This window comes from Syngnathus floridae, chromosome 5 (genome assembly GCF_059516105.1).
Source record: "Syngnathus floridae isolate MCC-2025c chromosome 5, RoL_Sflo_1.0, whole genome shotgun sequence".
Classification (NCBI taxonomy): Eukaryota; Metazoa; Chordata; class Actinopteri; order Syngnathiformes; family Syngnathidae; genus Syngnathus; species Syngnathus floridae.
This window is the reverse complement of record NC_142417.1, coordinates 19,417,110-19,480,269: the sequence shown is the minus strand read 5'-3', so window position 1 is coordinate 19,480,269 and position 63,160 is coordinate 19,417,110. Positions and strand designations below refer to the sequence as shown.

General features: G+C 42.1%; 1 protein-coding gene across 1 annotated transcript; it reads left to right on the top strand.

Moving 5' to 3' along the window:
- Positions 1-9,469: 9,469 nt before the first annotated feature.
- Positions 9,470-61,806, top strand: hmgcra (3-hydroxy-3-methylglutaryl-CoA reductase a). The gene is made up of 20 exons (XM_088377272.1): positions 9,470-9,631; positions 10,567-10,743; positions 14,068-14,179; positions 14,272-14,359; positions 15,396-15,480; positions 15,587-15,692; positions 16,955-17,061; positions 17,138-17,257; positions 17,345-17,502; positions 24,882-25,126; positions 28,412-28,578; positions 43,598-43,792; positions 43,868-44,026; positions 50,739-50,896; positions 50,988-51,093; positions 51,220-51,390; positions 58,631-58,771; positions 58,846-59,004; positions 61,124-61,278; positions 61,485-61,806. The coding sequence occupies exons 2-20, from the start codon at positions 10,579-10,581 to the stop codon at positions 61,525-61,527; spliced, it is 2,640 nt and encodes an 879-aa protein (XP_088233398.1). The 5' UTR covers positions 9,470-9,631; positions 10,567-10,578; the 3' UTR covers positions 61,528-61,806.
- The last annotated feature ends 1,354 nt before the right edge of the window (positions 61,807-63,160 follow it).

The window sequence follows — 63,160 nt, the reverse complement described above, 5'->3', positions numbered from 1 at the left end:
ATTAATGTGATACTTGGAACTTTGTGATTGGATCATAGAACGTTTGGCTTCAGTCACCAGCAAACTGAATCGCTAGATTGCTTAATTTACCTTCATCACGATGAGAGAAGTTAATTTCAAAGGCAATAGATTTATAGGAGGCTTGTTTAAGCTTAAAGGGGGTAATGGCCATAAGCCCTTTGAAGCATAGAATAATTGTACATAAAAGATGAAAATACAATAGCGCACGTGCTGAGACAAAAACTTATACTCAGGAGCGACTTATGTTTTTTTTCACAAATTTTTACTTGATCATTAACACATCACTTACTTACCGTAATTGCCGGACTATAAACCGCACCGGATTATAAGCCGCACCAGCTAAAATTCAGGGATATTTCTTTTTTTTTCTGACATAAGCCACACCGGACTATAAGCCGCACGTGCACACGAGTTTTTTACAAAGAAAGACAGTACATAGAAAGCCTTTTTAATGTTTTAATAACATACTTGAACATGTCTTTCTAAACATTGCCTGTGACGCAGCAGTAGTACCGCAGCAACGCGGAAGTGTGCACGCGAGTTATTGGCAAAGAAAGACTGGACACAGAAAGTTTTTTTAAAGCTTTAATAACATACCTTAACATTTCTTTCCAAACACTGCCTGTGACGCGGCAGTAATACCGCAGCAACACGGAATTAACACAGCAAAGTCACTGAGACGCGGCGGTAACGCGGCGGTAACACAGCAGCAACACAGCAACAACACGGTAGCACAGCACGAACAGGGCTGGTTAAAAAAAACATACCAGTAAAAGTAAAAAAAGAGCCGTCTTCATCTTCCTCCTGTGCACTGAAACCATCAAAGTCTTCCTCCTTAGTGTCCGATTGGAATAGCGTTAGATATCCTTCGCCTCACACTTTCTCAGTCTCTCTTTCGTCGTCTGTTTTATGCATTTCTTCGAGTGTGAAGAGGTTCTGTTCATGCTAATCTTATTCATGCACGAAGCGCTAAATTACATTAAACTTGCGAGCGACACGTATAGCTTAAAAGCGGCATCATATGCATTTCTTTTATCCCCCATAATGACGGTTTGTGTATAAAAGCTTCCTGTCTGTGTGAATGCGAGTGTGTGCATGATGCGCGAGACAATCACGTCTTCTTCGGCGCATTATCTCTTCTTCGTCTGTCTCGCTCTTGCTTCCTGCTAGAGCGCCCCTGGAGACCGGAGGCCGTAAAAATCCATAAGTACGCTCCAGAGTAGATACAAGATAATGTCATCAATGACTGCCTTTGGCTTAAAAGCGGCCTCATATGCATTTCTTTTGTCCCCCATGATGACAGTTTGTGTATAAAGGCTTCCTTTCAGTAATGTCCGTCTTGATCGCGTGATGCGCGAAATGTAAACACAAACTAGCATGTCTTCTTCGGCGCATTATCTCTTCTTCGCCTGTCTCGCTCTTGCTTCCTCCTAGAGCGCCCCCTGGAGGCCGGAGGCCGTAAAAATCCATAAGTACGCCGCGCCGCCGTTTAAGGTTCAAAGTAACCTTCTGAATAAAATGCATTATGTTCACATTCATTACAACTTGTTTTTGGTGAGCAAAATGTCAGAAGAATTGAATTTAAATGCTGATTGATTGGGTTTAATACAATGCAGATGGTCCAAACAGCGCCCCTGCTTTGTGTAATCTCTGAGTGATATGGCAGAGTAAGAGAAAGGGTTTAGAGCACAGGTGTCAAACTCAAGGCCCGGGGGCCAGATACGGCCCGCCACATCATTCTATGTGGCCCGCGAAGACAAATTGTGCATCAAATTCGTGTGTCATTACTAGAATTGCAAATTTTCTTCACTTTTAATAATAGTTTTTTTTTTTTAATATTTGACCAGTTTTTACTCGTCTGATTTGAAAACGAGTTATTTGTCAGTTTGTTTTGTAGCTTTTACTGTGTATAATAGTGTTAAGAGTAAAAGTGATCAAGTCATCACAAAAATCACGAAAAAAATCTTTTATGAGCCGCACCTGACTATAAGCCGCAGGGTCCAAAATTTTGGAAAAAAGTCGCAGGTTATAGTCCGAAAATTACGGTACAAGTATAGTTGACCAGTTGACGTTATTTTTGGTATAGTTTATCACTTCACATGCTTTCATATCTTTATCTTGAACATATTCAAAACATTAAAAATAGAGAAAAAATCAAATAAAGCGATTAACACTTTAAAGCGCCATATCCAAGTCCACTGTCTGCTGTATGCACACTTGCTCCATTTTTGCTCCTCATACATTTATTATGTTATTTGTTTATTTATTATTTATTCATCACTCTTATTTATTCATTGTTTGTGCCTTCTTGGTTTTTTTTTTGTGTTTACTTGTATGCATATTGTGTACTATGTCTTGTCACCGTGGGATAGTGGAAACGTAATTTCGATATCTGTGTGTGTCTTGGCATATGAAGAAATAGACAATAAAGCAGACTTTGACTTTGATGAAACAACCAAATAAACAAAACAAAAAAACTACATCTGAAAATTTTTAATATTTTCAGACGAAACTGGATGAGGGCGCTCTAAATGAGAAGGGCTTAAGAAAAATGGCACCAAAAAGAAACAGGTAACAAACTTCAAGTTGTAAAATATGCAGCCGAAAACAGTAATCGGGCAGCAGAAAGAAAGTTTGGAGAACTGTGATGTACCAAAGCATTACTGTAATTTGAATTTCAAGTGACGTAAGTGGCACGGCGCGGCGCGGCGGTCGTTTACATAAAGGACAAACGTACCCACGTACGTACTACCAGCATCATTAGCGGTGTTAGGTTACGGATTTTAGTTATTGATCTGACTCCAAATTGCGATCAACACTTAACACATGAGTTGCTATGTCCCAATCCACACTAGAGATGCACCGATCCGGCTTTTTCAGTTTCGATACCGATACCGATGCCATGGCTTTGCGTATCGGTCGATACCCGATACCGAGCCGATATTATGGTTGACTTAACAAGCTACATACCTCTACATGTGGAAAAATAAAATATAGCATCGGGACAAGAGAATAAACATGTGACTTGGTCAAATACAATAATCAAGCAATGTAAACATGTGTTCGCACACTTTCTCATACATTTCTGACAGTGCGGTCTCAGAAAAATACTTGCGCAATGGCAAATTGTACCGTGGCTCCAGGTGCTCAAGTAAACGTCGGAAGCCCTCGTTTTCAACAACACTCATCGGTTGTCCATCCAAAACCATGAATTCCAGCACTTTCTCAGTAATTCTCATAGCTTTTGCGCTATTGCCTGGGAATTTCTCCCGTCTTTGCAGTGCATCTGCTAACGTTAACTGCCGTGTAGGTCCACCTCCCGCTCCCTTAGATCTGCTCAACTGCTGGAACTCCTGGTGCTCCGTTGCGTGGTGTTTCTGGAGATGCTTAATTAAATTGGTAGTACTATAACTGGCAGTACTACCACCACCCCTGGCAACATTAGCTTTGCAGACATTACAAACTGCCGTCGAGCTAGTTGGCGTGTTCAGTTTATAGTACCTCCACACAGCAAACTCTTTCGTTTGCTCCATGTTTGCGTTTGTTTAGAAAACTCTCGTGGCATGCGGCACACGTGCTGCTGACGTACGGCGTAGCCCACGTCCCAATAGATTAAGGAAAGGATCGGCTCACAGATCGGCTGCATTTTCCGATACCCGATCCATCCATTTTGTTGATATCGGGGCCGATATCCGATCCAGATATCGGATCGGTGCATCTCTAGGCAATATATCAAAAGTCATTTGTTATTTCAAAGTGCTCAGAAATATATCAGATCATAAAGTTATAAAAACCTGTCTCATCACCACTTATCAAAAATGTCTAGTTATGTCTTCTTTATTGATTTGGTGTGTAGGTATAATTATATGCTTAAAATGTTTCTTTTATTTATTTAATATGTGAATATACTTGTCTGCTTATGTACTTTATTCAATGAGGTTTGAGCATGTCTGTTTTTGTAGCTAGGCAGGACTTTTTGTATTTTGACCCCATTTCCTGCAGTCAATTGGATGAATCCTCTAGGACAGTGGTTCTTAACCTTGTTGGAGGTACCGGACCCCACCAGTTTCATATGTGCATTCACCAAACCCCTCTTTGGTGAAAAATAAAATTCTTTTTTTCAAATTGAAGGCATAAATGTTTTTACTGGTGCACAAAATGAGCTGTGCATGAACATCCCTTTGTTCAAAGAACAAAACCAACACAATGCATGAACTCAAAACAAAACAGTATATACAGGAGTTGGGGGAAGGTGGGAAGTGGGATTTGGAAATGATTCATGGGAAGGGTTTTGGTACATTTACATACCTGCAAATCACCATTTGCTGTTGCCTTTGCGAGACCAGTTCAGACATGCGTCATCACGAATTTAACAGTATGGTGCAAACGACATAGCTCATATTTAGAGTTGACACACCCCTCAAAAATGCTATTTTTTCAAATCTATAGACTATTGAGACTATAGATTATTACCGTAATTTCCGGACTATAAGTCGCGGTTTTTTTCATAGTTTGGGTGGGGGGGCGACTTATACTCAGGAGCGACTTATATATGTTTTTTTTCACAAATTTTTACTTGATCATTAAGACATCACTTACAAGTATAGTTGACCACTTCCCATGTTATTTTTAGTATAGTTGATCACTTCACATGCTTTTATATCTTTATCTTGAACATATTCAAAACATAAAAAATAGAGAAAACATCAAATAAAGCAATTAACACTTTAAAGCACCATATCCAAGTCCACTGTCTGCTGTATGTACACTTGCTCCATTTTTGCTCCTCTCATATTTATTATTATTATTTATTATTATTTGTTTATTTATCGTTTATTCAACACTCTTATTTATTCATTGTTAGTGCCTTCTTGGTTTTTTTTTTGTGTTGCTTGTATGCATATGTGTACTATCTCACCGAGGGATAGTGGAAACGTAATTTCAATCTCTTTGTGTGTCTTAGTATATAAAAAAAAAAAAAATCGACGATAAAGCAGACTTTGACTTTGATAAAACAACCAAAAAAAACTATATTTTCAGACGAAACTGGATGAGGGCGCTCTAAATTTTACCGTTGGCCGTGACTCATCAACTGGGTGGGTTTAAGAAAAATGGCACCAAAAAGAAACTCATATTTTGCAGGTTACAAACTTCAAGTTGTAAAATATGCAGCTGAAAACAGTAATCGAGCAGCAGAAAGAAAGTTTGGAGAACCGTGATGTAACAATGGATTACTATTTCAAGTGACGTCAGTAGCGTGGCGCGCCGGTTGTTTACATACAAAGTGCCCACACAAGGACTACCGGCATCATTAGCGGTGATCATTTCTAAGTGACACGGAGGACAAAGAGTTTGAAGGAATTAAGGATTTGGAGTGACATAGAAGGTTTGAAAAACTATTATGGCTTTTACGCACGCCCGGTCTCCGCTTAGTCGGGGGCCGGCGCTCGGCCGAGTGGCTGTCCGCGAACGGTGCGCGGGGCTCGGACATGGCCATTACGCACGCCCGGTCTGTCTGGAAGTCCACGCCGCCACACGCTTGGAAGTTTGTTTTGTTTAATAAAGAGCCGTTTACCAAACCCACGTCTATCCTTGTACTTTGTTAACGCTACAATATAGTTATATAGTAGATCTGTGGAATAAAGACGAGGCTGACGTCAGGGCGCACGCGCGGCGATGTTGACAAAGGACGAGGAATTTGATCGATGGATTTAATGGAATTAAATTGCACGAATGGTTTGATAATATTATTGGCTTGTATTATAGTTATTTGAAATATAGTTTATCTATCGTTATATGAGCCTGTGGAATATTTTGAAGTGCAAGCGCCCTCAGCCGTGCGCACCCATTGTTGACAAAGAACGATCGATGGATTTAATGAATTGGAGTGACACCGATGGTTTTATAAACATGTTATTCATGTAATAGTTGTCCTTAATCACTCTATATGTTACGTCAGGCCCCTTCTCAGCTCTTTGTTTGTGTTTGTCACGTTAGCATACCTATCGTTTAGCCTGTTGTTGCTATTTAATGAATTGGAGTGACACCGATGGTTTTATAAACATGTTATTCATGTAATAGTTGTCCTTAATCACTCTATATGTTACGTCAGGCCCGTTCTCAGCTCTTTGTTTGAGTTTGTCACGTTAGCATACCTATCGTTTAGCCTGTTGTTGCTATTTAATGAATTGGAGTGACACTGATGGTTTTATAAGCATGTTATTCATGTAATAGTTGTCCTTAATCACTCTATATGTTACGTCAGGCCCGTTCTCAGCTCTTTGCTTGTGTTTGTCACGTTAGCATACCTATCGTTTAGCCTGTTGTTGCTATCGTTTAGCCTGTTGTTGCTCGTTCATGACTGTTTTTGGTGTGGGATTTTGTTGAATAAATCCCCCCAAAATGCGACTTATACTCCGGAGCGACTTATATATGTTTTTTTTCACTTTTTGGGGCATTTTATGGCTGGTGCGACTTATACTCCGGAGCGACTTATAGTCCGGAAAATACGGTAATCGTTTTTGTATGCTTCTGCCTAATTTTAAGTAAATTGGGAAACTTAAACACGATTTATTACACTGACCTCCCATGATGAGACAGTATTTTCCATTGCCTATGCTCATCTCATCACTTTTATCAAATCATATATTAATAAAGCACATATTAACCACGAAATATTTCATATGCAGTTTCACAACCTATGGAGTGTTTGTTCAAGACTCTTTTAATTTGTCCTTTTCTTTGAATGCCATCTAATATAAAACATTAATAAAGACCATTAGGTAGTTTTCTTTCTACATTTCACGCAATGTACAGTTAATGTACATTATACAGTATTACTTTACTAATAGGAGGCATTCAAATTATTTTAAGGTAAGAATTCAATTTCATACTCACAGTATTAAGCTTTCCAATGATACCAGCCTTTAAAAAAAAGATGAAAAGTAGGAGATTATGTCAATTTTAAACTCAGATTCAACATAATTTTGAATTCAACCAGAATTTTCACTGGTTTGGAAAAGTCAAACCTTTCTTAAAATTTGTCCAACACAGTTATCCTTTTATCACTGGGATCGTCTTTAAAAGATCTGTCTGATAATGTGTAAATCAATTTAACTTTACACACCTAACAGTACAGATCAAATATTTGACTCAACATCCAAAGTAATTCCCTACAGACAAGGTCATCATGGTTAGCCTGCTTGACGACGGCACGTCGGGATGACATCAGGATCACGTTATCATATCCAAAGAAGGCTAACGCAAATGGTAGTAGTGGTGAAAAAAGAAAGAAGTTGATGATTTCCTTACAATCAAAACAAGAAATCATAAGAAAACATGAGCGCAGAGTGCGTGTGAGTGATCTTGTGAAACAATATGGCTATAAAAACGAGTCAACAATTTCGACGATCATTAAGCAGAAGGAAGCCCTCAAAGTGGTCAAGCCTTCCAAGGGGATCATCATCATCTCTAAACGTCGCAGCTCTACCCTGGAAGAGATGGAATGCATTTCTGTAAAAGAAAAATCTGCAGTGGTTGAGTGATGGTGAGGAGGAAGGTGAAGCAAAGAAAAGAAAGCCTGAATTGAGTGGAAGTGAAAAGGGTGAAGGTGAAAGTTAAAAAGAAAATGTAAAAAATATATAAAAAATAAATAAGCTAAATTAGTTTTAAGTTAGCGTTATGTAAGTTAGATAAAACAAAAAATAGAAAACATATACATATGAAATATTTTTTAAAAAATAAGCTAAGTTTGAAGTTCACATACTGTAAGTTCGAGTATGTGAAGTTACGTAGCGTATGTGTCTCTAAGGTACAGTGACAATAAAAACTCCTTTTTATTGATTATTTCTTTGTAATTTATTTCTCTTTATCCCTCTCTGATATAATGCATTTGTTTTATTACTGTGTAATTACCTGCAGTATTTTTTAAGGAGTTATTGTGGGGTTAGGGTTTTTTGGCTGTGGAATGAATTAAACGAATTACAGTGTATTCTTCTGGGAATATTTGATCCAACACACGGCTATTTCAAAATATGACGTAGGTCCTGGAAAGAATTAAATTAGAATGTAGAGATTTAACTGTACGGATTTCATATCCATGTCCACTATACAAAACGCTCAATTTACAAGCTAGCTTTCGAACAAAATACAAATAGGCCATTTTTACTCACGATTTGATAATTCCTTTTCTCTATTTCCTCCCCTCGAGGTTTACCACTAATGGGCAGATAATGAGTTCAAATTACCTGATAAATATTCGACTTCGCCCTTCTAGAAAATGTCCAAGTCGGTCTGCAAAACAAGCGAGCGTATCGATGACCTCCTCCACTACTTGAACAATGTCGCCATTAAGTGGCGCGAAGCACAGTACAGTACTCACTGCGCATGTACACAAGAGGAACTCGACGACCGTCCAACCACGCACCAAAGCGCATGAAATTCGGTTTAGTTAAACCAATTAGTTTATTAAGGTCTTTATTTTTCTTTTTAATAAAACTACAGCATACAATCACAATACAAAATCGAAAGATGTGCAGTCAACCAAACAGTTCAACCAATTAAACTCCTGGGAGTTTAAGATCAGGGGATGTTGGAGAATATTTGTCAATTTTCCCACATGTCCTGAGTGTTGTTAGTCACCTAAATGTTGAACAGAGGCTGAGATGTACCAAAATCAAATTCCTTGTTTGGCATGCTCAAACATGGCCATTAAAAATTCTTGAATATTGAATCAAGGTCTTTATTTTTGTTTTCAATTAAACTACAGTATACAATCACAATACAGAATAGAAAGATGTGCAGTCAACCAAACTAATGCAAGACATTTAGGAGGATAAATTACTTAAATAAGAAGAAGAACAGCTAATTGTTATTATCAGTGAAGTTCACAGTGTTTCCACAATCTTTTGGTGAATAGCTTTGGGGTTAACCCTAACCCTAACTCACATCATCCACATGAATTTAGAATAAGATTTTAAATACAACAAAATATGGTTGATTTGCAAAATTGTAGAGTGAATATGAAAACCTTGCCAATACCAACAGGTCAGTAACATATTACACACACACACACACGCACACACACACGCGTGCGCGCGCGCACACACACACACACACACACACATACGGTGCCGTCCCGACTACACGCGTCACCGGCGTGACGAAGTGTAAATGAGCGACACGCAGCACGTCAACACAACTCGTTCAACTGCGAGACGAATAGGGAGCAAATTTGAAAGGGCAATAGGATTTTTAAATTTATTTTAAATTTACCAAAACCACATTTGTCTTTAGAGTCCGCTCATTCGAAACGTTAACTATAGTGGTGCGATGAGGCGTCTTCACTCGGGCCTTGCCCACATTGCCGTCACCAAGGAAACGGGGCGTGGAATTAGCGTCGCTGAAGTCGGTAAGCGCTGTGATTGGCTTAATCCTCGTATGATGTAGTAACGTGTCATGGTTCCATGTGGCCTCGCTTAATTGCAGAATCCGCTCAACTTGGATGAAACTGATGTTGGGAGGCCCAGATTCAGCCCGCTCCCCTTCACCTTGACTAGAGCAGCCTTTATCGCTAAAGCTCTGTCGCATAACATTCTCCTCACCCTCACAGGTAAGTCACTCTTGTCTTGTGTGTATTTGTATCGGTCTTTTGCATCGGAGAGAAGGTAACATTTACTGCTCCAGTACCATGCAAGCTGAACGCATATACTGAGCAGTCTTAAAAACGTATACTGTGGAGAGGTACCAATTCAGCAGTTATAAAACTAAAAGCTACTTGGTAAACTCATACGCAAGCCCATTTACTAAAATAAGTCATTCTGTGAAGTGTTCTAAGGGTGTAAACATCTGAGTAATTATAGTACTTTCAAAGCGGTTTTTAAAATCAATAACACCACTAAAGCCTGAGAATTCTTTGATAACATAAACATTTGAGGTACATTACAATGCATAACAATCATTACATTTCATAGTACAAGATCTTCTCCCATCCTTAAAAAAACAAAACAAAACAGTATATTTCCTGAAGATTGAAATGGATAAAATAGGCAAGGGGCCAAGAATGAAATGAACATCTGGACAAAAATAACACTTGTATCTCATATGAATATATTTTGATAGCATATGCATGAAGCTTTGATTGTCTATTTATTTAAAACTTTTGGAATTCCATGCCCTGTCAGTTTGAAATAATTTCTTGTTTTTTCATGAAAAGGGTGAAATTAAGAAAAATCACAAATCGATTAATTGAAGAACTTCATACAGATTAATTGAGTATTGAAGTTAGTTATTGTTAGTTGCAGCCCTAGTGGACATGATAATGATAATATTAGTTTCAAGTTTGGCAGGACCATTACCCTGCACACTACTAAAGCACATTGAAATAGACAACTCAGTGCACCGCTGTTTTTAACTGGACACATTAGTATTGTTCTACCGTTGCAATAAATGCAGATGTTGTTGGTGGTGGTTTTTCATTAGTATGTGGAAAATTGTACTTTTTTTTTCCTCTTACTGTTGTGGTTCTCCCATTCTGGTATTCAACAGTGCTCTTCCACCATGCTGACCCACCTGTTCCGTATTCATGGCCTGGTGGTGGCTTCCCATCCTTGGGAGGTCATTGTAGGCACCGTCACCCTCACACTCTGTATGATGTCCATGAATATGTTCACTGGAAATGACCAAATCTGTGGCTGGAACTTTGACTGCCCCAAAACAGATGAGGTGAGTAAATGCAATGACGTAATCTACTTTAAATATTAAAACTGTGGTTGAATTGTTTTTCATTTCACATCAAGCTGGCGGCCAGCATCTTGCCTGCCAGAATTGTACATGTTGATTATAGGTTAAAATAGTTTATTTAATCTCCATGATCTCTTGCCATACACTGGGCAACAGCAGATCCCGGGTCGGTCTTAACCATCTATCTCTATCAATCTCGCATGGTGCACAAATGGTCAGTTAGCATGTCTCCCTCATAGTTGTTGTGCTTTACATTTAAACTGTGGGTGGTCAGGCTCCCTCTCGCATTCCAAAACCATGCATTATCAAGCAGCCACAAGTCAGAATAGACCTGACTAATTATTATTTGGATCTCTGTATTGCAAGCTGAGAACACATGACACCACTGTATACACGCAGCCAACTGGACTCCATATCCACAGCCGAATCGTGCGTTACTCCCTCCAAGCTATGTAGCGCACATTACCGTATTTGCCGGTGTATTAGTCGACCTTTTTCGATCCAAAATCGACCGAAAAAAATCGACCTCGACTTATACACCGAGTCATAAAATTTAACTTCGTATTCATCGCTTCAAATGTGATGGTAACCAAGGCCGTTTGTCATGCATCTCATTGTGCGTGGGTGTGCGTCCGTCAGGCTCATCAAACAGCGAGAAACTGAATCATTATAAAGCGTTTGTCGCATTAACATGCATCCTCAGCAACAATTTCAAATATTCTCACCTCAATAACGGACATCGAAAGCCAGGCAGCGACGATGACTGCTAGGGGGAAGTACTGGGTATTGAGCGAATGTGCGAGTCATCGCGCGTCAAGCAACGACAATAACTACATTGTAAACATTCAATCCCCATGTCTAAATGAATGTCGTTGGCACTTAGAAAATATTCGCCAAACTTGGCCAGACTTCCAAGGGAAGAGGCCAAATTTTCACTTGTCCTGGCCAACATGGGGAACCAGCCGAGGCGGACTCTTTATGGCGCAAGAGCCGTTGGCACTTAGAAAATATTCACCAAACGCTCTCGATGGGACAGAAGATGACCTTATCTGGGAAGAGGAGGAGGAAACTGAGGATAGAGAAGACCAAGAAGATGCCCTTTATGACGACAAACTAAACGAAAACGAATGGAACGAGCTTTTCGGAAATAGCGACGATGAAGACGAATTTTGAACTCTATGTACCGGCAATCACTTTATAATTATAATTTGTTGTTTTTTAACTAAAAATAAACCAGTTTCTAAGAGTGTTCATTGTTGTTAGTCTCTCTCGGCGCGTAATATCACAGGGTCATGAAGTAAATAATATTTAAAATGGCGTATAGATCGCTCGCTACAAACTCGCGAATTTGAACACATTTCGTCAATAAATTTCGCATATTTCTGATTGAATTTTGAAGTTTAATATATTGCAACAATTGAGCTCGACTTACACAAAGGATATATCATAAAATCGTAAATTTCCATCGAATTTTAGGGGGTCGACTTAAACGCCGAGTCGACTTATACACCGGCAAATACGGTATTTGTGCATTGATTAAATGAAATCATTTCCTGTACATATTGTAGTGTCATGTTGCGGAAATTCTTGTGTTCTTTTCATAAATAAGCCGCACCGTACTATAAGCCGCATGTGCACAGAACACAGTACACAGAAAGCCTTTTCAAAGTTTTAATAACATACCTTAACATTTCTTTCCAAACACTGTCTGTGACGCGGCAGTAATACCGCAGCAACACGGAAGTAACACAGCACTAATAGAGCTGGATTTAAATAAACATACCAGTAAAAGTCACTGAGATGCAGTGGTAACACAGCAGCAACACGGTAGCACAGCATTAACAAGGCTGTTAAAAAAAACATACGAGTAAAAGTAAAAAAAGAGCCAGTAAAACTTCATCTTCCACCTGTGCACTGAAACCATTGAAGTCCTCCTCCTCAGTGTCCGATTGGAATAGTGTTAGATGTCCTTCGCCACACACTTTCTCACTCTCTCTTTGGTTGGCGCTTTTATACATTTCTTCTAGCATTTTCCATGATGAGGGTCTGTTCATGCTAATTTTATTCATGCGCTAAGTTCCCTTAAACTAGCGAGCTATACATATAGCTCCAGAGTAGACGTGACTGGGAAATAAAGAAAGAAAAGGGTGACACAACACGATGTCATCAACAATGGCCCAAATCGACTGCCTTTAACTTAAAAGCGGCATCATATGCATTTCTTTTGTCCCCCATAATGACGGTTTGTGTATAAAAGCTTCCTTTCTTCAGTAATGTCCATCTTGATCTCGTTCTCTCTCTTCTTTAAGTGAATTATATGGCACTATTTGCCTGGCGGATGGACATGCAATCAACACATCTCTTTTCTCCCCAGTGACCGTGTCACATATCCCTCCGCCCAGCAAAGCGGTGCCGCACAACAGCGGTCCACAGCCTTTATACGAGTGTATAAAAGTGATCAAATCATCACAAAAGTCACAGAAAAAATCCATAGATAAACCGCACCGGACTATAAAACTGCAGGATTAAAAATTTGAGAAAAAAGTCGCGGCTTCCTCCATGTTGACACACTAGTTCAGTCAGTGATTCTCAACCAGTGTGTCATAGCACATCAGTGTGCAGTGACAGATCATCTGGTGTACCGTGGAAGATTATCTAATGTCAATTATTTTGATAAAAAATGCTTAGCCAACCACATATTGTAACAGGCACAAAACAAAGTGCTGTTCTACTCGATGACTCAAGGTAGATAATTAACCTGTACCACTTTTGTGAATTATTTGGCTCAATGCTGTGCCGTGATTTTTTCCCAATGTAAAATATATGCCTTGGTTCTATAAAGGTTGAGAAACATTGCTATAGTGTATAACATTATTGTGCTCGACTAGCGTGGGGAATAAAAGGAGATGCCATGATTGAAAATCGCTGTGACCAGTCACAAAAATCAAACCCATAATCTGGAGGAACCACCCTATACATACCTACTGTATGGATTTGAAACTGAACTTGTTGAATTGAGTTCCAAAAATACAACGCTCCATATTAGTCTGCCAAACTCTGCCCACATTCAGTGATTAACCTTGACATAATTTTCAAGTTATCCATTTGTATTATCTACTCTTTCATACTGTGTATTTTATCAGACATCTGCCATGCTGCATTTTAAGTATCATACTTATTATTTATATTGTAGTAGAGATGTGTTACAAGGGATGTCCTTTTACCATATTTCTATGCACCATGTCGTTAACATCTTATTGAACACTATGCAACCCATTTTTAACTGTGTGCACATCCTTTTGACAGCAAATTCTGAGCAGTGACATAATTATCCTGACCATCACACGTTGCATTGCCATCGTCTACATTTACTTCCAGTTCCAGAACTTGAGACAACTGGGATCCAAATATATTTTAGGTATCAAAATTGTTGGTCTTACTCAGAAGGACAATTACTAAAATCAGTTTTGTGTGTGATTTTTGACTCATCCTTTTTTTTTTTTTTTTCAGGCATTGCAGGGCTCTTTACAATTTTTTCTAGCTTTGTGTTCAGCACAGTGGTCATTCATTTCCTTGATAAAGAACTGACCGGCCTCAAGTAAGTTGTTAAAAATCATCATCTTCTTCTTCTACTTCCTCTTCTTCTTCTTGTTATTATTATTATCATTGTTATTATTCTAGGGTTGAAATAAGCCGTTTCACATCACTGTTTATACACCAGGATTAATAGTTTGCGCCTCATTATTACATATTGAATAGCAACTGGGAATCACACGAAGTAGTGATGAATATTGGGAACCTTCCCCATGTTCATTTGAAAGAGCCAGCACATGATTGGCTAATACAAATTGTCTGAGACTAATTGTCAATTACAAATGGTCTGAAACTAATTGTCAATTAGTTACTCCCAGCACGACCCTAAGCTATACAAAGAAGTGGTCTATTTAGCACTAGTGAAGAAAACAGGGACAGCACAGTAAAATAAATTTTCTGGATATACGGATCAGCTGCTCAAAATTTTATAAACAGCAAGTATAGTAAAAACAGTTATTCATACATTATATTCCATGATCAATTGGCCTACCATGCATGTTTTTGGAATGTGGGAGGATACTGGACAACCTGGAGAAAACCCACGCAGGCACGGAGAGAACATGCAAACTCCACACGGAGAGGGCCAAATAGAACCCACAACCTCTGAAACCCTAATAAATCAATCAATCATTAAATGAGCCAATTCCTTGACGCAGTTCCAAGGGACTGACCTCGAAAAAAAAACTCCACAAAATTAGAAAGTTGCTCCCTTCTCAAGGTATCTCATTTTTCCACAGTTGTTTATTTATTTATTCATTTATTTATTATTTTGGTTATTTTTGGTTTTCCTTACCTTCCTGGTGGTTAAGATCATGGGATCTTAATACCTTTCTCGTATGGGTATGTCAAGCCCTTTGAAATGTTTCTGTGACTAAGGGCTATTTTAATAAATTTGACTTGATTCGCAAACTGCTCTGCAAAGAAAAATATTTTAAAATCTTAATTTCTGATTACTATTATTGTTATTGTTATTTTATTTGACTGCTGTCACACATTTGAGAAACTTCAGTGGTTCATTTTCTTTCTGGTGTGCCTTTCAGTGAAGCTCTACCTTTCTTTCTCCTCCTGATCGACCTTTCCAAAGCATGTGCTCTTGCCAAATTTGCACTTAGCTCCAGTTCTCAGGTACCAAAAATGTGCAGAAAAAATGTATGATTGATTTTGCAATGTCACTGTTTATTTTCAGGAAGAAGTTAGATTGATTTTTGGATTTCGCTATTTTTTGTTTCAGGATGAAGTTAGGGAGAATATTGCTCGAGGTATGGCAGTACTGGGACCTACATTCACTTTAGATGCTTTGGTGGAGTGCTTAGTGATCGGTGTGGGAACCATGTCAGGTACTGTTATTTCGAATGTGAAGGTAAAAAAGAAGCATAGCGAAAGTCTTGAGATTGGAAGTTGATCTTTATTCGATTATGGTTAGGGTTTAGTCGAAAAGTCGACCAGCTCGTTTGTGTCAATCACAAAAATTGCTCAAAACAAAAATGCATGCCACGAAATTAAAAACATTTAGTGCCCCCGGAACCAGTGTTAAAGTGTACCCACAGAGCTCCTACAATGAGGTCTTGCTGGGGAAAGGGAGTAATGATGTGAAGTTTGGTCAATCCCCTGCTCTTTAATGGACGGCATTATGTTTGAACTAGGTGACGTCATATCATTGACAGGACTCTGCACCTGCTATTGAGTGGATAGCCATATTGGTTGCCTATGGATGGAAATCATTTTCTTTTTCACTAGGTGACTAACATTTTCACTAGGCGACTTATATAAGCCGTTATATGGGAGAAAAAGTCTACTGTACGCCAGGCAGGCCACTGAGCAAGCTCCTCGCCACCGCTGCGGCACCTGCTTCCTTATTCGGTTTGAGTTGTCAACAAAATCCATATTTCTCGGACAGTAGACAACACCCATTTCTAACGAATCATCCCAATTTTGCAGCACCAATATTGATGAAAGGTTCATCACTCTGTCATTGGAAAGCCACCACAGGAAAAAAAAAAATAGCCAACTGCTGCAAGCTCGTAGGCCCCGCCGTCGCAGTGCCGCCGCTTGCTTGCTCGTTCAGCATGCTGTGTTGTCTACTCTACCCAATTTTAACGAATCTGAGTTATCCTTGCAATTTTGCAGTGTCAATATTGAAAAAAAACGTCAATCTGTCACCGACGACACGCGCTCTCTGTGCGACTGTGTGACATCCACGAGTATACTTTAAACCACTTTCGCATATCCGCATGGACAGTCGTTGCTGCGGCCTCTGTTTCATGTATTACTGACGATGAGCCGGCGCTGCTCGTTGGTGCCAGAGGTAAAAACAACACAGGTTAAAATTAGTTTCTGTTTTAGCAAATTCACACTGGACAAGCTTCATCTTCACAGTACGCCCCATTGCTACTTGGGCCAAAGTGTCTTCCACTCAATTGTGAGGGCGGTGCACATTAACTAAGCCAACTTAGCTTAGCAAAGCTTCCTGTCTGTGTAATATTACACGCATAGTCATTATAACACCCAAGAAAGTTGTTTATTCTATGAGTGTAAATTATTTGGATTTCAAGCTTCCACAATGCAATTATAAAATGCCTTGTAATTTTGTATATTTCAGGTGTTCGACAGTTAGAAATAATGTGCTGCTTTGGCTGCATGTCTATTTTAGCTAACTATTTTGTCTTCATGACATTCTTCCCTGCATGTGTGTCACTTGTGTTGGAGGTAAGAATCTAGTTTATCTTTCCATGCAGTCAAAGTGTTTGGAATTGTATTTATGATGCCTGTTTTTTTCCTGAAGCTGTCTCGTGAGAGTCAGGAAGGCCATCCGATTTGGCAACTGAGCCAGCTCTCTCAGGTGATGGAGGAAGAGCAGGATAACAAACCAAATCCTGTCACCCAAAGAGTAAAAATGATAATGGTAATACTAGTATTTTTTTCAGTCTGTTCATTGTGTTGTTTTTGCTAAGAACATGCTTGATGACTTATGTATCTGCTTTGTCTGCAGTCTCTGGGCCTTGTTATGGTTCATGCTCACAGTCGGTGGATTGCTGAGCCCCTATTGTTCAATGATGCGGTGGGAATTCCACTGAGTACCTTTGATGAACACCTGTCCCCCAGGAGGATCGAACCAGAGATACCTCTGTGTCATTTTTACCTCACCAGGTAAGTGGACATCAACATTCCAGCTTCTGTCAAACAACACATCAGGAGTAAATCAATGTCAAAAAATGTTTTCAAATTGTTGTCAAAAAACATCCTACCCATGGCTCACTAATTAGTAATTTACATTTGACTCAATCACAGTCTTAACGACCACACATAAATTCTCACATCAATAACAAGACATCAAGCCTCTTATGATGATGGGACTGCTGTGTGAGGTGCTCAGCTTCAAAGCCACAGCAAGACCAAAATACAGATAAATGTAATAATTGGTCTGGTTTATGTTTGTGAAATGAGCTATGAGGAGGAGTTACATACAATCTGCATGCAAAAGACATGAATGAGTAATGATAAACACATTGTTTTAGTCCCATCCATCCGATCAGTGCTGCCCGTAGCCTACTTCAGCACCTCAGCGCATGCTCCCTGGGAGAGAGATGGTTCAGTGAAAACTGTTTTTTAGTTACCATATTTTCCTCACCACAAGGCGCTTCGGGTTAAAAGTCACAGACTCAATTGCGAGGTCTATTTTGTATTTAACCCACACATAGGGCGCAACGCGTTATAGGGCGCATGATTCATGGTCAACAAAAAAAACGTCACGGGAGCAAGACAATGAGTTTGGTTGTACTTTATTTTACTGTTTAACCCTGTACTCTATTGTACTCACATTATTGTTAATCGATATTCATACATAAATCCGTCTAAGTCCTCATCTTCTGTATCCAAATTAAACAGTTGGGCAAATTCGCCCCTAAACATGCCAAGTTCCCTCTCGTCATTGTCTCATTGTTGTCACGTTGCTCTTCTGCATTGATCCTGGCTTTCCAGAAAGATCTAATTGTGCCTCATAAGCAAGTCTCTTTGTCTGTCATTTTAGAGCAGGGGTCACCAACCTTTCTTAAAGGGCTAGGGACATCCCTTTTTTTTTTCAATTAGAACGGAATTTGATAGAATGTATAAAGTGAACACATTTGCCGCATTGGAAATTAAAAATGGACACCGATTACTAAGAATAAAGCTGAAATGAAATTCCAGTTTATCGATCGGGTCCCGCACGAAGCCAAACTGGCGGCGCCATTACTGTGACGTCACAAGTTGTACATCTGGATGTCAACAAACGCAAACAACATGGCAGATGATAGCGACAGCTCCGTTTCTAGCGGCAATATTAGCATCATTTTATCCGATTCAGAAACCTCTTTTGACACAGAATATGATGAATCTAGCAGTTCACTTGGGCTGAGCTGAGCACGTTTTCTGAATTGTGCCCCTCCCGTCACTCTGGTTAGGTTGGCATTGTAAAAAGTGCTCTTGGGGGCTTTAGAGTGCCGATTATTGCTTTTATTGCTTAAATCGCATTTTCTCGACGAGCTGAGCACGTTTTCTGAATTGTGCCTCTCCCGTCACTGTGGTTAGGTTGGCATAGTAAAAAGAGTAGAGTGCCGAGTTGACCACTGCGCATGTAGAAATGAACATCTGCAGCGTTTGGTTTAGGTTTTAGGCGCATTTTTAATTTTATTTCTTAAATCGCATTTTTTCGACGAGCTGAGCACGTTTTCTGAATTGTGCCCCTCCCGTCACGCTTCGACATACTTTTCAAAGTCAAAGTCTCAAAGTCTCCTTTATTGTCAATTCCTCCGCATGTCAAGACACACAAAGAGATCGAAATTACGTTTCTCACTATCCCAGGGTGACAAGACAGAGTTCACAACGCACATACAAGTAAACAACACAGGAAAATTAAAACAAGAAGATGAACAATAAGAGTGATAGCACGCTAGCCGCTCCCGATGCACAGCAGAGTCCGGAAAGATGACAGTCAACCAGGCCACTGTGAACACGAGCACACAGCAGGCACGCACTGTCCGGTTCGTGGATCCTATCAGGCGAACTCAACCCATCTTGTCGTCCCGCGAACGAACGTACGCCAGGATAATTGAAGGCACGGCTAGGCGAGCTGGGTTGGCCGCAAACCTGGCCCGACGTCTCCGCGCTGGCCCCTCTTCTCTTTTTGTTTACATTCACTGAAGCTAAACGCGTACAACTTGAGACGTCATGAGACGTCACTTCCGGCTGGCGGCTCGGTGCAGTCAAACTCGTCTGTGCGGCAAATTTAAATTATATTTTTCAGAGCGACAGCTTCCTTTTCGTTGTTTCGAGCGTCAATTTATATTTATAAGCCCATAAGGTAACTAAAACCGATTTATACATATACCGGTGTCTCTAGCCCTTTAAACCGAGAGCTACTTCCTGGGTACTGATGAAGGCAAAGGGCTACCGGTTTGACACACATTTCTGAAATAGCCAATTTGCTCAATTTGGCTTTCACTATGTGTTATTATTGTCATTTCCATTTCACATGTAAGTGTGATTTTAACAAGAATAGCAAAAATACAGTCCAACCTTGGTTTTTGACCACAATCCGTTCCAGAAGGCGCTTCGAGAAGCGAATCGGTCGAATACCGAATCCAGTTTTGCCATTACAAATAATGGAAAAAAAATTTAATCTGTTTCAAGACAAAAAAAAACCCGCCTTTTTTAAGCATTTTTTCATTTGCGCATATTTGTCCGATCGCGCAACTGCAGCGCACCGCCAAACGCGCAACCGTAACGCGTCGCCCACCGCGCAACTGCACCGTGCTGGACGCATTATTGTGACAGAGCCGTCGCTGAAATTTAGAAAATATTTTTAAAGTCCTGATGTACTTTCCAAAATTTAAGTGGATCTAAGTGCGCAGAGAGCTTAATTTTGTCCAATTGCGCAACTGCAGCGCACCGCCGAACGTGCAACCGTAGCGTGTCGCCGACAGCGCAACTGCACCGCGCTGGTCACATTATTGTGACAGAGCCGTCGCTGAAATTTATAAAATATTTTTAAAGTGCTGATGTACTTTCCAAAATTTAAGTGGACCTCAGTGCGCAGGGAGCTTAATTTGGTCCGATCGCGCAGCCGCAGCGCGCCGGGCGCTCACTGTTGCATTGCTTTAAGAGTGTCTTTGTGTTTTAGGATGGCTTTACTGCTCCCACTTGCTTTCTTTGGAGGCATGATTAGGGGTTAATACAATCCTCAAAGTAACGAGAGTACAATAACAACGGAGTCAGTCGGCATCCGGGCCACACGGTCGGGTTTTCCCGGGTCCTCCTGGCTCATCTCGCGAGCTTCGACCTCCAAATTTTTTTCGACAACTGAAGCAAAAAATTCTCGAATTTTTTGTTCGAATTCCGATTTGTTCGAGAACCAGTACGTTCGAAAACCGAGGTTTGACTGTAAAATAAATAGATGCAGCTCACTGACAAGTGCCGCTATTTGAGCTAATTTTAGAACAGTCCTGCGGACGACTCATGCGGTCCTCACGGGCGACCTAGTGCCCGCAGGCACCGTGTTGGTGACCCCTGTTTTAGAGGGTCCTAATGCTGTTTTCTTTGCACAAACGATAGTATTTATTTATCAATGGCTACTCTACGTGTTATGTGAAGTCCTCTGATTGGTTTACCGCCCCGATCTATGTAAAATGTAATGTCCTCTGATTGGTTCATCAGCCTAACGTGGGAACGTAATTTCAATCTCTTTGTGTGTCTTAGTATATGAAAAAAAATCGACGACAAAGCAGACTTTGACTTTGATAAAACAACCAAATAAACAAAACAAAAAACTACATCTGAAAAAAATTATATTTTCAGACGAAACTGGATGAGGGCGCTCTAAATCTTACCGTTGGCCTTCATCAACTGGGTGGGCTTAAGAAAAATGGCACCAAAAAGAAACTCATATTTTGCAGGTTACAAACTTCAAGTTGTAAAATATGCAGCTGAAAACAGTAATCGAGCAGCAGAAAGAAAGTTTGGAGAACCGTGATGTACCAATGGATTACTATTTCAAGTGACGTCAGTAGCACGGCGCGGCGGTTGTTTACATAATGGACAAACGTATCCACGTAAGGACTACCGGCATCATTAGCGGTGATCATTTCTAAGTGACACGGAGGACAAAGAGTTTGAAGGAATTAAGGATTAGGAATGACATAGAAGGTTTGAAAAACTATTATGGCTTTTACGCACGCCCGGTCCTACTCTACTGAGTCGGGGGCCGGCGCTCGGCCAAGTGGCTGTCCGCGAACGGTGCATGGGGCTCGGACATGGCCATTACGCAAGCCCGGTCCGCTGCCATGGAGCTCTCGTGTCTGGAAGTCCACGCCGCCACACGCTTGGAAGTTTGTTTTGTTGAATAAAGAGCCGTTTACCAAACCCACGTCTATCCTTGTACTTTGTTAACGCTACAATATAGTTATATATTAGATCTGTGGAATAAAGACGAGGCTGACGTCAGGGTGCACGCGCGGCGATGTTGACAAAGGACGAGGAATTTGATTTAAAGTGCACGGATGGTTTGATAATATTATTGGCTTATATTATAGTTATTTGAAATATAGTTTATCTATCGTTATATGAGCCTGTGGAATATTTTGAAGTGCAAGCGCCCTCAGCCGCGCGCACCCATTGTTGACAAAGAACGATCGATGGATTTAATGAATTGGAGTGACGCTGATGGTTTTATCAACATGTTATTCATGTAATAGTTGTCCTTAATCACTCTATATGTTACGTCAGGCCCGTTCTCAGCTCTTTGTTTGCGTTTGTCACGTTAGCACACCTATCGTTTAGCCTGTTGTTGCTATTTAATGAATTGGAGTGACACAGATGATTTTATAAACATGTTATTCATGTAATAGTTGTCCTTAATCACTCTATATGTTACGTCAGGCCTGTTCTCAGCTCTTTGGTTGTGTTTGTCACGTTAGCATACCTGTCGTTTAGCCTGTTGTTGCTATCGTTCAGCCTGTTGTTGCTCGTTCATGACTGTTTTTGGTGTGGGATTTTGTCGAATAAATTGCCCCCAAAATGCGACTTATACTCCGGAGTGACTTATATATGTTTTTTTTCACTTTTTGGGGCATTTTATGCCTGGTGCGACTTATACTCCGGAGCGACTTATATTCCGGAAAATACGGTATATGCATTTTTCCAAAATGTGCACGGCAGTAACACAACAGCAACCAGGCAGTACAACAACAGTAAAACTGCAGTAACGCATCTGGTTAAAAAAATAACCAGCCTAACGGAAAAGTCATTGATCGTTTACTGTAAATAAATGTCTTTTTCCAAAAAGTGCCTGTAACACGGCAACAACACGGCAATAACACAGCAGCAACACGACAGTACAACGGCAGTAACACCGCTGGTTAAAAAAATAACCAGCCTACCAGAAAAGTCATTGATCGCTATCTTCATCTTCCTCCTGTGCACTAAAACCACTGAAGTCGTCTTCTTCAGTTTCGGACTTGAACAGGCTCAGGATGACTTCGTTAGACACTTTCCCACCGTCTCTCTCTTTTTCGTTGTCGCTCTCACTGTCACTTTTGTCTCGAGGCGAAGATGTGCTCGTGCCGTTCTCTTCATCACGCAGCAGTCCAGCTTTTCTAAACCCGTTGGTGATCGTGGATTTTTTCACACTGTCCCACGCGGTCAGGATCCACTGGCAGACTTGAGCAAAAGTTGCTCTTCGGATGCGGCCAGTTTTGGTGAATGATTTCTCGCCGCTGGTCATCCACGCCTCCCACTCAACTCGGAGTGCCACTTTAAATGCACGATTCACACTGATGTCGAGTGGCTGCAAATACTTTGTTGTGCCCCCAGGAATCACAGCTGGAATTGAGTTTGTCCTCTTGATGGCAGCTTTCACAGAATCTGTGATATGGGCCCTCATGCTGTCCAAAACGAGCAGTGTTTTTTTTATGTGAAAAAATCCTCCTGGTCGCTTGCCGTAGCACTCCGCCAGCCATTCCTTCATTAGGCTTTCTGTCATCCACCCTTTTGTGTTTACTTTCGCGACGATGTCTTTCGGGAGGTTTTCTTTTGGCATAGTCATTCGCTTAAAAATCACCATTGGTGGAAGCTTTTGTCCGGATGCTGTACAGCTCAGAACACAAGTGAAATACGTTCTCTCATGGCCAGTTGTTTTCAGCATGACGGAGGATTCACCTTTTCTGTTTACAGTCCTAGTGAGAGGCAAGTCAAACGTCAAAGGCACTTCATCCATATTTGTGATCTCGTCTGGTCCGATGAAATTCTCAGCTATCTTTGTTTCTGTGAATTTGTGGAAGTTTGTAACTTTTTCCTCGTAGTCGGGAGGGAGTTGCTGACACACAGTCGTCCGTGCCCTGATTGACAGGCTCTTTCGTCTCATAAATCTGAGACACCACGATGGTCCACCTGTAAAATCTTCAATCTTCTTTTCGGTGGTGATTGTTTTGGCTTTCAGTCGGATCTGCACGGTGGAAACACCTCGGCCGTCTGCTCTCTGTGTGTTCACCCAGTCTTCAAGAATGTTTTCAACTTCAGGCCATCTGCTTTTTTTACCTCTGAAAGCTTTTGTCGTCTTTTTGCATTGTGTCAGTTCTTCACGCTGCCGTCTCCAACATCTCACCATCGATTCATTGATGCCAAGCTTACGTGCCGCAGTTCTATTTACCTCTTTGACAGCCAAATTGATTGCTTTTAACTTAAAAGCTGCATCAAATGCATTTCTTCGTGTGTTTTCCATGATGAGGGTGTGTGCGTGATGCGCGAAATGTTCAAAGCACTAACTAGCACGTCTTCTTCGGCGCATTATTGCGCTTGCTTCCTGCTAGAGCGCGCCCTGGAGGCCGTAAAAATCCATAAATACGCCGCGCCGCCATTTAAGCCTCCGGGTTCAAAGTAACCTTCTGAATAAAATGCATTAAAATTTCACATTCATTACAACTTGTTTTTGGTGAGCAAAATAATTGAATTTAAATGCTGATTGATTGGGTTTTAATACAATGCAGATGGTCCAAACAGTGCCACTGCTTTGTGTAATCTCTAAGTCACATGGCAGAGTAAGAGAAAGGGTTTAGAGCCCTTTGACGCAGGTCACCTAGCGTGCATTCCTACTAAAGCTCATAATAGTCACAAGCAACACAGCAGAATAAGCAGCAGCCATAGTACTGTTTCAAAATAGTATTTTTGTTGTTGTTTTTTTCTTCAAGATACCGCACAACAGTGGTCCACAGCCTTTTTATGAGTGTATAAAAGTCATCAAGTCACAAAAATCCCGAAAAAATCTTAAATAAGCCGCACCTGACTATAAGACGCAGGGTTCAAAATTTTAGAAAAAAGTCATGGCTTATACACCGGAAATTACGGTATGCTGTTTTATTTTTTATTTTTTTGGAAAGATCGTATTGCAAATTGTCATGCAGACCAGCAATCTAGAGACCAGAAATTATTTGCACCTGCATTGTTATGCATCTGAGAATCCAATTAATCTACATTTATGAACCAATGTTCTTCGACAGAATGATCACCATGGATATTGAGCAGGTCATCTGTCTGTCCTTGGCTCTGCTTCTGGCCATCAAGTACATCTTCTTTGAGCAAGTAGAGATGGAGTCTACCCTATCAATAAGGAACCCCATTACTATGTCCCTGGCTCCGCGACAGGACATGGAGAGTTGCTGCCGGAAGGAGGTTGATCTTACCCAACACCATGCACCCACCGTGGGTCTTCCTCCTACCATAAGATCCAACAGGGAACCTATAGGTATGCCTGTGCTCAATTGGAGTCAATTAACCATCCCAGTTTGTTTGTTTGTTTGTTCTTTTATGTATGTATGTATGTATGTCTGTATGTATGTATGTACTTTATGTATGTACTGTATGTATGTAGTGTATGTACTTTATGTATGTATGTACGTACGTACGTACGTAAGTACGTATGTAGGTCTTCTGTTTTACACCAAGTAGAAAATATTCAGGGGTCAGAGAAAAATGTGAAACTTTTTTTGCAAGTTGATCCCAGGGAACTGAAGCAAGGCTTTTATTAAAAACTCAGAAATGACAATATAATGAATTAACATTATATTTAATGAACCTTGGCGGATTGGCTCAGTGGTAGACTGATCTTCTCCCAATACATTCATTAGGGGTTTGACCATTGTGACCATGTCAAAATGTCCCTGATCAAGTTACCGCAAAATAAATAAATAAGTAAATAAATAAAAATAAATTTCGCTGACATCATTGCACGGTGCCTGTTGCCAGGTTTAGTGGTGGGTCCAGCGCTAGCTGCTCACAACATTAGCACAAGCAATGCTCAAGTGTGCCATACAGGCTGGTGAGAGGTGTCTCATTGCTTTTCAAAGGCAGTTTATTAAACCTAAATTACCAAAATGTCTAAATATTCCATAGCTGCCGCAGTAATTGGTAATGAGTAAGAAAAGAAGTGCATCTGCCTTGAAAGGGTGATCCGTGTTTCCAGATATGCCTTTTACCGCTGTCTCTCATTTTCTTTGCTATTCCTTCTTAACATTATCTCTCTCTGATCGCCTCCTGCACAACTTTGGCTCGTGCAGTCAATGACTTATTGACAATTAGTAATTGGCAATCATGTGTGGGCTCTTTCAAATGAATATGAGAACAGCTTCCAGTACACATCACTACTTTTGACAGTCGGCATTTGAGTCTCGATTTTGCTATTTTAATATGCAACAATGAGGTTCAAAATAGGATTTTTGATGTAAAAACAGAGACAAAAACACTTATTTTGGTATATATATTTTATTTTTTGTTTCTATTTCTGTCTTATTTTACTTTTTACAATTTTTAGTAGGATATCCAAATACCAAACTATTTGATAGCTTCAATTCTAGTTTATTAAATGATTATTTCTAATTTGTTTCTATAAATATTTAGAGCATGTGTTTAACACAGTTTACCGTAATTGCCGGACTATAAGGCGCACCGGATTATAAGCCGCACTAGCTAAAATTCAGGAATATTTCTTTTTTTTTCTTACATAAGCCGCACCGGACTATAAGCCGCACTTGCACACGAGTTTTTTACAAAGAAAGACAGTACATAGAAAGCCTTTTTAACGTTTTAATAACATACTTGAACATGTCTTTCTAAACATTGCCTGTGACGCAGCAGTAGTACCGCAGCAATGCGGAAGTGTGCACGCGAGTTATTAGCAAAGAAAGACTGGACACAGAAAGTTTTTTTTAAAGCTTTAATAACATACCTTAACATTTCTTTCCAAACACTGCCTGCGACGCGGCAGTAATACCACAACAACACGGAATTAACACAGCAAAGTCACTGAGACGCGGCGGTAATGGCGGCGGTTACACAGCAGCAACACGGTAGCACAGCACGAACAGGGCTGGTTAAAAAAAACATACCAGTAAAAGTACAAAAAGAGCCGTCTTCATCTTCCTCCTGTGCACTGAAACCAAGTCTTCCTCCTTAGTGTCCGATTGGAATGGCGTTAGATATCCTTCGCCTCACACTTTCTCAGTCTCTTTCGTCGTCGGTTTTATGCATTTCTTCGAGTGTGAAGAGGTTCTGTTCATGCTAATCTTATTCATGCACGAAGTGCTACATTATATTAAACTAGCGAGCGACACGTATAGCTTAAAAGCGGCATCATATTCATTTATTTTATCCCCCATAATGACGGTTTATGTATAAAAGCTTCCTGTCTTTGTGTTAACGTGGGTGTGTGCGTGATGTGCGAGACGATCGCGTCTTCTTCGGCGCATTATCTCTTCTTCGTCTGTCTCACTCTTGCTTCCTGCTAGAGCGCCCCCTGGAGAGCGGAGGCCGTAAAAATCCATAAGTACGCTCCAGAGTAGACACAAGATAATGTCATCAACATCGACTGCCTTTGGCTTAAAAGCTGCATCATATGCATTTATTTTGTCCCCCATGATGACGGTTTGTGTATAAAGGCTTCCTTTCAGTAATGTCCGTCTTGATCGCGTGATGCGCGAAATGTAAACAAAAACTAGCACGTCTTCTTCGGCGCATTATCTCTTCTTCGCCTGTCTCGTTCTTGCTTCTTGTTAGAGCGCCTCCTGGAGGCCGGAGGCCGTAAAAATCCATAAGTACGCCGCGCCGCCGTTTAAGGTTCAAAGTAACCTTCTGAATAAAATGCATTAAAAGTTCACATTCATTACAACCTGTTTTTGGTGAGCAAAATGTCAGAAGAATTGAATTTAAATGCTGATTGATTGGGTTTTAATACAATGCAGATTACTTCACTGGTTTCTTTTATATCAAACAAGTTATTATCAAACAACTTGTTTGGTTTAAAAGAAACCAGTGAAGTGATTAAAAAAAGGAAAAACAAGATGAACTTAGTACAATTACAATGCAGATTGTCCAAACAGCGCCACTGCTTTGTGTAATCTCTGAGTGATATGGCAGAGTAAGAGAAAGGGTTTAGAGCACAGGTGTCAAACTCAAGGCCCGGGGGCCAGATACGGCCCACCACATCATTCTATGTGGCCCGCGAAGACAAATTGTGCATCAAATTCGTGTGTCATTACTAGAATTGCAAATTGTCTTCACTTTTAATAATAGCTTTTTTTAGAAATATTTGACCAGTTTTTACTCGTCTGATTTGAAAACGAGTTATTTGTCAGTTTGTTTTGTAGCTTTTACTGTATATAATAGTGTTAAGAGTAAAAGTGATCAAGTCATCACAAAAATCACGAAAAAAATCTTATATAAGCCGCACCTGACTATAAGCCGCAGGGTCCAAAATTTTGGAAAAAAGTCGCGGCTTATAGTCCGGCAATTACGGTAATCATGTCCAACTTTATGTATATGTTCAAGTTAAAGAGGGGGTATATAGATTGTGTTTATTTTTCAAAGTTAATTTATTTTAAAAACCCTCAATTAATGTCAATAATATTGTTTTTGATAGTATGCAAAGCAATATGACATCAATGTACATTTTGTCGGTATAATTGTTAATAGTTTATATGATTTATAATAGCACTTTTATTCCTACATCACAGCTTCTAACTCATTGTTTCTTTAGATGATGTCATCCGGCCCCTGGTTGATCCTGTTAATGATTTTGGGTCAAGTAATGTCTCCATTCTTGGTGAAGGAGAAAAAGACATCAAATCTGAAATCACTGAGCCCCATCTCCCCTTGAAGCCAAGAGACCCTTTTGAATGTGTGTCCATTCTCAACAATCCAGTGGTAAGACACCTCTATGCCTCCCTGCTTGGCACTCAGCATTAAGGGTGTGAATTGGGGGGGTTAGATCACCAAATGATTCCCGGGCGCGGCACCGCTGCTGCCCACTGCTCCCTTCGGGGATGGGTTAAATGCAGAGACAAATTTGAAAGAACTTGAAAGAACAAGAAAAGAACAAGAAAATAATAAAGTAAAATAATATATTTTATATAAATATGTATGTGTGTGTGTGTGTGTGTGTGTGCGTGTGTGTGTGTGTCTATATATATAAATACCGTAGTTATTCAAATTATCGCCCATATTCTAATAATCGCCCAGTGTGTGTTAGCAATGACCTCTAATTATCGCACATGCTGCTAAAAATTCCCCCCCAAAACTGGTATTGGCCCGAATATAAGACGATGATTCTTGCAATGAAATAAGACTGAAAAAGTGGGGTTTGTCTTACATTCGGGGTCTAGACATTATACCCATTCACTTGTGTGCAGCGGTAAGTTAAAGGTTGCTGTGATCGTGTGCGTCTTGACACAAAGTGAGTACCGTATTTTTCGGACTAAAAGTCGCTCGGCGTACAAGTTGCATCAGCCATAAAATGCACAATAAAGGGGGGAAAACATATATAAGTCACACCAGAGTTTAAGTCGCATTTTGGGGGAAATCTATTTGAGAAAATCCAACACCAAGTACAGACATGAACCAGCAAAACAGTCTAAACGATACGAAATGCCAACGTGACATGAACATAAACAAGGAGCTGAGAACGGGCCTGACGTAACGTTAACCGTTATTCAAATAACTGTAACATAAATAATACGTTTATCACACCATCTGTGTCACTCCAAATCATTGAATCCATCCTTTCTGTAAACAATGCCGCGTGTGCGTCGCGTGTGACGTCGGACTTGTCGTCAGTTGCAGTTCAAAGTATTCCACAGACCCATATAACGATACATAATCTATATATCAAATAACTACAATATATACAACAATTTTATCAAACCATCTGTCACTCCAAATCAATGAATCTATCGATCGAATTCTTCGTCCTTTATGTGAACAACGCCGCGTGTGCTGCGCGCTGCTGACGTCAGACTCGTCATCAGTTGCAGTTCAAATTATTCCACAATATAAACAACAATTTTATCAAACCATCTGTGTAACTCCAAATCATTAAATCCATTGATCGAATTCTTCGTCCTTTATGTAAACAACGGCGCGTGTGCAGCGCGCTGCTGACATCTGACTAGTCGTCAGTTGCAGTTCAAATTATTCCACAGGTCCGTATAACGATATATAAACTACATATCAAATAACTATAATATAAACAACAATTTTATCAAACCATCTGTATCACTCCAAATCATTAAATCCATTGATCGAATTCTTCGTCCTTTATGTAATCAACGGCGTGTATGCGGCGCACCGCTGACGTCAGACTCATCGTCAGTTGCGGTTCAATTATTCCACAGGCCCATATAACAATATATAAACTATGTATGAAATAAAAAAGTTAAAAAAGCTGAAGACCCAATGATTGTCACACACACATCTGGGTGTGGTGAAATTTCTCTGCTTTTAACCCATCCCCGAAGGGAGCAGTGAGCAGCAGCGGAGCAGCAGCGGAGCAGCAGCGGAGCCGCGCTCGGGAATCATTTGGTGATCTCAGTGGCCTAGTGGTAGAGTGTCCGCCCTGAGACTGGAAGGTTGTGGGTTCAAACCCTGGCCGGGTCATACCAAAGACTATAAAAATGGGACCCATTGCCTCCCTGCTTGGCACTCAGCATTAAGGGTTGGAATTGGGGGGTTAAATCACCAAATGATTCCCGAGCGCGGCACCGCTGCTGCTCACTGCTCCCCTGTCCCCCAGGGGATGGATCAAAATCACACGGGGATGGGTTAAATGCAGAGGACAAATTTCACCACACCCAGATGTGTGTGTGTGTGTGATGATCATTGGGGGAAAAAAACAAAACACGGCTGTTGACTCTGGAACTATGCGCACTGCTGACGTCAGACTAGATATATCAAATAGATGTAATATAAACAACAATTTTAACGAACCGTCCGTGTCAATCCAAATCATTAAATCCATCTTAAAAAAAACGTTAAAAAAACAGCTGTTGACTCGGGAACTACGTGCGCCGCTGACGTCAGTTTTGTCGTCAGTTGTGGCTCCTATTATTCCACAGATCTACGTATATAACTATATTGTAGCGTTACCAGGGAAGACGTGGGTTTGGTAACCGGCTCTTTATTTCACAAAACAAGAGCTCAACATATGAGCCAACACAGTGCTATAAGCAAGCAAGCGCCCTGGATCCGCCCTCCTGTGTTCTGACCGACACCCGGGGTCGAAAAGAGCATAACCATCCGAGCCAACCCCCTATACAGTCCTCAGGTTCCCCAACAATAGTGGTAGCAGTTTGCATTATTTTATTGCAATGTATTTCCTTATTCAGATTTGTTTCAAGACTACAGTTACAACTAGACTTCACTTTGATGGTTCATGCAGTTATTGCAATTTTGTTGTTTTGTCACACTAGATTGGTTTATTTACATTTCAAAAACCAGAAGCCATTCATTTACAAATGTGATTGCACTTTAGTTTACATATTTAAATGTTCAGACATTAAGATGTGATAGACAGTTTTTGCATTATTTGAGTGAGGCAAAATAACATGCTTTTTCTCTTGAATATATTGTTATAATCATTTGTTTCAGCTGTAATCATTTTCTGGAGAAAAATTAAATTTGGTGTCCCAAAAGTCTTTTTTCAAACTTGAGTCTTGAAAAAGAGGGGGTCGTCTTATAATCAGGGTCGTCTTATATTCGGGCCAATACGGTGTGTGCGTGTGTGCGTGTGTGCGCGTGTGTGTGTGTGTGTGTGTGTGTGTGTGTGTGTGTGTGTGTGTGCGTGCGTGTGTGTGTGTGTGTGTGTGTGTGTGTGTGTGTGTGTGTGTGTGTGTGTGTGTATATATATACGCACACACCGTTCAAAAGTTTGGGGTCACCCAAACAATTTTGTGTTTTCCATGAAAAGTCACACTTATTCACCACCAAACGTTGTGAAATGAATAGAAAATAGAGTCAAGACATTGACAAGGTTAGAAATAATGATTTGTATTTGAAATAAGATTTTTTTTACATTGTCAAACGCACCTCTTTTATTAAGGTGCTCCCGGCTTCCCGGTAACGGGTTTGTCTTGGCCGGGGTTCGGTGATCCGTCCGTAATCTAACCACCCAAGTTAAATTAACTCTACCGGAATCAATCTAATTTCTTTACGACGCCAACCCCTCTCAAGTCACCCGAAGCTCGAGCCGAGTAACTCAATTCGAGGCAAGACTTCGAAGTGACCGCGTCGTATTGATGGCTCCCCGTTTTCCTGTTTGAAGCTTTTATTATGTTACGGATATTTTAAGATGTCTTTGTTAAGATCTCAGGGATTCGTTTGTATAGCGCACCCTAGCACTCGTTTTGCCGAAGTAACTGTTGATATGGGTCCGTTCTACTTGGTCACTCAAGTAGCGAGCCTACTACTTTTTTATTCGAAAGAGAATCGAATTAATAAAAGTGTGACAATAATAGCATTTGAGAAGAAAGTTAATGCCCTTTACATTATTAATTCTAACTTCTTACACGTATATCCAACACTTAACTGTCGGAGTGCTTCAACCCACTTGATTGCTTTAAAAGGAATAATAACTCTCTTGAAACGAATCAAAATGTTCTACTCTAATTAGATTTGCCCTGTAATTAATTTGGAAGGCAAGTCTATTTTTCGATCTGGTCCTATTTAACTTTTGACGCAGCCCGACAAAATTAGAAACGGGCCTGCGCCCGACGGACAATCAAAGTACTTTTATCCTTCACCAACTCAAATAATCTGATTGAACCACCATCGTTATTTTATTCAGAGGAAGTAAATTTTCAAACGGATTAACATTTAACGAAATTCACTCGTACCTCAAACAACTACGAAGGTTATTTAATTCTCTAAAATTGTCCGATGTTACTTTTGACGCGGCCCGTCAGAAAGGGAAACGGGCCTGCGCCCTTCAAAGAATTAAATTACTTTCAATTCTACACTAATACAATAATTCGATTTAAACACCCTCGTTAATTTATTCTGACGACGTAAACTTTCAAACGGATTGAAATTCACTCGTACCTCAAATAACTACGAAGGTTATTTAATTCTCTAAAATTGTCCGATGTTACTTTTATTTATTACGGTCCTATGTTATACCATAATAACCACCCGTACATCAATCAAATTGTCAAATCAACCCCAAACAATAGATTGCACATTACTTACAGATTGGTGCACAATGAAGTAGATGAATATACAAGCCACATTTATTGAAGAAACATGAAATAGAATTACAAATCTCAATTACTCCAAAAACCGAACAACTTCACTCGCTGATACCCATGCTAATAAAATCATTCAATCCCAGAGCAATTCGATTGCAAAACACAGATCATGAAAGAGGGAAAAGGTAGATACTAGTTGGGTGCTATTTTTGGTGGAAGCAAAGTCGAGTGATCAGTTCGATCTTACTTCTAAAATCCAAATTAGAGAAACAGGTTGGCCTCGAGAGGACCGACGACCCGATGGCTGTCCCCCCCCTTGCGTAAATACAGAAAAGTCGTTCCCCTCACCTAGTTCCTCATGCAAAGTTGTCCAGTCCAATTCTTTTGAGTAAATCCAAGTTAATCCAAGCAAACGATCCTGCGTCTCACACAAAGATCCCGGGACTTTGGAAAAATCTTGAAACTCCTTCAGGCTTCTTCACGTATGAGCGCTCTTTGGGGGAAAAAGCCACGTAGCTGCCCCTGCAGGTCTTTTTATAGACTTCTCTGTCCCCCCCCTTTCTTTCTTCTGGTACCTATACCCTCCCCATAGGGTAAGATTGCCCAGTTTCCCACGCTCGTACACCTGTTGCTCTACAGCAGCTGCTTCCGCCCTTTTTACGACCACGCATTTCTTTCCACCAAATGTACAGCTAGCCCCTGGTAAAACCTTCCACTTCCTCTTTTCTTCACTTCCTGTTTCATGAGAATAACTCTTTAAAGTTACACTTCAATCAACTCTGAAATTAAAAATCCAAACCTTTGATCTATTTCTTTAAACAATTTATAACACGCCACTATTCTCACAGTGGCGGGCACCTTGATCAAATTGACTGATAATATTGCTTAAGCTGTTACAGAATACAATTTAGCCAAGAAAAGAAATCAAAATAAAAATCACATTTGTGCTTCTCCAAACAATTTATAACATGCCGCTATTCTCACAGTGGCGGGCACCTTGATCAAATTGACTGATAATATTGCTCAAGCTGTTACAGGATACATTTTAGCCAAGCAAAGGAATTAAAAATAAAAATAACATTTGTAGTTTCTCCAAACAATTTATAACACGCTGCTATTCTCACAGTGGCGGGCACCTTGATCAAATTGACTGATAATATTGCTTAAGCTGTTACAGAATACATTTTAGCCAAGCAAAGAAATCAAAAAGTAAAAATCACATTTGTGCTTCCATGCGTGACCCACAATCCGACACCGTGTTCCTGTTTTATTCCTATTTTTACTAGTTTAGCTTATTTTGGCCCTTTTTGGTCTCATGTATCGGTTTGGCGCCATCTCCTGGATATATTTGGAATTTCAACTCTGCCAATTTATTCAGTAATCCTTAATTCAAATTTTGTAACATCTGCTACTAAAATTTGGAATTTCAGATCTGCCAATTCATTCAGTAATCCTTAATTCTAATTCTGTACCATCTGCTACTAAAATTTGGAATTTCAGCTCTACCAATTCATTCCTGTGAACAATCCATATTCACCATTTGCACCATCTCTTCTCCCCTCCCCCATGTTACATGACAACATCAAACTTTGCTTTCGTCAAAGAATCCTCCATTTGCAGCAATTACGGCTTTGCAGACCTTTGGCATTCTAGCTGTTAATTTGTTGAGGTAATCTGGAGAAATTTCACCCCACACTTCCAGAAGCAGCTCCCACAAGTTGGATTGGTTGGATGGGCACTTTTTGCGTACCATACGGTCAAGCTGCTCCCACAACAGCTCAATGGGGTTCAGATCTGGTAACTGCGCTGGCCACTCCATTACCGATAGAATGCCAGCTGCCTGCTTCTGCTCTAAATACTTCTCGCACAATTTGGAGGTGTGTTTGGGGTCATTGTCCTGCTGTAGGATGAAATTGGCGTTGCAAAATGGAGTGATAGCCTTCCTTATTCAGAATCCCTTTTACCCTGTACAAATCTCCCACCTTACCAGCACCAAAGCAAAACCAGACCATCACATTACCTCCTATATGCTTAACAGATGGCGTCAGGCATTCTTCGAGCATCTTTTCATTTGTTCTGCGTCTCACAAACGTTCTTCTTTGTGATCCAAACACCTCAAACTTGGATTCATCCGTCCACAACACTTTTTTCCAGTCTTCCTCTGTCCAATGTCTGTCTTCTTTTGCCCATCTTAATCTTTTTCTTTTGTTGGCCAGTCTCAGATATGGCTTTTTCTTTGCCACTCTGCCCTGAAGCCCAGAATCCCGCAGCCGCCTCTTCACTGTAGATGTTGACACTGGTGTTTTGCGGGTACTATTTAATAAAGATGCCAGTTGGGGACCTGTGAGGCGTCTGTTTCTCAAACTAGAGACTCTAATGTACTTATCTTCTTGCTCAGTTGTGCAACGCGGCCTCCCACTTCTTTTTCGACTCTGGTTAGAGCCTGTTTGTGCTGTCCTCTGAAGGGAGTAGTACACACCGTTGTAGGAAATCTTCAATTTCTTAGCAATTTCTCGCATGGAATAGCCTTCATTTCTAATAACAAGAATAGACTGTCGAGTTTCAGATGAAAGTTCTCTTTTTCTGGCCATTTTGAGCGTTTAATTGACCCCACAAATGTGATGCTCCAGAAACTCAATCTGCTCTCAGGAAGGTCAGTTTTGTAGCTTCTGTTACGAGCTAGGGGCGCCAGAGTACGCTAAGTTGGTCCCCCTAGTTAGTGTACTCATCCACTTTACCCCCACTTCGCAATATATATATATATGTATATATACATATATATATACATATATATATATATATATGTATATATGTATACATATCAGTGACGTGCGGTGAGGTTAATGACTGGGGAGACTGGGGAAGCACTGACGTCACCTCCCCGGTAAAATTTGTCCGGCACCTAACCGCATCACAAAAAAGGTTTAGGAACGCTGCTCTAGTGTGGCTTATTCATTATTTAATTTGAACTATTTTAATTAAAATCTCATATCAGCAATTTTCACACGTAAAAACACTCAATAAAGCACATGGAATCAAAAACTTGCTTTCGATCGTGCTTACCACTCCGTTTGAAAAGACATGCTTCTAAGTCCCGTTGTCCAAATCAAACCTTTTAACTCCAGAGTTGCTCTTCCTTTACTGATGACCTCCTGCTTCGACCGAAAATCCATCGTTGAAAATCGTTTGTATATGTAATCCTCCATTTTAAAACGAAATGTAAAAACGGAAAAAAAAAGAAAAAAGACGAATGTAAAACAAATGGACGACTGCTCCTCTGTTGTTCACTGAAAACAACTTGGGCTGTTGTACACTGTTTGTATTCAGGCCTGAAGCGAACTGCACCAGAGTTCATTTGGAGACCTAAAGTGGTCTCGGTCTGTTTCTTTAATCCGCACCAGGATTTGTTTGCGTGTATTCACACTTGCACAAAATGTCCGGACCAGCGTCACAATCGAATCCTGGTTCGTTTAAAGTGGACCAAACAGTCAGGTCAGGTCAAACACCCTAAGTCTGCTTTCGGTCCCGATCAAACAAGCGGACTAAAGGACTTTTCTGGTTTGAATACACCCTTAAATAATGCCCAATGTTTTAAGATACAATCATATTTGCAGGCTTAGCGAATATTTAAATCAGATGGGCACAAACACACAAAAGAGGAATAGAACAGGTTATTAACAAGTAACTTAATCAGAATACATTTTCAAAGTAACATTTTCATCCCTGTCAATTACACATTAAATTTTCTAAAAAATAATTGATAAAAAAAAATCTCATTAATTCATTACTATGTCATCAATCTTCTCTCTCATACAGTAGTATGCAAAGGTTTGGGCAACCCTGATCGTTTTAATGAGTTTCCTTTATAAATCATTGGTTGTTCGGATCAGCAATTTGATTTAAATATATCATATAGCAGACAAACACAGTGTGAGTGAGTGAAATGAACTTTATAGGATTTACAGAAAGTGTGCAATCATTACCTTAACAAAAGTAGGTAGGTCCATAAATTTGACCTATTCTTGCAAACAATGTTTAAGAATCAGTGACAAAGTTGAAATTGCGCAGTGGCTGGATACCTCAACAGGACAACGACCCCAAACACTGCTCAAATTCTACTAAGGCATTCATCCAGAGGAACAAGTATAACATTCTGGAATGGCCATCTAAGTCCCTAGACCTAAATATCATTGAAAATCTGTGGTGTGATTTTAAAGTGAGCTGTCCGTGGTCGGAAACCATCAAACCTGACTGAACAGCAGATATTTTGTCAAGAAGAATGGTCAAAAATACCTTCAACCAGAATCCAGACTTTCATTGGAAGCTATAGGAAGTGTTTAGAGCAGTGGTTCTTAACCTCGGTTAGTCGGCTTCAGGGGTTCGGCAGAGCTGGTATGTCATTGCCCCGCCCCCTGTCCGTGGATGGCCGAACACACCGGTAGCACCCCTGTCCGCGGATGGCCGAACACATTGGTAGCACCCCCCCCCCCCCCCCCCCCGTCCGCGGATGGCCACACACCGATAGCACCCCCCCACCCCCGAACACGCCGGTAGCACCACCACCCACTCCCTGTCCGCGGATGTCAGAACACAATGGTAGCCCCACCCCCCCAAAGAGGGGTTCGGTGAATGCACATATGAACCTGATGGGGTTCGGTACCTCCAAAAAGGTTAAGAACCATTGGTTTTAGAGGCTGTTATCTCTGCAAAAGGAGGATCTACTAAATATTGATGTCATTTTTCTGTTGGGGTGCCCCAAATTTATGCACCTGCCTACTTTTGTTTAGGTAATGATTGCACACTTTCAGTAAATCCTATAACCTTCATTTCACATCTCAAATATCACTGTTTTTGTATGCTATGTGATATATTTAAGTGGAATTACTGATCTGAACGACCAATGATTTATAAAGGAAAATCTTGAAAATGATCAGGGATGCCCAAACTTTTGCATACGACTGTATGTCTTCTCTCTCATATTTCCCATCCACAACGCAGCATTAGGTTGAAAAGATCGTCCGCAATTCAAAACCTGTTCTCTTTATCCACTGCCCTCAACCTTACTCAAAACATACAACCAATCCATAAACCACCTCTTAACAAAAATAATCAATTGCTCCTTTCAACCTGCCCAAATTCCGTCTCCACCGAAAACAGCCGTCATCAAACCACTTCTCAACAAACTTATTCTAGATCCACTCCTACTATCGAATTACAGACTAATTTCCAACCTCCCATTCATCTCCAAAATCCAAAAGTAGTCTCATCCCAGTTGCATTACCACCTCAAATCCAAGTCTCTCAACAGCCCTCTTCAGAGTGACCAATGCCTCAGACTCGGGTTCCACCTCCCTCCTCATTCCTCTTGACCTCACTGCTGCGTTCGACACCATTGACCACAACATCCGCTTACATCGCCTCCACATTGGCCTCTCCCACACTGCCCTTCACTGATGTCACTCCTACCTCACTGACTGGATCGAGCATGTGGTACTGGGGGATGCTAAATCTCACCCCCACACTGTCATTTGTGGGGTAGTTATTCAAAAAACTATTACATAAATAACAGGTTTATCAAACTATCTGTGTCACTCCAATTCATTAAATTCATCGATCATCCGTTATGGAAACGATGCCGCGTATGCGCCGCGCCGCCGCTGACGTCTAAATATTCCACAGACCCATAAAACGATATATAAAGTATATATCAGGGGTCACCAAACTTTCTTAAACCGAGAGCTACTTCCTGGGTACTGATTAAGGCAAAGGGCTACCAGTTTGACACACACTTCTGAAATAGCCAATTTCCTCAATTTAGCTTTCACTATGTGTTATTATTTTCATTTACAGTTCACATGTAAGTGTGATTTTAACAAGAATAGCAAAAATACAGTCAAACCTCGGTTTTCGACCACAATCCGTTCCAGAAAGTGGTTCGAGAAGCGAATCGATCGAATTCCGAAATTAGTTTTCCCATTACAAATAATGAAAAAAAAATTGTAGTCCGTTCCAAGAAAAAAAAAAAAGCCTTTTTTTAAACAATTTTTTCATTTGCGCATTTTTGTCCGATCGCGCAACTGCAGCGCACCGCCAAACACCCACCGCGCAACTGAACCACACTGGTCGCATTATTGTGACAGAGCTGTCGCTGAAATTTAGAAAATATTTTTAAAGTCCTGATGTACTTTCCAGAATGTAAGTGGACCTAAATGCCCAGGGAGCTTAATTTTGTCCGATCACGCAAATGCAGTGCACCGCCGAACGTGCAACCGTAGCGTGTCGCCGAACGCACAACTGCGAAAATTTAAGTGGACCTCAGTGCGCAGGGAGCTTAATTTGGTCCGATCGCGCAACCGCAGCGCGCCGGGCGCTCACTGTTGCATTGCTTTAAGAGCGTGTTTGTGTTTTAGGATGGCTTTACTGCTCCCACTTGCTTTCTTTGGAGGCATGATTAGGGGTTAATACAATCCTCAAAGTAACGAGAGTACAATAACAACGAAGTCAGTCGGCATCCGGGCCGCGCGGTCGGGTTTTCTTGGGTCCTCTCGGCTCATCTCGCAAGGTTCAACCTCCGAATTTTGTTCAACAACTGACGCAAACAAATTTCGAATTTTTTGTTCAAATTCCGATTTGTTCGAGAACCGGGACGTTCGGAAACCAAGGTTTAACTGTAAAATAAATAGATGCAGCTCACTGACAAGTGCCGCTATTTGAGCTAATTTTAGAACAGTCCTGCGGGCGACTCATGCGGTCCTCACGGGCGACCTGGTGCCCGCGGGCACCATGTTGGTGACCCCTGGTATAGATCAAATAACTATCATATAAACAACAATATTATCAAACTATCTGTGTCACTCCAAATCATTAAATCCATCAATCAAATTCCTCGTCCTTTGTCAACAACGCCGCGCGAGCGCCGCTGACGTCAGCCTCGTCGTTATTCCACAGATTAGCATATAACTATATTGTAGCGTTAACAAAGTACCAGGACAGACCTGGGTTTGGTAAACGGCTCTTTATTTAACAAAACAAGAGTTCAATGAGCCAACAACTACTGAACTGTAACGATAAAAACATATACAAGTTGCTACACGAAATAAAATATATCAAATAACTATCATATAAACAACAATATTATTAAACCATCTGTGTCACTCCAAATCATTAAATCCATCAATCAAATTCCTCGTCCTTTGTCAACAACGCCGCGCGTGTGCACCTGACGTCAGCCTCGTCGTTATTTGACAGTATATAGTATATAACTCTCGTGTAACGTCAGAGCTCCAACTTGGTGTCGTGGAGCCACGCCAGCATATCTGGTCCCAGGTCAAAGAGGCCAGCCTCCGAGGGTGGTCTATATAGGGGGCAGGTGTTGATGATGTGGTCGGCTGTCTGCTCGGGGTCTCCGCACTCGCATGCCGCACTGTCCGCCAGTCCCCACTGCCGCATAGACGTGTTGAAGCGCCCAACACCAGTTCTTAAGTGGTTCAGTGTGGTCCACTGCTGGCGAGGTAGTTCGTCTCCTCCTATGGCGCCGTCTCCTGGTTCCCAGATATAACGGTGCATGAGGGAGGGACCAGCGGCCTCCCACTCCTGCTTCCAAGCTGCTGCCAGGCATCTCTGGAGATGCCTTCAGGGATGAAATTGAGCATCTCTGGAGCTGGAGTTGTTGTAGTGCCAGTTGTTTATATTTTTTGCCTTCCTGGCGAGAACGAGGGTGGCAGCCTCTCGACGAAGGTTGGCCGGTGCTATTCTCGCACGGACAGGCAGGAGGGACACAGGGGTGGGTTTCAGGCATCCTGTTATAGTTCGGAGGGCGTTGTTAATTGCTACGTCCACCTTTTTGGCATGGGGGCTTCTGTTCCAAACTGGTGCGCAGTACTCAGCTGCAGAAAAGACCAGCGCTTGGGTTGATATCGGCAAGATCTTAGCAGAGGCTCCCCACGTTGTTCCAGCAAGGCGGCAGATCAGTGCAACCCTGGATGTCACCTTTGCCTTCAAGGTGTTGTTTGAAGGATAGGGTCCAATCCAGACGCACGCTGAGGTACTTCGGGGCTTGTTGAACCTCCAGGCGTTTGCCCTCAATTCTCACTGCCAGTTCTATCCTTGCTTCCCTGGTGCTGAGATGGTATGATGCAACAGTCTTTCCAACGCTGAGCTGGAGACGCCACTTTTTAAGGTATGTTACCATGGTGCGCATGTCTTCATTCAGGCCGTCTTCCGTCGCCTTCCAGGTTGGTCGGCTCGGCATGATGGCAAGGTCGTCTGCATAGCCATACTTTCTGGATGCTGTGTCCGGTAGGTCGTATATATAGATGTTAAACAGTGTTGGTGAGAGAACTGACCCTTGCGGTACCCCGCTCCTCAGTCTACGGAGCCTACTGCACTGCCCACTGCTGGTTTGGAGAGTAAAGCTGCGGTTGGAAAGCGGCTCCATGATGAACTCCAAAGCTATCACGGAGGCCCTACGCCAGATCTTTGGGAGCTTTAATCTCCAGTAGCATGATGTGAAGAAAGCTTTAAGCCATCTAGATGTTGTTGGGCCCTGGTGGATGACGAACTCCAGGTGGATGTTGTCACGGCCCGGGGATTTGCCCGGCATTAGCTTGCTAATGGCCTCACTGAGTTCCTCTGCTGTAAAGGCTCCCGAGAGATTGGAATCGACGTTGGCCGCTCTTGAGATGCAAGACACTTCACACGGTATCAGTCTTTGTCTGCATCCGGGAAGCAGCCATTCTTCAGGAGTGGGGAGGCAATGGAGTCTGCAGCTACTGGGCATCTGTGGGCTGGTGTATTTCTGCCTGTGAGCTGGTTGATGGTCTACCACGCCTTGCGTCTGGAATGGGTGAAGTCGATTAATTCAACGACTTCTGTCCATCTCCCCTTGCGGGTGACATCCAGCTTTTCGAGCAGTGCTGCTGCCATTGCGTCCTCATCTTCTCTGGAGCTGGCTCTCTGGTGTTCCCTCAGAAGGCGGCTACACTCCCCACCCCAGCCTGGTATGTAGTTCCTGTTGTACCCACATGCGATGGTCTTCTTTGCCACACGCAGGGGTCGTACAGCAGCAGGGCATCAGTGTTGGAAGCCCATTCGCACAGCGCCACTCCGCTAGGTGTTGAGTGGTTGTACCCCCAGTCTGTGTGCTGACAGTTGAAGTCGCCTGCGTATATTGCAGGTGCAGTTACAGATGGGAGTGACGCTGTGGTTGGCTCCGATGGTGGGGGCTTGGAGACGTTGATGACTGAGGTTTCCTGGATTTTAATAACCAGCCACTCGATGTTGGAGCCTGGTGGGGATTGGCTACAGTCTGCCCAGCTTATTCCAGTGCGAACGACGGTTGCCACACCGTGTTACTTGGTGTTGATGGACTCGGCAAGATGAAACCCAGGGATTTTGAGGATGTTGTTGGTCGTGGTCTTGTAGGAGCAGGACCGCGGCCCCATTGGAGTCGGCCAGGTGGCGAAGGACTTCGAGTTTGGCGGTAGTAAGGCCCTCAACATTAAGTTGAAGCACCGACAGGTCTCGGTTTTTGACAGTCAGGATAGCTGCCCGTCCACCATTCCTCAGTCTGCCGGCTCTGCGTTTGTTTGGCAACGTTAGTTTCGCAAGCGGGTCTTGCACCCTGACCTTGCTACTCATAGGGAAGACCGCGTGAAGGTTGTCGTCCATCTTCCCCTAGTATATAACAATATTGTAGCGTTAACAAAATACCAGGAAAGACGTAGGTTTGGTAAACGGCTCTTTATTTAACAAAACAAGAGTTCAACGAGCCAACAACTACTGAACTGTAATGATAAAAACATATACAAGTTGCTACACGAAATAAAATATATCAAATAACTATAACAAAAATAGTTCACCGCCACACGGCCCCAAGCACCGGTGTCGACTTCCAGGCGTGTGGCAACGTGGACTTCCATCCCGGAGGTGGCACTTCCAGCCACGGAGGTGGAAGAGAGCTCCATAGAATAGGACCGGTCGTGCGTAAAAGCCATGTCCGAGCCCCATCCACCGTCCCTGGACATCCACTCAGCCGAGCGCCGACCCACGACTTTCATCCACGGAGGTGAAAAAGAGTTCCGTAGAGTAAGACCGGGCGTGCGTAAAAGCCATGTCCGAGCCCCATCCACCGTCCCCGAACAGCCACCCGGCCGAGCGCCGGCCCCCGACTTCCATCCACGGAGGTGAAAGAGATCTGTCGAGTCGGACCGGGCGTGCGTAACAGCCATAATAGTTTTTCAAACCTTCTGTGTCACTCCAAATCATTAAATCCTTCAAACTCTTTGTCCTTCGTGTCACTTACAAACAAAGCCGCTCATGATGCTGGTAGTAGTGGGGCCCTTCGTCATCCCGTGATCGAATCTTTGTCCTTTATGTAAACAACCGCCGCGCCGCTGACGTCACTTGAAATTGTGAACTTGTGAAAAGATTCACATATAAGTCGCTCCTCAGTATAGGTCGCCCCCCCACCCAAATTATGAAAAAAAATGCAACTTAAAGTCCGAAAAATACAGTATGTAAATATATATTTGAAAACAAAATGTTCTCAAAGTTTAAGTGCACATGCATAGTAACTCGTTAAAACTGAACTGTAATTGACAAATGGACTATTCTAGATGTAAAAACTGTTTATGATGTTACAACCGTACAACAATTGTCATCTGATCTCAAACAGATCCATGACACAGCGTGACATTTGTTTTGCAGCAAGGGCCCCGTTTCCTGAGTGATGCTGAAGTGATAATGCTGGTCAACTCCAAACACATTCCAGCTTACAAACTGGAGGCCGTCATGGAGAGGCCTGAGAGAGGTGTGGCCATACGCAGACAGATGATTTCAGCAAAGCTTTCCTTTCCCTCTGCACTCTCATCTTTGCCATTCACAGATTATGACTACTCCAAGGTAAACTGATTCGAATGAAGGAAACACAAATCATCTTTTCTGCATATTAAACAAAGCTATGACTGTGTCCTCCAGGTTATGGGCACCTGCTGTGAAAATGTGATTGGATATATGCCTGTGCCGGTGGGGGTGGCTGGGCCACTACATCTGGATGGGGAGCAGTTCCACGTTCCCATGGCAACAACAGAGGGATGCCTTGTGGCTAGCACGAATCGGGGATGTCGGGCAATTGCGGTGAATTTTGTAGTTTTGAAGATGTTAGCCAGGGGTGCCCAATACGTCGATCGCGATCGACCGGTCGATCGCCTAGCCACTACTGGTCGATCGCGTGACATGAAAATGTTTTGGGGTTTTTTTCGCACTTGACGCGTGCGCAAACAACGACACTAACAACACAACACTAACGCTCGCGAGTTCCCTCCAATTGTCAGATCCCTGTTTTTTCTCTTAAACTTAATATAAAAAGGGCAGCTGGACATAGTAAAAAGATTTTTAAAAAAGTAACACTTGCATAGGGAATGGGAGGACTTTTTTTCATGTTGACATATGTATATATATATAGTTCCATGTGTGATCATTTGGACTTCCGAAAATTACGTCAGCCGTCCCTTGCAGCTGCTAAGGGATGGGACTCACCCTGAATGGCTAACCCAAGGGCGTACGATCCTGATCCAGAAGGATCCATCAAAGGGTACAGTCTCATCCAACTACCGGCCAATCACCTGCCTCTCCACAACATGGAAGCTGATGTCGGGCATAATATCAGATAAGATCAGCAGGCACATGGATCAATACATGAGCACTGCTCAGAAAGGGATTGGTAAAAATACCAGAGGAGCAAAACATCAACTCCTGGTGGATAGAACTGTCACCCAAGACTGCAGAACTAGACGTACCAACCTGAGCACTGCCTGGATTGATTACAAGAAAGCATATGACTCAATGCCACATACTTGGATCACTGAATGCTTGAGGCTGTACAACATCTATGGGACTCTGAGAACCTTCATCGCCAACTCGATGAAACAGTGGAAAACCACACTTGAAGCCAATGGCAAGCCACTTGCACACGTGACCATCAAATGTGGTACATACCAAGGAGACGCTCTGTCCCCAATGCTGTTCTGTATAGGACTGAACCCCCTCAGCCAAATAATCAACAAGACGGGCTATGGATACCAACTCAGGAATGGGGCCACCATCAGCCACCTCCTCTACATGGATGACATAAAGCTGTACGCTAAGAACGAGCGGGACATTGACTCCCTGATCCACACTACCAGGATCTACAGCTCTGACATCGGAATGTCATTCGGACTTGAGAAATGTGGCCGCATGGTGACTAAAAGAGGAAAGGTAATCCACACAGAGGGGGTCTCACTCCCAGAAGGAACAATAGCAGACATTGAGGACAGCTACAAATACCTTGGAATTCCACAGGCAAATGGCAACCTTGACGAGGAAACAAGGAAAGCAGCCACAGCCAAATACCTCCATCGAGTAAGGCAAGTCCTAAGAAGTCAGCTCAATGGCAAGAACAAGTCCCTAGCCATTAACAGCTACGCCCTACCAGTAATCAGATACCCTGCAGGAATCATACGGTGGCCAAAGGAAGATATACAGACCACAGATATCAAGACACGGAAGCTCCTAACCATGCATGGAGGGTTCCATCCCAAGTCCAGCACCCTGAGACTGTACACTAGCCGTAAAGAAGGAGGCTGAGGACTAGCGAGCGTGAGAGCCACTATCCAAGATGAAACATCCAAGATCCATAAGTACATCAGGGATAAGGCCCCAATGGATCACGTGCTCAGTGAATGTCTCAGACAATGGGCATCAAAGGAAGATGAGGTGCTGGAGGGACCATCATGGGAGGACAAGCCCCTACATGGGATGTACCACCGAAACATAGCTGAAGTAGCTGATATCCAGAAATCCTACCAATGGCTAGAAAGAGCTGGTCTGAAGGACAGCACAGAGGCACTGATCCTGGCTGCACAAGAACAGGCCTTGAGCACCAGAGCAATAGAGGCCCAAATCTACCACACCAGACAAGACCCCAGGTGTAGATTGTGCAAAGAAGGTCCTGAGACAATCCAGCACATAACTGCAGGGTGTAAGATGCTGGCAGGTAAAGCATACATGGAGCGCCATAACCAAGTAGCTGGAATCGTGTACAGGAACATCTGTGCAGAGTATGGACTGGAAGTCCCAAGATCCAAGTGGGAAACACCTCCAAAGGTGGTAGAGAATGACCAAGCCAAGATCCTCTGGGACTTCCAGATCCAGACAGACAGAATGGTAATGGCGAACCAACCGGACATTGTGGTGGTGGACAAAGAGCAGAGGAAAGCCGTTGTGGTTGACATAGCCATCCCAAATGATGGTAACATTAGGAAAAAGGAACATGAGAAACTTGAGAAATATCAAGGGCTCAGAGAAGAGCTGGAGAAGACCTGGAGAGTTAAGACTTCAGTGGTACCTGTGGTCATTGGAGCACTAGGGGCAGTAACCCCCAAACTGGAGGAGTGGCTGAAACAGATCCCAGGAAAAACATCTGACATCTCAGTCCAGAAAAGTGCAGTACTAGGAACAGCAAAGATACTGCGTAAAACCCTCAAGCTCCCAGGCCTCTGGTAGAGGACCCGAGCTTGAAGGGAAAAAGAGACCACCCACGGGGAGTGAGGAAAAGTTTTTTTTTTTTTTTTTTTATAGTTCCATGTGTGATCATTTGGACTTCCGAAAATTACGTCAGCCATATATTTTTATATATATATATATATATATATATATATATATATATATATATATATATATATATATATAAATTAATTATTTTTTTTAGTGGGTAGATATTTGTGACTTGGTCATTTCAAAAGTAGCTCGCGAGCTGAAAATGTTTGGGCACCCCTGATGTAAACGATACATAGCATATGTCCTAAAGGGAGCTGTCACCGATTTGGAACTTTCTCAGCCATTTTAGTGCCTGAACTTGCACCCCAAGTCTCAGCTTGTTATTCGTGTTGTCATCATTGAATGAGTGCTGGATCAGTTCGAGTGACTCGCTCACACTCGCTTTCTCTCGCTGGCTCGCTCGCCCTTTCTCATTCTCGCATGTGCTATGTAATGTGTTTTTTTTTTTGTTTTAGAGAGTAATTAATCAATCGGCTTTATTTATTGCATGTAAAACGTCTTGTAGTTCCACTTATGACCATTAATTAACAATGTCAATCCATTTGGTATGAATCAGAAACCCTGTGATATAGAGGATTGCTGTAATTTGGAAGCTGAAGTTCTGTGACATAAACTCTTGAACTTTTCTGTCACAATTTATAACTGTATACTGTATAGGCTTATAAAAGGATATAGTACCTTCATACCATTATTATTGGTACCATGAAAGAATACTAGAGAGCCAAATATTACTGTATTTTTCGCACATAAGGCACTTAAAAGCCTTCAATTTTCTCAAATAAGGTTTTTAATGAGGTGCATTTTTTTGTGTGGACCGAATTCCAATAATTCTGTAATATGTAGACTTGATGGACCGATCAGAGGACATTATGTTTAATGTAGCTCAAGGGGGATAAACCAATCAGAGGACTATACGTAATATGTAGAGTATGTGCTTCCGCCATCATTGGTAAATAAATACTATCGTTTTTTGCAAAGCAAACAGCATTAGGACCCTCTAAAATGGCACACACAAAGAGACATGCTTACGAGGCGCAATTAGAGCTTTCTAGAAAGCCGGGATCATTGCTGAAGAGCAACGTGACAACGACGAGACAATGACGAGAGGGAACTTGTTTAACGAGAGGGTCGTGTTTAATGGCAAACTTCCCCAACTGTTTAATTCGGATACAGAAGATGAGGACTTTGATGGATTTGCGTATGAATATTGATTAACAACGTGAGTACAGTACTATCTATCTATCTATCTATCTATCTATCTATCTATCTATCTATCTATCTATCTATCTATCTATCTATCTATCTATCTATCTATCTATCTATCTCTCTCTCTCTCTCTCTCTCTCTCTCTCTCTCTCTCTCTCTCTCTCTCTCTCTCTCTCTCTCTCTCTCTCTCTCTCTCTCTCTCTCTCTCTCTCTCTCGCTCTCTATCTATCTATCTATATTTACTTTGTGCCTTGTGGCACATAAGTCCTTCACAGAGCACTTCCACTTGTCACGGTCAGCTGCTGCAATCCTTGCTTCAGACCATGACTTCCATCCTGCGTCTTTCCTTTCTTTCTCGACATTACGCCTCCAGGTGGCCTTCGGTCTTCCTTTCCTTCTTTTTCCATCTGGTATCCAGGTCAAGGCTGTGTTGCAGTCGTTGTTGTGGTCCCGCCATACGTAGTATGTGTCCAATCATTTTCCATCTGCGCATCCTAACTTCTTCACTCAATGGCTTAATTTCAGCTCTCTCTAGTTACTAGAATGCGGAGTATTCTTCGTAGGCATCGGTTGTGGAACACATCAATTGCCTTGCTGTCCCCTTTATTCATTTTCCACGTTTCGCATCCATACAGCAGTAGTGGCACTACTAGCGTCTTATAAAGCTTTAGCTTGGTTCTTCTTAAGATGTCATTGGAGCCCCAGGTCTTTTTAAGTTTGATAAATGGCCCTCTTGCTTTTGACAGCTTATTCTTCAGATCTTTCATACCACCTCCCTCTTTACATACTATTGCTCCCAAGTAAGTGAACTGGTCTACATCCTCAATATCTTGCTCATTGATCTTGAGTCGTTCCTGTTTTTTTGCATTTATCCTCATTGTTTTTGTCTTTTGCGTATTGATCTTGATTCCCACTCGCTTGGCTTCAGCATCCATACGGGTTGTTTTATTCTGCATATTGTGCTTTGTAGAGGAGAGTAACGCTATATCATCTGCGAAGTCCAAATCATCAAATTTTGATGTCAGCATCCATCCAATTCCATTGTCTCCTTCTTGAACTGTTCTTCTCATAATCCAGTCTATCACAATTAAAAACAAGAACCCTGACATATTGCATCCTTGTTTTACGCCGGTTCTGATGTTGAACCACTCACATACTTCTCCTTGGTCTTCTACCGCACACTGGGTCTCTCGTTGCACAGTGTCTTTGTTAGTCCATAAAGTGTTTTCATGTGTTTTCTTGCAGCAGATTCAGCTTCACTTACAATGTCCTCCATCCATTTCCTTTTGTCTGCTTTTATACTTCTCTTCACCTCTTTGTTCTTCTCTGCATACTTCTCTTTTAACTGCTTCTTGATTCTTTCAGAATGTGTTCCCAGGATTTTCTTATTTATTTAATAATGTTTGCTCTAAGAGGCTCCATGATTCCTTGCTGATCCATGGTTTCTTCTTTTTCTATGGTGTACCCAATACTGCCTCCGCTACTTCTGTGTATGCCCTCTCCATTACTTGGAAGTCACGCTCTACCTCTTCATCTCCTGTTCCTCCTCGCTCTTCCTCTTCCAGTACTTGATACCTGTTTCTTAGACCGATAGTGAAGGTCTTGAACATGTTTTCGTTCTTCAGTTTTGCAATGTCATACTTGATTCTGGTGTTTTTCCTTTCTTTTTGTCATCTCATCAGTCTTAGCTTGATTTTTGTACATACAAGATAATGGTCACTTCCAATGTCTGCAGACCTGTGTCCTCTTGTATCATTCACTGAGTTCCTAAATCGTTTATTGATGAGTGTGTGATCAATCTGATTCTTGGTCTTCCCATCTGGAGATACCCACGTTGCTTTGTGTATGTCTTTATGTGGAAACAGCGTACGTGTTGTGACTAGTTCGTTCATGTCACACATTTCGCACAGCCTTTCTCCGTTGTTATTCAACGTTCCGAGTCCGTGCTTGCCCATGACCCTGCCGTAATCTTGGTGTCCATCTCCTACTTTGGCATTCATGTCTCCTGTTACAATCAACATGTCGTGTTTGTTTCTGCTATCTAGTACATCTTGCAGCCTCGTGTAGAATTCGTCCTTTGCTTGCTCTTCTGCATCTTCTGTGGGTGCGTAAATATGTATAATCGTTAACTTAATTTGTTGGGAGTGGTACCTGGCTTGAATGATTCTTTCTTTCACTGGAGTTCAGTCAATCAGGGTTCTTGTTGCTGCCTTCAACATGAGTGTGCCTACACCTTGTCTGTGGTTGTCGTAGTCTCTTCCTGAGTAGATGATGGTTTCTCCTTCTGTCAGTTCCACTCTTCCTTGTCCTGTCCATTGTGTTTCGCTGATACCCATGATGTCCATTCCTCTGTTGGTCATTTCTCTTGCTGCTAGTGTGATGTTGCCGCTTACGTATAATGTTCGTACATTCGAGTTTCCAATCTTCATAGTGTTTTTCGGGTGCAGCAGTGGTCTATTCGGCCCAAGGGCGTCCTGTTGGCTTTGGCCCCTGTGTGTCATCGTGTCTCTGGTTACAGGACTGGCGACAGCGTTCCCCTGATTTGTTGTGTGCGCTCTGCTTCTGGTTTCTGTAATAATGTTTTTTTCCGGGAGCGGGTTATCAGCCCACAGCCCAACCCCCAACCTGGAGGGCCAGAGGAATCACTTTGTCTGGTCTCTACCCTTCGACCTGTTCGGCATGGGTGACCCTGCCAGGAGTGCAATACTCCAGCCGACATAGCTCTAGAGGTCATGGAGACACGCAAACCACCCCACCACACGATAAGGTGGCGATCCAGTTGAGGTGGCGTGAGTACAGTACAGTAAATGGTTAAATCGTAGAATAAACTACAACCGAACTCACTCTCTTGCTTGATGATTTTTGTTGTTGATGATTTTGTTTACCGTAAGTCCTGACATGCATGCGCCCAATAATGCGGTATACCCTATGTGTCGATTAAGTACAGAAGAGTCTCTGAAATTGAGTGCCTTATGGTGAAAAAAACACAGTACTTTTGCATTTTGTGAGTGTCTGACTGGCTATGTCTTCTGTACTTCTGTAGCTTGGAGGTGGAGCCAGGAGTCGCATACTTGCTGACAATATGACACGAGGACCTGTGGTGAGGCTGCCTTCTGCCTGCCAGGCTGCTGAGGTTAAAGCCTGGCTAGAGAGCACAGATGGTTTCCAGACAATCAGAGAAGCCTTTGACAACACTAGCAGGTACACTGACCACACCTGTTAACATGTAGCGTACATGTCCGCATGAAGTGTTTACCATGATGAGGCACATTTGTGGTTGACGTTGTGGCAGGTTTGCTCGGCTCCAGAAACTTCTTGTTGGTCTGGCTGGAAGAAATCTGTACATTCGTTTTCATGCTAAGACAGGGGATGCAATGGGAATGAATATGATCTCAAAGGTAATTAACAAAGAACTTTGTGAGAGTCATTATGTCAATGTCAATCAAATTTTATTCTGACATGAAAAATTGGCATGGCAAATTAATGGTGTACCTGTGATCATCGTGTGTTGTGTCCTGCTGCAGGGTACAGAGCAAGCTTTGAACAAACTTCAGCAGCACTTTCCTGAGGTGCACGTTTTGGCTGTCAGTGGGAACTACTGTACGGATAAGAAACCAGCTGCAGTCAACTGGATAGAGGGCAGAGGAAAATCGGCAGTCTGTGAGGCCACCATCCCTTCTAATGTAGTCAGAGAGGTAAGATTAGGTTTATCTTGTTTGCAAAATATTTTGTCTCTGGCAAAGTAATCCCTTTAAAGCAGACATACGGTTGCAAGAAGTATGTGACAAAATTACCTGGATTTCTGCATAAATATTCATAAAATGTAATTGTAATTAGTCGTATTTATGACAGACAACACAGTTTGCTTCATCGGATACTACATACACACACAAACAATTAGAGGTGGGGGAAATATCCGATTCTTAGATTAATCGCGATTCGGCCATGGAAGAATCGAGAACGATTCACAAACATCCAAATTCCGATTATTTAAATATGCCAAGTAAAGCGGAACTAAAATACAGTAAGCGCATTCTCCGAGACGTTATGTGTAACGGACCAAGAGCACAGTGGCACACTCAGCACAGTTCCGCAGTACACGCCTCTAGAAAAAAAACAACAAACATGGCTGAGCCTGAGATATTCAACCCACTTCGTAAAGAGATCCAACCTGCTCCTAAAAAATTAAAAGTAGACATGTGGAATCATTTTGAATTCTACACGTCTACTTTTAATTTTGGAAATGAATTCGACAAAAGCTACGTTGTATGCAAGATTTGTCACGCTAAAATAAAATACTTTGGTAACACAACGAATATGAGAAGTCATACAGCACGATTCCACCCTACAGAGGAGGTGGGAAAGCCGGCTGCTGCTGTTGCTAATAGCAGCCAGAAAACAATTGAGTACGCTCTGAGTAAGCTGCCAAACACATCGCAAAAGGCCAAGCGAATTACGAACGGCATTGTGGAATTCATTGCAATGGGTTTGCAACCGTACTCGGTTGTAGAGAATCAGGGATTTTGGAGAATGATAGAGGCAACGGAGCCGAGGTACGTCATCCCATCCCGACGCTATTTCACAGACACGGCCGTCCCGGCACTCTACAAGCAGACTAAAGCAGAAATAACATCATCGCTGTTGAATGCAGACCGAGTCGCCGTTACATGGCATTTGTTACTCTAACTGCGCATTTCATAACCGATGAGTGGGAGCTGAAAGCACACGTGCTTCAAACAAGAGCAATGCATGAAAGCCACATTTAGTGAGACAAAAAGAAATGTGGAAAAAGCGCATCATATACATAAATTAAAAATGCATCAATAATCATTTTATAATCAAATCGTAGCCTCTGAATCGTAATCGAATCGTGAGGTGCCTCAAGATTCCCACCCCTACAAACAATTGTGTTTCCATGTTTTTTTTTAACTCATGTAAAGAGAATGCTGATTTTGCATGTTATTACCGGTTTACCGTTCTTTGGCAGCAAAAAGCACAACCAAACATTTCCTGTATTGGCAAAACTGTTTCACTTTTGCAATATGGTTGGGACTAGGGTGTTCACGTGAACTAAACAATACCACCTAAACTGGACTAGACAGACAGCTAAAATTCAGAACAGTCAGAGTCACGTTTACTTATTGAGGAGACTAAGGTCCTTCGACTTAATCAGGGCCTTGCTCAGGACCTTTTATGACACTGTGGTGTCTTCTGCATCATTTTGTCATTGTGTGTTTGAGAGAAGGCATCTTGGGCAGAGATGAGAAAAGACTTTACTGAGCAGTTGAGAAAGCTAGCGCTGTCCTAGGCTGCTAACCGGATTCTATAAAGTTGGTTGAAGACAGAAGGATGCCAAATTATCTTCAAATGATAAGTTAAAAGTTAAAGTCCCAATGATCTTCACACACACATCTGGGTGTGGTGAAATTTGTCCTCTGCATTTAACCCACCCCCGTGTGATTTTGATCCATCCCCTGGGGGACAGGGGAGTAGTGAGCAGCAGCAGTGCCACGATCGAGAATCATTTGGTGATCTAACCCCCCAATTCCAACCCTTAATGCTGAGTGCCAAGCAGGGAGGCAATGGGTCCCATTTTTATAGTCTTTGGTATGACCCAGCCGGGGTTTGAACCCACAACCTTCCAGTCTCAGGGCGGACACTCTGCCACTAGGCCACTGAGCTGGAATCTATCTTGAATGTCCCAACCGCTGCAATAATCTGCAGTGTGCCCAAAGGAGCTCCTTCAGTGTCAGACTTGTATTTATATACCCTATAAGTGCAGAAAGGAACTCTACTTCAAGTCAATTCTTCCCACAGCAAGATCAAGATGTTCAAATCCACAAAATAACTATATAGCAGGGATGAGAATCTTCAGCGGATCCACAGATTTCCATGTTTTTTTCCGTCGGGAGTATCATTTTTGTGAATCATGTAGATCCGTTGAGAAAATCGTTTTTATATGGGGGGGGGGGGTTGGGACAAGTAGTTCGGGATCAGGAACTGCTTCAGATGGGCATGGCTCGAGAGCAGCGTCATCTTACAACTCGGAACACTAAGACGCTCTTAAAGCTATGCGACAGTGAGCGCCCGGCGCGCTGCGGTTGCGCGATCGGACTGAATTAAGCTCCCTGCACACTGAGGTCCACTTAAATTTTGGAAAGTACATCAGGACTTTAAAAATATTTTCTAAATTTCAGCGACGGCTCTGTCACAATAATGCGATCAGCGCGGTGCAGTTGCGCGGTCGTCGACGCGCTACGTTTGCGCGTTCGGCGGTGCACTGCAGTTGTGCGATCGGACAAAATTAAGCTCCCTGCGCACTTAGGTCCACTTGAATTTTGGAAAGTACATCAGGAGTCTAAAAATATTTTCTAAATTTCAGCGACGGCTCTGTCACAATAATGCAACCAGCGCGGGGCAGTTGCGCGGTCGGCGACGCACTACGATTGCGCGTTTGGCGGTGTGCTGCAGTTGCACGATCAGACAAAAATGCGCAAATGAAAAAATGCTTAAAAAAGTCTTGGAACAGATTAAAAAAAATTCCATTATTTGTAATGGGAAAAATATATTCGGAATTCGACCGATTTGCTTCTCGAACCGTCTTCTGGAACGGGTTGTGGTCGAAAACCGAGGCTTGACTGTATTATATTCACCTTGGTAGCCCACCAAGCAGGAATATTTCTTTTTAACAAAACTGTTGAAATTGAGTGATGAAATTAATGGTTTTGAGGTTGCTGTACTGCCAAAATCCAGGAGTTTCCAGGGAGCTTTTCCCCCTTAGCCCCCCCCCCCCCCCCCCCCCCCCCCAGAGCGTTGCCTGTGGCCCCTAATAGAAATTAATTAAAAATAAACCACTTTAACAGCAGGCTGCTGAATGTCCATCTGTATACTAGAAATGGATAAAGGTGGCAAGTGATGTATCAAATCTCTTCAACCTCGCCCGCCGCTAGGCTGTTACTACTCTCCCAGCAGGATGTACTCTACCTTGAAACGGCGTGGATGGCCTCCAATTAATGCTCTTACTGGCTTTCCATTGAAGACCTTTTCCACGATGCCACTTCCTGATACACGTTTATAATTTGGCCTGTAGCCCCTACAGCCCCCAATGGGGGCCTGTGGCCCCTGGCCCACTGCGGCCCCCATTGGGGGGGCCTGCGGCCCCTGGCCCCCTGTGGCAAGTAAGGGGGGGCATGCGGCCCCCAGACCCCGGCTACTTTTCAGTGTTTTTTCATTTTCCTTTCTCATCCCTGATATAGGACTAGGACTGTATAATATTTATTAGATTTGATCGTTTAGTCCATTATTGAGCAAGTAATCAAATAATTGTATTAAATTTATTTTTTGCTATTAAGTTTATTGTAATTGTTTTTTTTTCTCTAGAATTACTGCTAAAGAACCATTTTACATTTCATATTACAGCTGCAAAAAAAAAAAAAAAATTCAGAACACATTTTTTTTAATTTAATTTGTTTCTTTTAATTGCTTATGATTGAGTCACTTGTCTTAACTTTCAGAAAATGGGAGTAAATGACTAGTAATGCATTAAAAATATATATTATTCCTGAGTAACTGACAGTGTGAGTCCATGGTTGGCGCGGGAATTGTCGTGGTAACTATTTCCTCGGTAAATTTGTCTGTCAAAATTCCACTACCAAGCATGAATGTTTGTATGAAAGGAAGGGGGAAGATTGCATATGCAAATTGCATATGCAAATTGCATATAGTCAGTATCCCGCACTCTCCCGGCAGCTAGTGACGCATGATTAGTTACAGTATGATCACAACATCACTTCCAGCCAATTATGTATTGTTTACATCTGCCTCCGTTGGCGCGTTGGCACTTATGTTATGATTGTAGAATGGGTGAAAACGCAAATATTGTGTCACTTTTCGCACGTCTAAACATACTATTTTGCTTCCGAGTCATGTCAAACAACTTTGAATGATACCCCTCCAGTGTTTTCGAGGAAGGAGGAGGTAGTAGTAACTACGTGACACAATCCCTCAAATCAAATCTTAGTGATTTAGTAAGTTCCCTGCTTTGGAATGAAGACACGTACACTACATTTTGCCTTGAAGTGCCAGGAAAAAAAAAGATAATAAAATACTTATACACATGATTGATGCAAGTCAGTCAGGATCGCAAAGGGATGCATCAACTACTAAAGACTACAGGACAGGTCATGTGTCATCTGCCCCATATAACTCAGCCCTGATTTACGTCATGCAATACCACAATGCACACTTATTGTCTCATGGTGGTGAGTGTGTGGCATACTGCAACTGAATCTAATGCAGTAATCTAATCATCACTTAACGTCAGTATTATGTATCTTAATAACATTGAGCGTGGCAAAAAGACACCCAAAAATCTTAGTGGTTTGGTAAGTTCCCTGACTTTCAAAAGGAAGACTCACACTACAGGTATTCAGAGACCCTTCCGAATGACCAAGCTTCTCACCCTATGGCTAAGGGAGAGCCTGGACACCCTGAGGGGATAACTCATTTTGACCACTTGTATCCGGGATCTTGTTCTTTCGGGCTTGACCAATAGCTGGTGACCATAGGTGAGTGTAGGAACATAGATCGACCGAGAGATTCGCCTTTCGGCTCAGCTCTTTCTTCACCACGACAGACCGGTACAGAGTGCGCATCACAGCACACGCTGCATCAATCTACCCGTCGATCTCCCCCTCCATCCTACCCTCAGTTGTGAACAAGACCCCAAGATACTTGAACTTCTCCACTTGCAGGATTTCATCTCAGACTCAGAGAGGGCATTCCAAACTTTTCCAATTGAGGACCATGGTCCATTTTGGCCCCTCCCATAGGTGGTGAGCCCGTGGGAAGGAGGTGCTGATTTTTATCCTAAGCGCTTCATAGTGAGCTGCGAACCGCTGCAGTGGGAATTGGAGATTATGGCTTGACGACACCAACAGAACCACACCATCTGCAAAAAGCAGAGATGCAACTCTGAGGTCTCCAAACCGTACCCCTTCAACTTCTCAGCTGTGCCTAAAAATTCTGCCCACAAAGGTTATGAGGGCAGTCTTAGCGGAGTCCAAACCTCACCGGAAACAAATTAGATTTACTGCCGGCAATGCAGACCAAATTCTGACATCAGTTGTATAGGGACTGAACTGCCCTTATCAAGGTGTTCGGTACCCCATACTACCGAAGCAACCCCCACAGAACTCCCTGACGGACATGGTCCCACGCCTTCTCCGACCCTCCTTTCAGACACCCCTGAATAGACCTTACCACAAAGGCTGAGGAGTGTGATCCCTCTGTAGTTGTTACACACCCTCCGGTCCCCCTTCTTGAAAACGGGAATCACCATCCTACTCTGCCAGTCGAGAGGCATTGTCCCCAATGTCCATGCAATGTTGTAGAGATGTGTCAACAAGGACAGCCCCACAACATCAAGAGCCTTTAGGAACTCCGGGCAGATGTCATCCACCCTTGGGGATTTGCCACTGAGGAGTATTTTTAACCACTTTGGTGACTTCAACCCCGGAGAAGCCCACCACTGCCTCCTCCAGGACATGGGAAAGGTTCTGCTTGAGGTTGTAGTTGAAACTTTTTCTAGAGGGGATTCTGCCAGAGGCTCCCAGCAAATCCTCACAATACATTTGAGACCAGGTCAGACCGGCATCTTCCCCCACCATTGGAGCTAACACACCACCAGGAGGTGATGAGTTGACAGCTCTACCCATCTCTTCACCAAAGTGTCCAAAACATGCAGCCATACCCCCCTTCAGTCCAGCTCACTGTGCACCCTGACCATTTTGGCCCCTCCCATAGGGAGCCCTCCAAGTGCTTGCCATTGAGACGCATCCGGGCAAAGGAAAACAAAATCCAGGATTATCCTTCATCATTAGGGATCCTGGAGTTGTGCTTTGTCTGGCCCCTCACCTCGGACCTGTTTGCTATGGGTGACCCTGCCAACTTAGCTCCGAGGATCATTGGGGCACACAAACCCCTCCACCATAATAAGGTGATGGCTCATGAAGGAGTAATAATTACAGTTAAATGTCATGAAAATGTTTAATGAAAATCATAATTCAATAAATTCCTTAGAAAGACCCAGAACAATAGTCTGTAAAGCATCATGTGTGTTTACATACATAAATTATGTTGAAAGATAAGTGTTGAAAACAAGGACTGATACAAATTTAGTTCTGAATTGCTGAGGTATTGCATATAACCCTCTTAGTTAGCCTGATTTCTTGGGGAGATGGCCTAGAAAAAAGTGCGAGCTGATTCAACCAAGGAACAGCATGAGTTTCCCCTCTCTGCTATGATAGTGCCCTCATTTCATTTGTGGGGATTCGGCACAATTGTCACTTCCTTATTGATGATATGGTATGGTTTTCGTTTATTTAAAACAGAGACAGTGCCCAACACATTGACCATGACAAAGTTGAGAAAGATGCTCAGTGCCAGGTTATAGCATAAATGCTAATTTACACCTGTAGTCCCTGAGCAGGTTGTTAATAACTGTTAATAACTAGGCCCATTTCTACTAATACAAAATGCAGTTAGCCATCAAGCGATGACCACAACCTTAAAAAAATACAAATTCCCAAAAGTGTTCTCTTTTGTGTTATTTGGGTTACAGTTGCCATGTGCATGCATGAGCAGTGATCATAGCAACATCGTGGCAAAAACTGTTGACATTGTGGTTAACTACACTCAAATCTGGCTACATAAATGTTGTACTGTTTTGCCAAATTGACTAAAAGATTTTATGAACCAGCACCATACTCACCTGACTTTCATGCAGACAGCATGGTTTCAGTTTCTGCTCACTGACAATGTGTGTGTAAATCATTGTCATATAGAAAATAAATATTTGTTGTTTTTGAAAGAAAACTCAATGTTCTCAGCTCTCAATTTGGTGGCGTTTACTTACAGTGAGTACTATCATCACAGGTTTTGAAAACCTCGGCAGAAGCTCTGGTGGAGGTCAATGTCAATAAAAACCTTGTTGGGTCGGCGATGGCTGGCAGCATTGGTGGATTTAATGCACATGCAGCTAACCTGGTAGCAGCCATATACATTGCCTGTGGACAGGTAATATCATTCTATCGTTGCTCATTTTATTTGGATTCCTAGGTTAATAGTGTAGCCGTATGTGTGCACCCCAGGATCCTGCCCAGTCGGTGAGCAGCAGTAACTGCATCACCCTGATGGAGGTGTCAGGCCCTACAGGAGAAGACCTTCACATCAGCTGCACCATGCCCTCAATAGAGCTTGGCACTGTAGGGGGTGGAACAAACCTGCGTCCCCAACAAGCTTGCCTCCAGGTATACTCACATTGCATGACCATTAGTGCAAGTAGTGTAATGGTGCATTCACATTAATGTTGTTCTTGTGCCTAAAAAGGTATCATTGTTGAAATATTAGAATGTGTCATTGGAAAAGGAAGATTTTTATCTTTTCCTCAAAGACACTCGAGGGGATGGAAAACCTGCTAGGCAAGACCTGGAGTGAGTTCAGATGCATAACATTGCTCAAAATGACAGCATAGGGACATCCCCATTATATACGTATAACAATAAAACTGACAGCTCAGTATTATTGTTTTAAAATGTCTGATTTGTTTTGTCATGTACAAGACAGGACAACCAGGTGCAGCCCAAACTTCAGTTTATTTAGAGAAAGGGAAAAAGAGAAGTGGAAGAATGGGGTTCCAGGTTGGGCAGCCAAGGGATTGTCAGGGCTGAGTGACCACAGGTGCCGGGACACGGCTGGACGTTTCACAGGGTTGGAGGTAGGCAAGCAAGTAGGCGGGCAGACAGGCAGGCAGGTGGAGGATAACGGGAAGGAGAACAGGCATAGTTGGTCGGGTCAGGCAATGTCCAGACCGATGGTTGTTGGGTCAGGCCGGGTTTGGTAACAGAGATCAGTTTCAGAGACAGCCAGGAACGGGTAGCAACGCGGACGAACTGACAAGGAATGACGGGAAACAGGCGTTTAACTTTTTAAATGCCAAGTGTTTTTGGAAAAGACAACCCCTAAACTCCCAAACAATTTCGAGCATTTTCATTCATTTTTCAAGGCCTACAGAATATTGTTTGCTCTGGCTATGTAAACATGGGTAGCACCAAACAAAGATTAGACTCGATTCTTTCCATAGAAAAAAAAAGTATGATTCTACATTATACTGTTCTTTAGTTATTACCATTTGAAAATAGCTTGGTTTCACTCAAATCAGCAATCTCAGAGAAAATGAGGAGAAAATGAGTTTGAAAATTTATTTTTTGTGCAAAAATCTGCACAACTGTGATTTTGACAGTACTTTTTGGTTTAGTGACAACTAAACAGCCCTTCCCTTCTATAAAACATGAACAAAAATAATGAAAATGTGTTTTTCATGGTAAAAACATTTATTGCCATATTTGATAATGTGCTCAAACAGCAACATTTTCACATTCTATTTGGAAATTTTGGGCCATTTACAGAGATGTTTGCTCACAATGCGTGTGCGTGTTTTGCTATTTAAAAGGGATGTATTTATGTGCATCAGAATACTCGTCAGATGACAGCGATTCAGCCGAACTGTGGCACAAAGCACACAGTATGTGTATGCCTGAGCCGGCGGTGGCTTTTGGAGCGGACTTCCGTGTCTGTGGCATACTCACAGCCGTCTCCTCTAAATTCGCTCCATCGTGTTGCTCTACCGAACTCACTAATAGCAATAGTTTGTTTAATTGTAAGCTGCTTTAAAGCCAATCGCTTCCGTTTGCCATTTTCTCTCACTCTCGGACTTCTTCCTCCATAACTCCACAACTACACTCTCCATTGTGCTCCCATTTGGGCTGGGTTTGCAGTTTACGTGACCTCTTTATGAGCCAGCAAGAGCAACTCTGCCATCAAGTGGTTGGAGTTCACCACTACAATGCTCTATAGACCTGATTTTAAATGGAGAGGTAGCCAGGAGTCTTATTGACCCATTAATCAAATTAAAATAAGTTGACAGGAATACTTGTCGACAGGATATTACGTCATTAATGTCAATGACAGGTATTCTCATTGCTGACATACAAAGAGTTGAATACATGCCCAGATGAGCGGTGAATGTGTGAAGGCACGCAGTGGCGTGGCTGTTGGCCGTGTGTGATAGAAAGCTACCCAGCCGGGTGAATGTGGAGCGGAGACGTGACATTTTTTCACACAGTTGTAGGGGAGATTCGACATGTTTACAAGCACCTTTGGGTGCGATGATAAAAAAAAAAAAAAAATCCCAGGGTTTTTGACGGACTGAACAATAGCATATGACTTTGACCAGTAACAATTGCCATTTCATAATTGGAATTTATTTTTTGGATTGTTTTGGGAAAAGTGAAAGTTGCGTTTTAATGCCACATGATTTCCCCCCCAAAAAATCTCTGAGTCAGGAATTGTGTTTGTGCTTGTGGTCAGATGCTGGGTGTACAGGGGGCCAGTGAAGCTTGTCCAGGGGAGAATGCCAGGCAGCTTGCCAAAGTAGTGTGTGCCACTGTGCTGGCTGGAGAACTGTCACTCATATCTGCTCTGGCAGCTGGCCATCTGGTTAAGAGTCACATGACTCATAACAGGTAAGGATTTTTTAGGTAGTTTGCTGTTGATATTTAAATGTTTTTGTTGTATTTAAGTACATTTTTATTTCATAGAAATAACCAAGAGATGTGAAAACTGTACTTGATTTGAGAGTGATTGTTAAATGAAAGGACATCACAAGGCTTAAATTCTAGCTTATTTTAAGATAAGCTTAAATAAGCATAAAACATAATTCCGTCTTTAGATCCAAAGTGAACCTCCAAGAGATGGGAACCTGCGTCAAGTAAGCCTCCTGAGAGTATCACAGCATGGCTCACCTCTGAGCCCTGTTACTGACTGTATCAGCTAGTCCAGGACCATATCGCCAAATAAGGGACTGAGATGACTGCGGACTTAAAGTGCTTTCAAAATAACACATGTATATGGTCTGGACATGGTGTGGTCTGTTTCGCTTCAACCATATGATTTTATTTCAATGTGAATTGAGTTTGTATAAAATCATACAATAAATGCACATCATCACCTTTATTAAAATGAAAAATAAAAAAGTTAAGTGTTATGTTGAACAGGTGCTAGTGCTATATTGATTGATTGAAACTTTATTGATCCCCGGGGTGGGGAAATTCAGGTTCCCAGCAGCATTCATACCACAGAGTGGGTATATATGTAAAAGACACACAGATGACATGAGCACAACTCAATAGGCTCTTATCAGGCTGCCACACAACGGCGCCACAAAGAGAGCGAATAAGTGCGAAGGTTAAAAGCTATCAAAGCAAAGCAACAAGGCAAGAACAAAGGAGAAAAGTAATAGCGGGCCAGCTGGTAAGAGGCCTAAATATTGTAAATGGTCCCGCCAACCAGCCCCTCTCGATACCATAAGACAGGGGTGTCCAAACTTTATGCAAAGAGGGCCAGATTTGGTAAGGTGAAAATGTGTGAGGGCCGACCATTCAGCCTGACATTCCTCACATAGAACACAAATAAATCTACCGTAATTTCCGGACTATAAGCCGCGACTTTTTTCCAAAATTTTGGACCCTGCGGCTTATATAAGATTTTTTTCGGGATTTTTGTGATGACTTGATCACTTTTACTCTTATTATTATTACTATTATATGCAGTAAAAGCTACAAACAAACTCTTAATCCTTTAAAGCAGGGGTGTCAAACTCATTTTTTTCGCGGGCCACATTGTCGTCATAGCTTCTTTCGGACGGCCGTTATGACTGTCAACCCAAATAAATGTCTCAGCACCTCATATTATATACAGTAAAAGCTACAAAACAAACTGACAAATAACTCGTTTTCAAATCAGACGAGTAAAAACTGGTCAAATATTTAAAAAAAAAAAGATATTATTAAAACTGAAGACAATTTGCAATTCCAGTAATGACACACGAATTTGATGCACAATTTGTCTTCGCGGGCCACATAGAATGATGTGGCGGGCTGTATCTGGCCCCCGGGCCTTGAGTTTCACACCTATGCTCTAAACCCTTTCTCTTACTCTGCCATATCACTCAGAGATTACACAAAGCAGTGGCGCTGTTTGGACCATCTGCATTGTATTGGATTTTTACGGCCTCCGGTCTCCAGGGGGTGCTCTAGCAGGAAGCAAGAGCGAGACAGATGAAGAAGAGATAATGCGCCGAAGAAGACGTGATCGTCTCGCGCATCACGCACACACTCGCATTCACACAAAGACAGGAAGGTTTTATACACAAACCGTCATTGTGGGGGATAAAAGAAATGCATATGATGCCGCTTTTAAGCTATACGTGTCGCTCGCTAGTTTAATGTAATTTAGCGCTTCGTGTATGAATAAGATTAGCATGAACAGACCCTCTTCACACTCGAAGAAATGCATAAAACCGACGACGAAAGAGAGACTGAGAGAGTGTGAGGCGAAGGATATCTA

Coding starts and splice junctions, on each gene's coding strand:
- hmgcra (XM_088377272.1), top strand. CDS start 10,579: ATGCTGACCCACCTGTTCCGTATTCATGGCCTGGTGGTGGCTTCCCAT. Junction 15,693..16,954: donor CGGTGTGGGAACCATGTCAG/GTACTGTTATTT, acceptor TGTATATTTCAG/GTGTTCGACAGTTAGAAATA. Junction 51,391..58,630: donor CTTCTAATGTAGTCAGAGAG/GTAAGATTAGGT, acceptor CTATCATCACAG/GTTTTGAAAACCTCGGCAGA.